Source organism: Myotis yumanensis, unplaced genomic scaffold, assembly GCF_028538775.1.
Source record: "Myotis yumanensis isolate MYYU_CA2020_CCGP unplaced genomic scaffold, mMyoYum1.0.hap1 SCAF_13, whole genome shotgun sequence".
In the NCBI taxonomy this organism is placed as follows: domain Eukaryota; kingdom Metazoa; phylum Chordata; class Mammalia; order Chiroptera; family Vespertilionidae; genus Myotis; species Myotis yumanensis.
The window spans coordinates 25,234,650-25,295,597 of record NW_027223764.1 but is presented as its reverse complement, the minus strand read 5'-3'; the positions used below and the strand labels follow the sequence as shown (position 1 = coordinate 25,295,597).

Sequence of the window (60,948 nt, the reverse complement as noted above, 5' to 3'; positions counted from 1 at the left end):
TCCCGTTGAGCCTATTTTAAACAATAGCATGGACTTTACAGGTAGGGAAAAAAAGGGTTACTTATGTCTTTTTTAAAAAAAGCATTTCCAGCTCTTAGCAAGAGTTTCTGGTTTATTGCAGGCGCTCAATAAATGCTCGCAATTATTTCGTAAGAATTACTTTCTACCATGTAATAGGAGGAATGGTAGGAGTTGTGAACACCTCTGGGGGGAAAGCAAACTTTCTCATTCAGAATAACACAAAGGAGTGAAATGAGGTGGTTGGTTTCGACACACTAATTTTTGCTGGTACTTGAAAGCGAAGCAAACGCCTGGGAACCTTCACTTACAATCAACTGAAGGGAGGGTCCAGATGCTTGAGTAAACTACAAATCCCAGCATGCCTCGGGGGCGGGCTCAGCGCCTGCGCAGATCACGCGGGGCGGTCATGTGACTCCAGCATGGCGGTGTTTGCAGATTTGGACCTGCGAGCGGGCTCGGACCTGAAGGCGCTGCGCGGGCTCGTGGAGAACGCCGCTCACCGTGAGTCGCCCTGGCTTCGCGGGCCGCAGTGCCTGCCTGGCCTCGCCGTCCCCCAGACTGTCGGGCCACGTTCTGGAAGGACTCGGCAAGGCCGGGCCTCCGGGTCTCTGGGATGTCCCTGGAAGCTGCTGTGTTGTTTGGATCCCTAAAGCGGGAAATTCGAAGCTGTTACCCAGTCTAGCTCCTGCTTTCATGCAAATTGAGGAAACTGAGGCCATGAGAAGGTGGAGGATTTGTATAGGGCCCCACAGCTGATGGAATGTAGAAGCCAGGGCTTCCAAGTGTAATCGACACCAGTGCTCTTAATGTCACACCCCTGTCTGCATTTCACGACTGGGTCGGAGCAAACGCGCGAGCAGTGCATGGACGGAGAGTACTGTGGGGCTCGGAGACGCGGGGCGGGTCGGGGGTGGGGGAGCGGGAACAGGGGGCTGCGAGGGTTGGAATAATATTCATAGAAAGGGTAGGTAGGAGAGGATATATTGGGGGTGAGGGGTAGCAGCATGGCCAGAACGCCGGATTCATATTTGAATCCAAGGAAGCAAAGCCCTGAGAGAAAAGAACCTGTTTTAATTATTGAAACTAATCATGACAGCTCTTTTCTTCCTTAGATGTGGGGATAGAAGGGTTTACAAATGAAGAGGTTTCTGCAGGATTTCTCAGTTCTCAGCCCTGTGAGAGCTGGTCATACTTTTCAGAGGGTAGTGTAGGATAAAACCAGCCTTTGGCAAAGTGGGTTACACCGTTTCTTCTTGTCCTTTTGTCTTTCCATTGCTGCCAGTAATTAGCATTGTCTCTCTGAGAATCCTTTCCTCTCCAGTAAAAGGAAGCCGATGGACATGATGATCTGGGCCATTTAACGCTACTATTTGGTGGTTTCTTTAAAATCAAAATTTCTGGGTGTAGTTTGTATTCTTCAACTAACCTTTTTCGGATGCTTTTCCCTTAGTAACTGAATCATGATACATAGAGAGCAGCCATGTCTTTCTATTCATTCTTTTATTTCTTGTGCTCAGCACAGTTACTCAGCAGCCCTGGCAGGTAGCGATTACTCACTTATTGCTTATGGAATAAATTAATAAGCCGTACACCTTTTTAAAAATACAGAAAACGATGACTTGTTTAGAAAATTGCCTCAATTTCAAATATCCTTGAAGGAGATATGATAAAATGTCTATACATTGTTACCCAATGTATATAATTAAAATTAAATGAAACATGACAGAAAGTCACCCCAATTTTAGTTAAAGATAAAGGGATGCTGTTTGGTGAGTGGCAATTTTCAAAGAATAAAGAAGACAGATCCCTGGTTCTTAGTTTATGATGTGATGTAAGAAACCAATAATCTTCAGAAATAAGTTATATAAATAGAAGTTACACCAGAGACATTGGGAAAGTAATCCCAAGATGCCAGATGAGTCGTCTAGGAAAAGTTTGTGGAGAAATTGAATCTAGTTGACATTTCCGAAGGACAGTAGGGACATTGTTTAGTGGCCAAAAGGTTTCCCGAGTGGGCATAACAAGAAAACGTAGAGCAGACTTTGGAGTATGGTAAAGAAGAATGGTGCTGGGGTGTGTTGATGGGGCTTGGTTGATTTGATTGAAAGGTGAAGCACAAAGTACTGGAAGTTTCTTTTATCTTCTGGTTTTTCTGTATTCTTAACACTTAGCAGACGGCCTGTCATGTAATGGATACTCAGTGTTTGCGTGAGGAAGGAAAGAAGGAAGTTGGACAAATTGAGGAAAGGGGGCCCACTATTTTGGCATTAATATGCATTATATTTTCATGTCCTCTCATTACTCCCTCCACCCCCACTGATGTTAAAATAACTTGAAAATATGATTTAGACATATTTTTAGTCTAATGCCCAGAACAGTGCTCTGTGTTGAGGCTGATAGCGCAAGGCCCTGGCCTCAAAGAGTTCCCAGTCTTGATGGTGGAGAGCTCCAAAAGAGAAGTGGACAGTGGTGTGAGGGCATCATTACTCCATTTCCCCTCAGGAAAAGGGCCTCAAAAGGAAGTAATAAGGCTAAAAAGCAAATAAAATGAGTGAGAGTAAAGGTGGGGCTGAAAAAGTATAAAGTTGGTGGGATGAAATGAAAAAAGGAATATCAAAGAGAATGATAGATGGAAAGGAGACACACAAAGTTAAGGGTGTTTAGTTTCATGCTAATAGTATGTCACAGAGGTCAAAGCCTTAACTAAGTGCCAGACACTGTTCTAAAACACTCTACGTGTGTTATCTCGTTTAATCCTCAGGACGTGTATCTTAAGTTCTTTTATTATCACCCTTTTGACAGACGAAGAATCTGAAACTTGTAGTAAGTGGTAATGCTTAGATCTGAAAGCAGGCAGTCTGACATCAGAGCCCATACCACTCTGCAAACTTCCTCCTAGTCTTGACATCTAGAAGAGGGATGGGACTGTGGGTAAAGGAAAGAGAGGTTGTTATATTTAAGAAGAATGTTCCATTTTTCTTTTCAGTTGGCTATTCAGTTGTTGCCATCAATCACATCGTTGAATTTAAGGAAAAGAAACAGGTAAAATATAATTTCTGAAGTTAATAATAACCAGTTTTTATAATTATTTATATTTATATTGGTAATATGGAACCTACAGGTAAGCATATTTTCTTGCAATTTTAAAAAATGCATTCTCTGTGCACTATTCTTATTTTATAATAGTTGAGTTGATGCATATTTGTGCAAATAATAGTTTTTTTGTGACATAATAGACATGCTCTGAGGAGTCTTAAAGTTGATTTAATGTTAATTAAGTCATTCAATAGTCATTTTTTTAAAGTGCATTGTTATTGACTGACTATAATCACAATATTTGATTTTTTTACTCTTTATTTATTTATTTTTTAAATATATATATATTTTATTGATTTTTTTACAGAGAGGAAGGGAGAGGGATAGAGAGTTAGAAACATCGATGAGAGAGAAACATCGATCAGCTACCTCCTGCACACTCCCTACTGGGGATGTGCCCACAACCAAGGCACATGCCCCCGACCGGAATCGAACCTGGGACCCTTGAGTCCACAGGCCGACGCTGTATCCATTGAGCCAAACTGGTTAGGGCGATTTTTTAACTCTTTAACATAAACATACTGGTAAATGTGTGTATTTCTCTTTAGGCCAACAACTGTACCTTACAGATTATTTCAGTCTAAAAACTACTTTTCATCCTTCCCGTCCATTGATGTTTACAGTTGCTTCTCTGCTCTTCAGCTTTCTTTAATTTTTTTTTTTAAGAAAAAAGCTAATTTAGTGTTTCTGAATACCAAAAATTAGCTTTCTTACTTCTTTTCTTAAATTATCTTTTCTGCAAACCCCTAGTAAGTTTTTCATTACGCTTTGTCCCATTAACATGTATAATCTAGAGTAACTGTTTATTATTTGTTGTAGGAAATTGAAAAACCAGTTGCTGTTTCAGAACTCTTTACAACTTTGCCAATTGTACAGGTAGGTGTTCTGTTGTTTAAGAAGCATAATACCTATTCTTTCGATGCAGACACGCCCAGTGATAAGTATGGTTCTCTACCCTGCGATGCCCCTTCCTCTGCTTACCAGCCTTACCTTTCCATCAGGACCCAGCTCTTCTGTGAAACTCTCCCTTACTATCAATTCCATACTTCTCGGTGATCTTCTTTCCTGAAGTCCTACAACCTTTAAGTTATCTCATTATGTAGCTTAACATACATCTTTTTTCTCTAGCTCTAATATAAATTCCTTGAGCATGAAGGCTGGGTTTTACTGCCCTATTGCTGGTGTCTTTTTAATGAATGCCTCCACTGGTAAAGAGGAAAATCAGTCATTTGTATTCTCTGCTTTTCTGATGGTATGTTTTTGATTATAGGGAAAATCAAGACCAATAAAAATTTTAACTAGACTGACAATTATTGTTTCGGATCCATCTCACTGCAATGTTTTGGTAAGTTAATTACCTTTCTTCTCTCATTTTGGACTTGTAAGTTGATTGATTAATGTTGAAAGTGTTGCTTTTCAACTTCACCCATTCTTACACCCCCCCTCCCCTGTGCATGACACCTGCCTGCTGTCCCCATCCTCAGAATTCACACAATATAACAGAATCTCTTCTACTCATGGCACATGTACAGGACTACCACAATCTATGAGTCCTTGGGCAATTGTTTGTCATTGAGCTCACATGAACCAGACATACGGTGGTGCTAGGGGTATTGCTGTGAATAATACAGACACAATCCTTTTAAATCTGTGAGAAATAGCTAAAAAGGTGGCGGTAGTAAATAAAGAATGCTCTGGAGGACAGTTTGAGGAAGTTGATGTTCAAACTGGGGCCAGAAAAATCAGTAAGTGTTACATAGATGTTGAGTGGGGGAGAGAGTGTTCTCAGAGACAGGAGGGATTATGCAAAGGCCCTGAAGCCAAGGAAAACATGGTGTGTTCTGGGAACTGGAACACCACCACTAGGATTGAGCCTACTAAGCTGGCTAACCTGAGATGAGGTTAGGGAGGTTGGTCTGGGTGAGCAGATCTTAACCAAGGGAGGTTTGCATTATAGAGAATGGATCAGAGGGGGTTAAGGGGATTTGAGAAGCATCCAGGTGGGTGGATTGATGGGATTTGGTGGTTAATTGGATTTAGGATGATGACTCCTTAGTGTGGCCTGAGCAGCCAGTTAAGTAGCTGGTGGTACCATTTGCTGAGATGGGACATACAAAGAAAAGCAGGTTTGAGGGCATGGCGTTAGGGACATGGTGGGTTATTGTAAAAGTTCCAATGGAGCCTATCAGATGGCAGTTAGAAAGGCATGGCCTTTAGAAGAGTGATCTTAATAGATAATGACTTGGAAGTGGTCACCTTGTAGAGAATAAATTAATTCATGGGAGTGGATGAGACTCCCTGGTCCAAGTGTGAGGTGGGAAGAGAAGGTCTAGGACAGTCCTGAGGAATTTCAGCTTTTAATGGGAGGAAGATAAGCTAGGACAGTGGTCAGCAAACTGCGGCTCGGCAAACCGCGGCTCGCGAGCCACATTCGGCTCTTTGGCCCCTTGAGTGTGGCTCTTCCACAAAATACTGGCTCTTCCACAAAATACCGACTTCTGCACGTGGGCCACGAAGTTTCAATCGCACTGTACGTGCTCGCCCGCACGTGGTATTTTGTGGAAGAGCCACACTCAAGGGGCCAAAGAGCCACATGTGGCTCTCGAGCTGCGGTTTGCCGACCACAGAGCTAGGATAAGCTGTCTTTAACTGATATACTTCTCTCGTTCTGTCCTTGGTTTCTCAGGTATTTTCCTGCACATCTAGCAGTTTAATTTTTATTTAACAGTATTCTCATTGTGAACCTAATTGCCTCACACTGAGTCAAGTGTATTTCTTGTCTCCCAACAAAATTGTGAATTCCCTGAAGGGCAGACATATGCCTTAAATGATTCTGTACCCCTAGTGTCCACACAACAGGCTCTAATCAGTGTCTGACAAACTCCTCCACTGGTTTGTGAAAGCAAGGGCTGTCTAATTTGATTTTTGTATCGCAAACAATGTTTGATACAAGTGTAACAATGTACGAAGGAAGGTAGAAGGTTGGTGGAATGGGTGTTGGTATCACGTGCTTAGAAAGTCTTCTCTGCCAACATACAAAGCAAAGCAAAACTGTCAGCGGCATGTTAGGTGTGCAGCCAAACCACAAGCAGAATCCCATGGGTATTGTTTTTGTTACTGTATGACAACATTCTTTTTATTACTAGAGAGCAACTTCTTCGAGGGTCCGGCTGTATGATATTGTTGCAGTTTTCCCAAAGACAGAAAAACTTTTTCATGTAAGTAACAGATTAAGTAAAAGAAAACAGTGTTTATTATTTTTTAAAAGACGTCTTCATTATTATGCCTTTGTAGATGATATATTTTGCCTTTGTAGATGATCTGTTTTGCCCTATCTGGAAACTTTGGATTTTTCATTTACGGTTCTGGAATTTCACAGACTGTCTTTAGGTGGCATGTGTTTTGTTTTGTTCATCCTGCTAGACATTTGATGGGCTCAGATTTGAACAGCCCATCAAGTTTTCTCCTGTTTCTTTATCTCTGCTTCATTCATTCATTAGAAACTTCTATTAGTAAATGTTAGTCTCACTCTTTGTAGTTCTAAAAATCACTTCAATTTCTGCCCTTCTTACTAGTTGCTGCTGCCTGTTAGGGAAAAAAGGCATAAGGTTCTACTGTGGCGTGAAAGCTCCCACTTGTCTGATCTTTCTCCTTTGCATGCTGAGAGGTGTGGCCCATATGCCAGCAGGATCACATCAGGCATCGGTCTTCTAGAAATTCTCCACAGTCAGCCATCTGCTGATCCTGTCCCCCTCCTGATCTGAGAGCCTTTGTGAATGTAATTCCTTTTGTACTTTTAAAATTGCTATATCTGTGATTGTTTTCAGGAGGGAAAGTTATATAACAAGGTATGGTCATTTTTATCAATTTAAGACAGAACATACTGGACATTTTAAATGATTACAGAAAAGGAAAAAAAAATCACCTGTAATATAGTTTTTCAGTAATATGTTTTACATTGTAAAATGAGCTATAGATACTTTTAGAAAGTTCTGAATGTTGTCTTTAGGTTCCAAAAAGTATCCATCTGCAAAACGTATATCCACCAAAGGTATATTGCAGCGGGAAGTACTGGTTTCGATGTTTTAATTTTACAGCATAGTTCATTTCTAAGCAAAGTCTGTTCTAAAATTATAGGAAGATTTTGCCTAAGTTTATCCAGTAGATGGAGCTGTTGACAAAGAAGACTTACCTGTGGTAAATTTAGTTTTCCAGGCTTACTATCAATTCTTTTTTTTTTAATCAATTCTTAAATGTGTATATTATTATAGAGGAACAGCACAACTTATCTATAAATAACTTTGTTTTTGATGACTCCTTTCATAAAATGTTCAATTATAATAGTTTTCAATTTTGTTTCAGAAAAAGAGGTCAGTAAAGGGGAGTGGTACATATTCATCAGAGACCCCTGTGGAACTTTTTAAAATCAGGGTGCTCAGCCCCCACCACTGTAGATTCTGATCCAGTAGGTTTGGGATTGAGTTTGGTATCTGTTTGTTTCAAGTTCCACAGGAGATTCTGATTAATTGATGGCACCATGGTAGGTATAAGGACTGTGGGCAGTTCCCAAATTTGTTAAATAGTAACTTAGTTTTGTTATTAAATAACAGTTCAGTTATGTTGTACACTAAAAGCTGGTAATATACCCAATTTGTACTACTTTTTTTTTCAAAATTGATTTAGAAATGTAAGCATATAACTTACATTTCCATAGCCATTTACTGGTGATTAGAGAAACAGAACCCTTAAAACATGACAGTATGGCTGGAAGACATACATTTTATATTACCTTCAAAAGACTTTTACATATTTTTTTTACCTTTAATACAACACTCCTGAGGGATAATTGGGACACATATTTGTTACTCTCCCCATTTTATAGGAGAGAAAACTGAGGCTCGGACTAAGTGATTTGCTCTAAATCTCAGGTAGTATGTAGTAGAGCTAGGGCTTTAGGTTTTAGAATACATTATAATTCCGTACAGCAATTTTATCTTAGTTGTTTATCATATTACTTATTTTTCTCAGACTATTCAAAAAGTGAATTTAAAAGCATAATATATGTTTGATGATGGTGAGTGAAACAAGTATTCTAGAAGAGGGAAGAAAGCTACAAATAATTTACGCAGTATTTGTTTGAATTTGATTATACAGATATACTAAAAATGTTACATAAAAACCGTTTTTAAAATTGGAACAACTTCCTCTGATGTGTCCAAATCTTACCCATTCTCTAAGACAATTCAAGTTAGGGCTCTCCTTGTTTTTTATAGACAATCAATTTTAAAAAGCTTTTTAAAGTCTTTCATGGTCTGGAATCAGGACAAATGCAAGCAGTTGTTGTTTAAGAGGTTGTATCCTGTAATTGATTCCATTTGTTTGGTTTGAAAGTTGATTAATTTAAAAGGTGTAGATATAATCTAAAACTAAGGTCTCTAAGATAATCATAACACACATATGTTAACAATTAGTAGTATAAAATCTAACCACCTTAATAGCATTGGGAATTCCCAGGGCTTCTTGGGATGGGGGAGGGAATGTAGCAGAGAATTTCAGAGAAGCTTCAGGAGCTTCTGAGTTCCTTATTCCCATTTAAAGTGACTAGATTTAAAGATTTAGGTTGAGGTGAATTCAGGTTATTTAGTCTAGTTGTCTACAAACTATTTAGATTGTGCACCCTATCAATTCTAATAAGCATTGAGGCTGCATCCCCAATATATGTATGTTTCTTTTCTCTTTTTAAAAAAATATATTTTATTGATTTTTTACAGAGAGGAAGGGAGAGGGATAGAAAGTGAGAAACATCGATGAGAGAGAAACATCGATCAGCTTCCTCCTGCACACTCCCTCCTGGGGATGTGCCCGCAACCAAGGTACATGCCCTTGACCGGAATCGAACCTGGGACCCTTCAGTCCGCAGGCTGACGCTCTATCCCCTGAGCCAAACCAGTTAGGGCATATGTTTATTTTCTTATAAATTATTTGCATACTTCATTATAACAGTGTGCTGTAAAAGGTAAGATACATACAAAACAAGTTTTAAGAGAGTGAATTAAAAAATAGATGGAAATAAAAGTTCTATTTGCTTCCTGCTTCCAAAATCCATGCCTACTTCCCTTTAAAAACTGCTGTTGTAGAGTATGCTACCAGTACCTCAGGCTCTTGAACGGGGTTATTTTTCAGGACAGTCCTTGTGGCTCCCCCAGCTTCAAAATTGCTGGGGATATTTGTTAAAATGAGGATGCTTTGGCCCTACTTCTGAATTTATCACTGGGAGTGGGGCCTGGTAATCTTTTTTTAAATATATATATTTTTATTGATTTAGAGGAGAAAGGGAGATGAATAGAAACATCAATGATGAGAATCATTGATTGGCTGCCTCCTGCATGCCCCCTACTGGGGATCAAGCCGCAACCCAGACATGTGCCCTGACTGGGAATCCAACTGTGACCTCCTGGTTCATAGGTTGACGCTCAACCACTGAGCCATATGGGAGACTCAAATCCATTCTTTAGAAAAGTGCACCAGTGTGGGGCATGCAGGAGGCACCTCAAACTTAAAATGTCTCAAACTGAATTCTCTTGCTACTTAGCTTTCTATTAATCCAAATCTAAATGTTCACTTGATACATTTAGATAACCATAAAATAAAAGCATTGTTCACATTAAAGTACTTTCTAAATCATTAAAGAAGATTAAATCATATACAAATAATATTTATGGTTAAAAATCTTATTATAGTGGTTTTGGCAGGTTGTATATGAATTCATATCAGTTCTTTTTCTTTGGCCAAGGTTTCCTATGAGGACTTAAGGAAAGAATATTCTTGAAAATGCACATACATATGCAAACATTTTTTATTTTATAAAACAAGGAGAACAGAAGGATAGGGATTCATAGTTCTCTCCAAGTCCCTTTTATGGATGTCAGGGTAGTACCTCTTGGATTAATAGAATGCTAAATAGCAAAAGAATTCATTTTGAGACATTTTAAGTTTGAGGTGTCAAAGGGAACCAAGTAGAACTGGCTTTTTACTGAAAGTTTATTAAAATGCATGTACTTAAACCAACAAGGGATAGTTTTTAATTAGCCAGTTACATAGAAGAAGGAGAAGATGACCAATACATAAGTAATAAGTAGGCTAATTTAGCTTTGGTCTGGGGAAGAATATTCAGCAGACTTAAAATTAAATGAATCGGCTTTTTTTGTGAAAAATAATTTCTGTTCATGATAATAACTTCAAACAGTACAAATAGATAAGCATTGGAAAGTACACTTTTCTCCCACCTAAAATTTCCTCTCCCTTTTCTCCTGAGGCAAGCACTGCTAACAGTTCTGTGTCTTCTCAGAAATATTATTTACCTAATCCTTCCTTCATTCCTCTCTCTTCCCTCCTTCCTTTCTTCTTATGTAACACCATGCTTTTTTTTTTCACCTAACAGTATATCTTGTAGATGGTCCCTGATGACAATTAGAGATATACCTCTTCCTTTTTAGGAGTCAGCATATTCCATTGTAAAAAGGGACTATATATAATTTATTGAAATGAAATTGATACATGATTAATTGCATCTAGTCTTTTGTGATTGGTGTTTGCAGTGACTATCATTGTACTAATATCCCTGAGCATTTGTAGAGTACATTGCTATAGAATATATTTCTAGAGCCAATAGGATACATTCCTGTAGGTGAAGTTGATGGTGTATGCACTTACTAGTAAAATTTTGATACCTATTGCTAAAGTACTTTTTAAGACTCTGTACTGAAGTAAGGATCCTGTGAGTACCTGTTTATTCATTCTTGTGTTAGCAGTGTATTCCTGAACATTTTTATCTTTGCCATTGTGATAGTTACTACTAAAGAATGTTGGAAAGCAGCTGAACTTGTATTATCTACTATTCAGAGCTTTTCTTCATCCATTCTTATTAAATTTTCAATGACTCTTTTATGAGTTGGGCAGCTGTAGCAGTTGGGATGGGGCAGATTCTTAACGAGCCAAGTGTTTTTGCCAAAACAGCACTACTTCCCAGGCTTACTGAGTTACTAGGACTGTCTTAAAGCCAGGAAGTCTGGGTGGGGGTAGGAGTGACCCCCTCTTTACTCCTCTTCCTTACTCGGTCCTTTCCCTTGGTCTCTGCCCCTGATATTGGTTTGTTAGCATAGCCACCTGGCAGTGTGAATTTGTTCATGGATTCTGTATATACCAAAACTGTGAGTGTGTCTTATGTTTAATACGGTTCAAAACAGCCAGTACTTTTTATCACTGTAAATCAAATAATGGAAAATCAGAGCCAGATATTCATCTTCTAGCAGTGTCTTTTGGCTTGTACTCTTAAACTAGTAACCTTTCCTCAAATTTATTTTCCTTCTGTCCTGATTTTCTTATCTGTTTATTTCATCTTGCATGCAGCTTTTGTAAGCAGTTTCAAATCTCTTTTGGAGTATTGATCAACAAATGATAGCAAAAATTAGAAGAAAGGGAAGGGAAATTAAATCTGAAAAATGCATTCAGTGTCATTTGATTTGTAACAGCTCGGTGTTGACCATTTATGAAGATTGTTTTCATTAGTATTTGAACAAAATGCCATTGGTAGTGTCGTGTTCGTATTTTTTCAGCCGTTCAATAGACAAGTAGGAACCACAGGCCTGAAACAATTCCTAGCACAGAAATAAATGATTTACGGGAAAAGTGGAGCATTTGGCTTTTTTTTTTTTTTGGATTTCAGTTAGTTTTCCCTTTCTAGAATAATCTATACTTCCACAAATGGAACCTCTCTTAGCAGCCCATCCTTATGTAGCAGACCATGAGTCAAAGGGTCTCTAGGCCCTGACTGTTTAAGGTCTGCGGACATATCACACTGCTTCAGCCAGATTACAGTTAAACCGTTCAAGCCAAACTTGCAGGAATGGCTGACCATTGCCTTTGTATTTCAACGCAGAGCCATCATAACACCTTTAGAGTGAGCAATGTCTATTTATATTTCTTTATATCAGAATTGACCTCATTCCTATTCTTAACGTGCCAATTTTTCTTTTGCCTTTCTCTTTGGTCTCCTTCGTTCTCTTAGCTAAAAGTTTAGCATATTTTGCAGCCTCTTCCTTATTATTATTATTTTTATTTATTTATTTATTTTTAGTACATTGTTTCTTCAGAGCAATACACTGATGTTTGTGTAGCAATACGCTGAATCTCAGGTGCTTTGGTCCAAGGTTTCTTACCTTCTTTATGTAGGGGCTTTCTCACACATTTATGCAGACATCATCATCTTTTGAGAAATTTTGTAGTTTGTGGATTCTGCTGTTCTTTTGGTCCCCAGATGACAAGGCGCAGTATCAGTGAGACCAGCAATATCTTTTTTTTACAGTGACCTAGTTGAGAACACTGAGATTGGCATCCACAATGCAACCCCGAACAGATTTGTGCTTTCTCTCTCCAGTCCTCCTTGGTGTATAACAGGAATGCCTTACTCAGTAGCAGGTGGATATGGCAATGGGTCAAGACTCCCTGCTTTATGAGGAAACCTTGTTTGTTGCTCTCACCACTGATTCAAACCACATACCCCTTCTTTCATTTTTCACCCAGAACATCAGCAAAAACTTCTGTGGCCATGCGCTTCTCACAAAAGGTAGACGTTTGCATTCCTCATCCATTTCAGTGAGCCCCTGGCAGCCAGTGGCTGGGAAAGAGGTGTTCACCTTCATCCTGAAGCAGCAGCCCACCTCCAAGGAGCCACAGAAAAGAGCTTACCTGCTTTTTCTTCTTGACAGGTTGCTTGTACACATCTAGATGTGGATTTAGTCTGCATAACTGTAACAGAGAAACTACCATTTTACTTCAAAAGACCCCCTATTAATGTGGTAAGTGTTATACTTTCCTTTCTATACTTGAATCTGTAGAAACTTAGATTAACAAACTGGACAAGGAGCAGAAGAAACCAGTGCTCTTAGATGAAGAAAAACAAAGGCTAGGTGATAAATAAGCATTTTTGTTGTTGTTGTTGTTAATCCTCACCAAAGATATTTTGCCATTGATTTGTAGAGAGAGTGGAAGGGAGGGGGGAGACAGAGAGAAACATAGATGTGAGAGAGACACATTGATTGGTAGCTTCCCACACGTGCACCCAACCAGGGTTGGGTATCGAGCCTGCAACCAGGGTTCCTGCTATTGACCGGAATCGAACCTGGGACCCTTTAGTCCACGGGCCAATTCCTCTATCCACTGAGCCAAATCAGCTAGGGCTAAATAAGCATTTTTAAAATATATATATATTTTTTATTGATTTCAGAGAGGAAGGGAGAGGGAGAGAGAGAGAGAAACATCAATGATGAGAGAGAATCATTGATTGGCTGCCTCCTGCATGCCCCCTACTGGGGATCGAGCCTGTAACCCAGGCATGTGCCCTTGACTGGAATCAAACCTGGGACCCTTTAGTCCACAGGCTGATGTTCTATCTACTCAGCCAAACGCCAAACCAGCTAGGGCAGTGGCCGGCAAATTGCGGCTCATGAGCCACATGCGGCTCTTTGGCCCCTTGAGTGTGGCTCTTCCACAAAATACCACGTGTGGGCACGCACATACAGTGCAATTGAAACTTCGTGGCCCATGCACAGAAGTCGGTATTTTGTGGAAGAGCCACACTAAGGGGCCAAAGAGCCGCATGTGGCTCTCGAGCCGCAGTTTGCCGACCACTGGGCTGGGGGTTAATTAAGCGTTTTTAAGAGGATTTTTATTTTTGTAAACTGACTAAACGAGAAAAGAAAGCTTAAAATAAAATAAAAATTTCAGTAAATTATGAAGATGTTTTTGAAAGGCTTTACAAATCAAAATCTATGAAGGATATTTCTTGGAAGGAACGCTAACCGTGTTGGACACTTACTGCCTGAATATTGAACACTAAGGGGACAGAAGTCAAGAAAGAAGGGGAAGGGAAATAATGTTGGGGATCCCTGAGGCACCAGTGAGCTGGGGGAGGGCATGCATGGAAAGGTCCATGCGCAATGAAAAGCTGCACTGAAGCAAGCTGGTTTACACGAAAGCCGGGTTACCTTTGTAATTATCTAAGAGGGGAGCCATGCATTCTGGGAACTTTTTGTTCCTCCCTCTGCTATAGAATTTTTCTCAGTACCTTTCTACATAATTCTCGTTTTCCCTACCCTTCCTCTTCCATCTGTCATGCCGTCTTGTGAGTCTCATTCCGTCATAAAGGTGGTATTTCACATCACTAACAGCTGTTAACTGTTTTCATCAGCAGCCAGATCCTAGGAAGGGGGAGGATGCTATTTTGGAAGAGGGGCTTCCAAAGCTTAGTCTCCCATTCTCAGAAAGTGTTATGGAAGGAGAAAGAGAGTTTAATAAACAATCCAGGTTATATACCTAATCCTGTCAGAATTGGAAAATTAAAAATTTAATCTATTTTTTCAAGGTAGATAACTGTCCTATTCTTTTGTCTCTGTAGAATCACAGCCTCCTCAAGTTGTTTTCCTGTCTCTGCTGCTAAGGAATTGGCTTGATTCCAAGAATAGGGGGAGACAATGAGAAAATTGATCTATGTGGTGCGGAAAAATTGAATTCAGTGTGTAAAAATTTTAGTTGGCTTATGTTCTGCCCCTTAAAATGTGCTACTAAAACTGTACTTGAAAAGTACCCAAAATTTTAAAGTCATATATTTGAAGGGAATACTATAAAACAGCTCTTTTCTGATAAATATTGAGAGGAGTACTGAACATATAACAATTTTGCTTAAGCTCAAATCATCATTTCCCCACATTCTTGCCAGTGCTTATAAATAAATAAGTAAATGCTAAAACAAAACAAAACACCTGAATCGTCACAGTTTAAGAGTTGGAGATCTGTGTTAACAGCCTACTTAGCAGACGTGAAATGAAGACTGGCAAGGAGAAGCCATTGAGCTCTTCACTCACAGTGTCCAGACAGTTCTGTTGATTCCCTGTCACGTGAGCCCCCAGCTACCTGTGATAAAAGGCATAGCCTCCTCCAGTACCCAGGCCTACAACAGTCTTGTTGGCCTCACAGGTGGCTCCTCTCCAGAAGTCGCCATCTCTGGCTCTAGAAGTCTGCCAAAGCCTCACACTGCCAATCCCTTTGCTGTATAAAAGGCATCCCCTGGCATTAGCCAGTGCAGTGGCTCTGTAAATTGCTATTAAACTTAAAGCCCTTTACCTTTCTCTTCTTCACCTTAATGAGCTAGGAAGGCTATTTTCTAGATGGCTTTGCCTGAGTCAGCCCACATATAGCACTGCTGTGTCCTTGTTGGGGGAAGGTAGTAGCCTGTGATGCTGAGGCCAAATCTGTAGATGGACAGCAGTGCACACAATTCCTTATGTCCCACACAGGGTGAGCTTCCCAATGGCTGCTTGGTGAGGGCTCTCAAACCAAAGTGCCCTTTGTTCAATCCAGACTGTGAGCTTCCAGAGAGCACCAGCTGTGTCATGGGCATCCTTTTTAAATTATCCCAACATTGTGCCTATAGTGGGTCCTCCCTGAAACTTCTCAGTTGGATGAATATGTGTCTAGCCTAGCATATTAAAGTGCAGCTTGGGGAACCTGGCCAAATCCTGCTTGTCCGAGTCATTAGCCCGTAGTCAGTGTTGGCAGGTGAGGGAAGTGGGGCACTGGGATGGCATAAGAAGGCAGCAGCAATAGGACATCCCACCCCCCAATTCATCTGTAAATTCAGGAAGGCTGCTGCTGTTTGATGATATTTTTGGCTTAATTCCCACATTTTTCAATTTAAGAATTCTGAAAAGTGAAAATTTGACAAGTGAGAGGGATATGCAATATTTAACACAGTGTCTGCTTTTTAAAAAATCTGGTGTGAACATTTTACATATGTTGTTTAATAAAAACTAGATGATGGAGTGGAGAGAAGGACTGCACGAGATTATTTTCAGTCTACCTAATATAGAAGTAGGCTGCAGTGTGAACTGGTCAGGAAGAAGAGTCCCCATGAATTTATTCACCTAGTTCCCATTTAAGAGAGAGGAAGCTGGAAACATATGGTAAGAGATGTCCAGCTGCTTGTTCAGGGTAAATAATAGTTGGGATAGCTGTGTATGTATTATTTGTATCTGATAATATCTAATCTGGATATGGAGCTGTATGTGTAGGGGAGTATGTTCACCATGAAAGCACAGAACATGGAGTGAATGTGGTTAACAATTCAGCCTTAAGTCTTGGTCCTTGCCTGCTCCTTTGGCCTTAAGGATGAACTTGTCTTTGGCCATGAAAAGGGGATAGATAGGTTGGCTTTACAAGGATCCCTTCATTAGGCACATGAGGAAACAGCATAGATCTTCATTTGGATTGGGTTTGTGCTCTTTTCTTTTATGGTGGTGAAAAGTGGGAGATTAAAACAGGGAATTCATTAGTCTTTTACCTAGAGGCTAGAAGCCATGTGAGTATTGTCAGCCTAGAACAGCTGTGGGCAATACGGCCCGCGGGCGGGCCCGTTTGAAATGAATAAAACTAAAAAAAAAAAAAAAAAAAAAAAAGACCATACCCTTTTATGTAATGATGTTTACTTTGAATTTATATTAGTTCACACAAACACTCCATCCATGCTTTTGTTCTGGCCCTTGGGTCCAGTATAAGAACCCATTGTGGCCCTCCAGTCAAAAAGTTTGCCCACCCCTGGCCTAGAAGTTTGGGATTATGAAGGCGGGCTCAGGTATACGAAAGCACTTCACTTGTATAATTCATAGCTCTTGTTCCTTTTGTAATCGTCACATGCTTGGGGCACCATAATTTCAATGATGTAATTCCTTCTAAAGACTCCTACAAACCTCTTCTGGAGTCTAGAGCAGCGGTCGCCAATCTTTCGGACCTCACGGACCACCAGTGGTCTGCAGACCACCAGTTGGCGACCAGTGGTCTAGAGTATGGGAGTCACATACATTTATTATGTGATAATTAGGTTTTTAAAAAATTGAATTTAGCTCCTCGGATAATCAAATGACTTCTAATTATTTAGCATTTATAGTTTAAGCACTTTTACACCTACTCTAGCCCAGCAGCTTTAGGGTCAGGGCTTGAATTACTCCACTATAATGGAATTGAAATTGAAACTCAGGTAGTGTGTGACTCACACAGATAGACTTCTCTCACAAAGGCTTGCGTTGGCAATTGTACTCAAGCTTTTATTCTACCTGCTGTCATTTCCCACCACTGGGAAATGCTATGGAAAATTACTTTATAGCAGAGCTCTTTAAGCACACAATAATTTCATATTTTAAAACATAATCTTTATGAATTCGGGTTTTGAGAATGTTTCTTAAGCAGTACATACCTTTACTTTCCCTTTGATGTTTTTTTCAGTGTTATCGCCATTCAACAATGACTTCAAGTATATTGAGTTATTTTCGGTGTTTGTATGTGTTATGCTCTCTTTCTGATAGTTTTCCCTCAGCACTTTAACCCTAATCCATTTCTATCTTCATGGTCCAATTAGTCCCCACTGAGAGATGTCCTGTAAATAGTGTCTGAAGCAGTGAGGTTGGTTGTTCCAGGAATCATGCCATATATACTTGATTGGGTGTGAGTGCTCTATAAACTTTATTTTTTTATCACACATATATTGGGAACTGAAATGTGTTAAGTACTTCATTGATCTAATGCTTGGGCCAGTGCCAGCATCAAAATTTTGTATAGCAAAAAAAAAAAAAAAAACAAACCCTACAGAAATAAAGTTAAAAGACTAATGATAGCCCTTGCCGTTTTGGCTCAGTGGTTAGCGCATTGCCTCCTGCATGTGCTCCCACCAGGGCCAGGGATCGAGCCTGCAACTTAACCTGAGACCCTTTAGTCTGCAGGCTGACGCTCTAGCCACTAAGCAAACTGGCTAGGGCACAAATTACCTGTCTTAAAGAGTGATACACCAAGGGTGTCATCCTTTGAATTCAATAAATAACTGATTTTTATGAAATTAACAGGGAATTCAGATATTATCCTAGTAATCAACTCCCTATTTTCTTTCTCTCTTCATTCTGTTAAGCTTAGTTCTTGGAATTTTACCATCGATATTTTTTTTTTGGTCTTTTTTTCACCGTCAGTATCTCTTGATTCAAGTATCACACATCCGCCCTTGGTTTGCAACGTCATTGCCACGTTATTTCTCATTAGTAAATAAATCTCCCTGTTTTAGAACCTTTGGTCAGAGAAGTGAACAAAAGCCATCACACAGGCACTGTCATTCGTTATGAAAGGCTGTTAGGAACAACCATTTGATGAGCTTAAAGCAATTTTCATTAAAATGGTCTTAGAAGCAAGAGCCCTGGTAATGAGTCTATACTTTATCTAAAAATTTAAAGTGTTATGAAAGGAATGTTCACAACCTCCAGTAGCACATTATCTTTAATTTCTCTGTCTCAGTTTTGTTAGCAATTTTAAGGTAAACGACTGATGTACTTAAGATCACAATCAGAACTTTTTTCTTAAAAAATAATTAAGCTGATAATTATATTCCTTTTTCTCTCCCCCTCCCCCTCCAAAAAAAAAAACAACTTTAATTTTGATCTGGTCCCTATGGTGTGGTGGGGGGGAAATTTTAGTCACAATTAAGAATACTTAGGCACCTGGTCATCTAGTTCTATGTGTCCTTCTATGTGCCATCCACATCCTTTGTTTCCCCTCTTCTCCAGCCCACTGTCATGTGTTTTAGATCAGCAACTAGAAGATGAGAAGAGAAAAAAAACTGGCATCCTCTGGCTAACTAGTACTTTTGTCAAGAGAAATAGCTAGGGGAATAATTGAGAATATGGCTAAAGGAGGTGTCTTTGGTTTATCTGAATTTCAGTTTGCCAAGTTCATCCTGGTTTCTTTTATGATGGATATTCAGCATGATCACATCGCCTCTTTTTCATAAGCTACGATTTATTTTCTTAGAATGTAAATATATTAAACACTTGTATAAAGGGCAGTTGTGAGTGACAAAGAAGCATTATACCAGCTCTCAAGATGTACAAGCTGGGCAGGAAAAATGGGGTGGGCATTTAACTGTGGCACCAAGAGCATCCTGTCTTTTTTGCTGGACATCCATGAATACAGTTTAAAATTAGGGACTCACTAAAGAAAAGGTGGAGAACAGATGTCAGGGGCAATTAGCAATCTCTGCCATAATGCCTTATAGTGGTTATTGTAAGGGCCAAATACATATATAAGACTCTTAGCACAGTGCCTAACACATAACACTCAACCATGGCTATTTGTCCTCCTTCATTCAACAGATATCTAATAAATGACTTACCTAAGAGGCCTTCCACCCCTGTTCTTCGGAAATTTTTCAGCTCTTCGTTTCTTAGTTTCTTCATTTTTGGGGTCAAATTACTTGTTTGCAAATAGTTTACCCTAAGTATAGGGAGCACATCTCTTCTTTTCTTTTGGTAGTTCATGGAATAACAGCCTTTTTGCCACTCCACTGGGACTTTGCTCACCATAACCTCTTCATGATTCCTGTTTATATAAAGTCAGCCTCCCCACAGCTAAGATAAACTCTGTGATCAGATAGAGACAGATCTGTTTTCTTCTGTGGATGATGCTATTTGGGCATAAATTCGCCTTTGTTTAAAGCTATACTTCAACAAGCAGGAGGTGGGCTGTGGAGAGTATAGAGCAGGGGTCCTCAAACTTTTTAAACAGGGGGCCAGTTCACTGTCCCTCAGACCGTTGGAGGGCCGGACTGTAGTTTAAAAAAAAAACTATGAACAAATTCCTATGCACACTGCACATATCTTATTTTGAAGTTAAAAAACAAAACGGGAACAAATACAATATTTGTATTTGCATGTGGCCCGCGGGCCGTAGTTTGAGGACCCCTGGTATAGAAGAAGGTGAGAGAGAACTTTAAGTGAAAATAGAGCAGGACAGTGTGTGTTTATCCTTGAAGTTTATTTTTCTTTATTTCCTTTGAAGGCAATTGACCGAGGTGTGGGCTTTGAACTTGTCTACAGCCCAGCTATCAAAGACTCCACAATGAGAAGGTACACAATTTCCAATGCCCTCAATTTGATGCAAGTCTGCAAAGGAAAGGTATGGTTTCCTAATTGTAGGATATCTTTCAAATCTGGCAGTTTATTATTATTAATCCACTAGATTATCAAACTGATTCGTTTTCCTTAAAGAAGAAAGTTGTCATGGCACAGGAATAAATTCTCCTATTTCAATGAACTCTGTAAGTTTTAAGGGGAAGAAAATAATGAGAGAAGATTAATGTGAAGGAGGGAAAGATGTGTTGAAAGCCTTTATCTTTCCATAAGGAATTTGTAGTTTAGCCACTGAAAAGAATAGTGTAGGTAATAAGTTTTTGTCATCAGTGAGTTGAATTTAGTTTATATGACCTTCTCAACTAGTTTTTAAAACGAATTCATCTTTTCTAAGATCTGTTGGGAAAACCTGTTCCGCTTATTATACGCTGCCTTTAGTTTGACATGAGGGCTTTTTATTCTTTCACTTTAATTACTTACCTTGTCTTGAAAAGAAGTTGGTGTCTATAGAGCCTTTAAATGTTAAAATGTGAATACTGATTACTTGTATTATAAGACTCTTCAATTTTTTTGAACCTCTAAGATTAATATTGATCACTTTCTGTTTTGTAGAATGTAATTATATCTAGTGCTGCAGAAAGGGTAAGTCTGCCACTACGTATTTTGTTTTTGCTTTTCAAGCTATAAAACTTGGAAAAGTTTCTAGGGGAGAAAGTAAAACAGTAATATAATGAATGTTTATTGCATGTTTTCATTTTAACTGTATTTGCTCATTGTAATTGCTGAAGAGTAAAATCTATCCCCATTTCTTTTGGGCTTCAAGTTTTATTTATATAAATAGGTTTTTTTATACTGTTATAGAATGCTTTTTAAGGCTCTTTTATATTTTCAGAAACTTAAAAACAATCAAAATTATAAAAACTTAAATTTATGCAATTGAATTCCTTATTTTTAGACACTTAATCATCTTATTAATTCACTGTAGATGAAGTCTTTGAAACGTTATGAATAGCAGGACTCATGTCTGTTTTTTGTTTGTTTGTTTGTTTCATTTTATTTTAGCCTTTAGAAATAAGAGGTCCATATGATGTGGCAAACTTGTATCCTTTTCTGAGTCAGAAGTTACTGAAATTTTCTCTTAGGAAAATTGGAATTTGAAATGATATACTTTAACAAGATATTTTTCTTAACCTTTCTTTACTGTAGGTTTACCAATTAATTTAAAAAAAATTACATCAGGTTCTAGATAGCTTTATCCTTTTGTTTTCTGGACTAAGGGTGAGAGAGAAAAAGGAGAACAAGAATGAGGGACTATATTTAAAAGGCTTAGTTAAATGCGACTCTTTTCAAAAGCATGTTCCATTTGGGCTAAGAACTGCGATAGAATTAAAGTCTCTCTCTCAGTGTGACCAGGTGAGTTGACATTGTCGGTTATGTTTGTGTTAGTCGCCTGTCCTTGGCTGACTCGGTTAAAATCCTTAACGACCCCACAGAGGGTTGCTGTTTGGACTCTCTGAAAGTGATGCCAAGGCTGCAGTGTCTACCAACTGCCGAGCAGCGCTTCTCCATGGAGGTGAGCAAGTTCTTCCAACAAAACTATCCAGTGGTCACGTGAGGAGCCAGTCATTTTTATCAGACCATTGCGCCATATCCACTTTTATTATCTTTCCCTGCAGAGTTCCTTTAGGGTCATCTTTTCCCAGCCTGCTTTAACCATACCCAGCAGTGCTTTCTCATCTTTCGCTTCAGGCTTTACTTTCTAGAGTTTGTGGAATGAATAGTTTGTATTACAGAAATGAGTATTGAGTGCATCCTTTGAAGCTCTGCATGGATGTCCCTGCCTGTATTTTGATAGGCTTCTACTCTTCCTTTCTCCTCCCTCCTCTCCATAGGAGCACACTTTCCCTCCTGGAAATCACTGTTTTAAAGAACTGAAATGTTAACAATAGGTTATGCCACTTATTAAGAACATAAAAACAGCAAAGGCATTGTAAAAACCCAACTAACAAACTCAAATTGTACCTCTTCACATTTATTACAGCTTGTGATTCTTTTTTCATTTTTTGTTCACCTGATCAAGTATGTGCAGACTATACATTTTTTACTCACATTTCATTTACATGTATCTTTCTCTTCACATTAATCACTACTAGAAGCCATTGAATTTCTCATTCATCAGATGATAAAAATTAAATTAGAAGTATATGGTATGCCTAGATTTTGAAGAATGAAAATGAGGTTTTATTTTTTTTTAGTTGAGACTTTTCTGTTTTATTTTCATTCTCTTTGAAATTTTTAGCACTAATGGTAGGGTCAAGAAACAATTTACTTGATATCACCCAGAGGAATTTAAACTTCAGAATAAGTTGCTACGTATTGACAAAGTTATTTGGCATACACATACTAGTTAAGTTACTGAAGTCCTGTGTGTTGTGTCTAGATTTTAGTGATCTGATTTCCATTGAGAGACTTGATTACTGTACTGACTTACCATGAATTACATAATTTTGCTTTTGGTTTCAAAATGTTTAGTATGAGATTGTTGTATTATGTAGCCTAGACCCCATCACATTAAGCTCTGGGAATGATGAAATTTTCTTCAAATTAGGGAACAGTTGGTTCACACTTTGGTTATTTTTGTCTATTTTAAATGAATGTAAGGAATCATCAAGAGTTTGGATAACAATTCGTGTTCCAAAGTAGACTAAAGCAAGAAAGGGGAACTTAAAAATAGGGAAAAATCTGAAGTTCTGCATTTACCTTAAAAAAAAATAACAACAACAAAAAAAACTTAACTATGTAAAGCTGGGCTTTTATAGTAGCTAAACTAAATTACTTGGGGACTTCAGGTAGCATTGCCATTCACTCTAGTGTGCCCAGGATAGGCCTAGTTTATGCTTGTCCTGCAGAATTAACCATACATCTAGAGGATAAATTATAGTCACCCTGGTTTCACTTGACATTGGGATAGTATGAGAAGTTGTGTGGTGTATTCCTAAGATTGCTAATTTAGCCTTAGGTTACATTGCAAGAAAGAAAGGATTCTGAGGCAAGGTCTCAGTATTGTCCCCTGCACTGATGAAGTTCCAGCTGGCATCTGTATCACCCTTAGTGCCGCATTTAAGGACAGCAGAGCCCTGGAGCCCTACCAGAAGATGGTAATGGGATCTTAGAGCGCCTGGAAACCTTCTCATGAGGGCAATACTGAAAGCAGTGCAAGAATGGATACCTTGAAAACAGAAAACTTGGGACACACAGTAACTGGCTTTCAGCATTGGAAGTCTTGCTGCAGGGATTCAGAATTAGATGGGTCCTATAGGTTTCCAGGAACCAGTGAGTAGCAGTTCTGAGGTTGTGGGGAAGGGACAGAAGAAAGAAGTTCAGGGCCAGAGGATCCAGCCAGTGGTTGATGAAGTTGGTGTTTTCAAGCAGCCATTGGACCAAGATGGACCTGTTGGGCACACCTGACTTAATTCCTCTTGGACAAAATAGTGCACTCATAAATAAGTGCTTTAGAGGTAGTTGTAGATTTTCCTTGACAATCCCTGTATGTGAAAACTAAAGCCCTATACAAATGTAACTTCTTGCTATTACAAAAATAAATGTATTTTCAAAAGACTTACACTTTAGCTGATAACTATAAAGGTCTTATTTATAATTATAAGTTTGAATTAAGAAGTAAATATCCATGTGATTTAAAAATTGAACATTTCTGAGATGGAACCAAAACAATTTTGAAAATAAATGTATTTTGTTTTGTTACAAAGTGTTGGTTTTCACAATTTAATTTTTATATTTTTTATTTATTTACCTGATTCTTAGATTTTTGCTTAACCCATAGTGATACAGATAAACATCTCTAAATACGTTTTCCCCTTGGTGAAACGGAAATCATTGGCACTTTCTATTTAATTTGAGGCTCTCTGATTATGTTGTCATTTTAATGACCTCAAGGGCAGTGTTGTCCTTTTATATATTAAAATGCTTTTAAATAACTGACAAAAATATAGTAGACTTGTCAAGTTAATCCTTACAAATGAAAAGGTAACGCTTAGCTCTTTAAAATTGACTTTACTTTTATTACTTGAAATAAATAATTCTTAACTAAATTTATGTTTATTGAGTTCTTTAGGTTTTACCTCCTTCATAGCTAATGCATCTCTCCCTAGGTCCTCTCACTTCCTAAGGACTAAGTTTTAATCTCTTCACATGGTATTATAGCTCTTCCCAAGCTACTCTGCCAGCCTCATTTCTCCCTGATGTTTTCACATTCTTCCTTCACACCAGCCATGTTGTCCCCTAACCATACTAGGTTCTTCTTTCCCCCCTCTCTCTCCATGGCTTTGGAAAGGAATACTTTCTTCTCCATTTGCCCCCTCTTTCCTCTCTAGAGTCACCTCTTGTATTTTTTCATATGTGTATTTTTATTGATTCAGAGAGAAAGGGAGAGGAAGAGAAAGAGAGAAACAGCAATGATGAGAATCATTGATCAACTGCCTCTGGCATACCCCCCTCTGGGGATTGAGCCTGCGTCCTGAGCATGTGCCCTTGATTGGAATCAAATCTGGAACCCTTCAGTCCACAGGCTGACGCTCTATCCACTGAGCCAAACGAGCTAGAGCGAGTCACCTCTTTTATGATACCTTCCTTGATTTATCCAGGCAGAGTTAATTCTTGTTATATTTGCCCCTTGTACACTTATCTCAGTGTGTTGTAGGAAGAAGCACTGTTAGGCATTTTTATATCCTCTATAGATGACACAGTGCCTGGCCCACTAGTAGATTTTTAACACAAGTTGGCTAAATTTAAGTTGAACTCTGCTGCCAATCTGACCTAAACATCTAATAATCTTTTTTTTTTGTTCATCATCACCAATCTCTGGGATCGATAAACATGTGAGTTTCATTTTCTTCATTAACTCAAGTATTTATTGAACACCTATTACATAACCAGGCAATAAATATGGTGGAATCTTCAGAGGTACATTGATGATCTAGCAGGGATGACAGCTGTGGTACATGCTGTAAAATGAAGTGAGCACACACTGGAGGAAGTACAGTTGACGGTTGTACTTGCTCTGGTGATTTATCCATCTTTCTCCCATATGTAAAGCATCTGCTGCACTAGGGTCTGTGACTTGGGTTCTGGCTGTATAAGATGCCATGGACAAACCATTAGAGATAACCTGCCGTGCAGTTTTACCCTTGAAGTAATCCTTAGGAATGAATTAGATGTTGGTGATATATTGATGTGTGTATATTTGGGACAGGGGAGGGGTAATAACACTAAATGCCATCAGCATTCAGTACTTCATGATGGTTTTATCATTTACTAGTGCTGTCAGTCAAAGCAACATGGTGATACTTGTTCATCTACCTCTTTAAATCATGTCTGAACTTCAAGCACTGGTTTCCTTCTTTGTTTTGTAGAAACTAGGAAAACTGCTTTTGGAATTATTTCCACCGTGAAGAAACCTCGGCCATCGGAAGGAAATGATGATTCTCTTCCAGCTTCCAAAAAAGCCAAGTGTGAGGACTGAAAAGATCTCCCAGGCTCTATTGACACTCCCGTCTTCCCTTTCATAGTCCACCAGCCACAACAGAAATCAAACCTCTGCACGATTTGCTGTTTTCACGTGGAGCTAGAAATCGGTATCTCTACAAACGATTTTATATTCAGGCGTTTAAACTAACAAAAGAAACCGGGTGAAGCGCTTAAGAAAAGACTGAGCTAAATGAATTTTGAGATAGTGTAAGAGAACACAGAGTCTAGCTTATATTCTTGGTGTAATTGATAAAAATGGCAGGTATAATTAAATTAGATGTTTCGATATTTCAAGAGACTCTTTTGTTCATTTAAAAACTCATGCTTTTCTGCTTTATTTGATATACATTTTTTAACCTTACTACTCAAAAAGTGGTTAGTTTTATGGACTATTAAAATTTATATTAAGGGATTGGCTTTTAGTTGATCTATTTTTGTTTTAAGCCTCTTTTATTCATCAGATCAAAGTTCTTTCTAACAGGACTTGTTACAAAATTGGTGGAAGGAGAGGGTAAGTGCACCTGAAATCACGCTTGGCCTCCTCCTTTGCTGCTTCTCACCCCCATGATGTCCTTGAAAATAGGATTCACTTCTTTGACTTGGAAGCCCCTGAAAACCTGATATTGATTTCTCCTAGTAGTTTTATTAAGAATATCAAAGCAATTACGAGCAGGATTATTATACAGTGGAACCTCAGTTCTAGAACTTAATTTGTTCTGGAAGCCTATTTAAAAATCAAATCTTTTTTTTTTTTTCCCCCGTTAAAAGTAATGTAAATTGAATTAATCCATTCTAGACCCCCAAATGATTTTCTGTTTTAACCTTTCTTATATACAGTACATGTCTAGTGTACTGTTTAATCTATAAATAAACACTTTAAAAACAAAGAGGACATAAATGTAAATTTAACAAAAAGGAAATGAAATGTAGGGTAAAAAAACGAAAATTTAATAATAAGCAGCAACAAAAGAAAAAAAAACTCAATAATATTCACAGCACAATTTTCTGAGATGTTGACAGTGTGAAGTTTAACAGAAAACTGACTCATACTAGCACGTCCTCTCATTTATCACCTGAGAGACACATGAATAATTATACAAGCCATTAGATAGCATCTGATAGTATGAAAGGATTGTCTGGTTGAGAAGCTAATTGTTCAAGATGAGAGATGTTGGAGAACCAAGGTTTGACTGCATTTGGTAGAGGTAGCCTTTTTGCAAATACCTGCACTTTTGCTGTATTGATATAAATAATTCTTTAACTGAGAAAAAGGACAGAGTCAGAGAAAAGATTTCAGAAAGAGAAAGCTATATAACAGTCTCGCTTACGAATGTAGATACTTTTAAAATATTGATAAAGGGAAACCATCAAAACAGAGTATACCATGACAAGATGAGATTTACTCTAGGAATCTAAGAATATTTCAGTTCTTTTAAATGTACTTTATAATATCAATAGGTCAAATGAGAAAAATCAGGATCATCTTAATAGATGCTAGCAAGACATTTGATAAAATTTTAACTCTTCCAGATTTTAAAATTAAGCAACAATAAAAAACCTTTGGCAAAATAGAAGTAGACGACTATTTTACGCACACATACATATATATGTTCGTATGTATTTATATATTGTATATATTAACCATGATGGTTCTAAAATAAAGCATTTTGACTGACTTCCGCTTGTGCAGTTTGGTGGATTAGCCTACTCCACAAAGCTGGTGGCCACTGCTACTGAACCCCCTCACCAGGAGTCTGCCACCGAGTGACAGCTTGCTTCTGCTCACACCCCGCCTGGATTCACCAAAAGTTAGGTGTGTGTTCATTTTGTCCTTGTAGTTAGCATTGTAAAATTATATAAGTTGGTTAAAAATTATGTGAACTATGAGGGGCAAAAAAAAAGAATTTCTGCCCTGACTGGTTTGGCTCAGTGGATAGAGCGTCGGCCTGTGGACTGAAGGGTCCCAGGTTTGATTCTAGTCAAGGGCATGTACCTGGGTTGCGGGCACATCCCCAGTAGGAGGTGTGCAGGCAGCAGCTGATCGATGTTTCTCTATCATTGATGTTTCTAACTCCCTATTCCCTCTCCCTTCCTCTCTGTAAAAAATCAATAAAATATATATTTAAAAAAAAAAAGAATTTCCAGGAAAACGAAAGTTGATGCTTTTGAAAGGTTTGAAAAAGAGGAGTTATTAAAAAAGAAGTGCTGTCAAAAAAGGTGTGAGCGGGATAACTAAGATTTGGGGGCGATCAAGTAAAAATTCTGCACTTGGCCTGCTTTACTAGAGTCTTAAGTTCTCCTTCTTCTTTAAAGAGACTGGGACTCAAAAGGCAGCTGTGGATCTCTCATCAGTGCATCCATACTCCCAAGAACAGCTTTGACCTTTCTTTAAAAGATTGGCACACGTGAGTGTAGATTTCTGTAATTTACACGGAAGTGAAATGTTTAATGGGGTGTATATTCAACTTTTTTTTTATACCACGCCTTAATCTACTTTTCAGCCAACTGGGTGTGTGTGTGTGTGTGTGTGTGTGTGTGTGTGTCCCAGTTGCACCAGATACGATATACAATAGTGAGGACTTTAATGTTCTATTAGAAATGAGGTAAAGTTATTGTGGATATGACTGTCTTTTTGAAAAACAAGAGAAGCAACTGGGAAAAGATTAGAAATACACGTCTCTTTTTAGTTTACAAATGTGTGATATATTTGCAGTTGTACTGCTTTCTATTTAGGAATATGTGCTTATCCCGTTGTTCAAATTACTAGGGCATGATGGTCACCAGTGAATAGCAGCCAGCGGGTTTCCTTCTAATGCGTGCTTTTGTTAGAACATGAACCACTACTGATTCAGTTGAAACAGAATGACCATACTGCCTTTAATAAAAGTTCAGCAAAGAGTTCAGTTATAGAATAAATACACAAAAGCTAATAGTTTTAATTAACAATAACGTTTTATAAAATACTATTTTAAAAGATGACCCTATTCATAAAGACATAAATTAATAAGAAGTGTGTAGGATGTCTATGAGAAAACTGTTCAATGAAAATAAGGGAAATTAAAGAAGACTGGAATACAGGGAGGGAGATATTCTTTTTTTTCTTGGATTAGGAGATACTATGCATCAAAGTCTCCCCTAAATTTAATGAATTTAACAAAATCCAAACAACATGTCTGTATGTGTTTTTGTTTGCTTGTGTATTTGCTTGGTTTTTAGACTTGGTGTTTTGAAAGAATAAATATGAGAATAGCTAGGAAATTTTGTAGAACATTGGGAGGGACTTTTATTGCTCAATGTACAAAGGACAAGAGAACTCTAGTAATTAAAACAGTGTATGATTGGTGCAGAAATTCTTATAGATTCATGGAAGAGTTGGGAGTCCAGAACCTCTCCAGTTATAAGAAGCAATGATGGTTTGTTTGGTTAGTGGTGCTGGAATAACTGGTTTCCCATGTGGGAGAAGCGGTACAGCATGCCAGTTGGGTGCAAAGACTGAAGACTACCTGTGTTAAAATACCAACTCACTAGTACCTCCTGTGACCTTGGGCAAATTACATAACCACTCCCGCCTCACTCCTTCATCTCTTCTCCCTTCCTGTGGCATTATTGCAAGGCTTAAGTAGATTAATATGTGTAGAAGGCTCAGAGAAGGACCTGCCATGTACAATGTACCTACTATTTATCAGCTATCATTTTATCACTTCGGAAAAAAACAAGTCTAATTCCTATCTCATACCTGTACACACACCTATAGTAAATGCAAGTGGATTAAAGATAAAAGTTTTTTAAAAAACATGTAAAATACTAGAGAAAAATGTAAGTGAATTTAAAAAATAGTTTAAAAAATAAATAAATGAAAATAAATAAAAAAATAATAAGTTTGAATTAGAAAAGACCTACACATGGCCATAAAACCAGAAAATAAAAAGCTTGATTGATTTGTCTCTCTGAAAATAATCTGTTAGGCCCTGGCCAGTATGTTCAGTGGTTAGAGCATCACCCCACACAAGAGCATCACCCCACACACCAAAGGGTTGTAGGCTCGATTCCCAGTAAAGGGCATGTACCTGGGTTGCAGGTTCAGTACCCTGTCCGGGTCAGGATATGTGCAGGAGGCAAACAATGTTTCTTACGATGTTTCTCTCTCCCCACCCCTCAATCCCTCCCTTCCAGTCTCTCTAAAAAAAAAAAATCAGTGGGAATAATATCCTCAGGTGAGGATTAACAAAAGCAACAGATATATATCTATACCTATATCTATATCTATATCTATATCTATATATCTGGGGGGTGTCCCTCAGCCCAGCCTGCACCCTCTCCAATCTGGGATCCCTCTCACAATCCAGGACTGCTGGCTCCCAACCGCTCACCTGCCTGATTGCCCCTAACCGCTTCTGCCTGCCAGCCTGATCACCCCCTAACCCATCGGTTCTCAACCTGTGGGTCGCGACCCCTTTGGCGGTCGAACGGCCTTTTCACAGGGGTCGCCTAAGACCATCCTGCATATCAGATATTCACATTATGATTCATAACAGTAGCAACATTACTGTTGAGTAGCAACGAAAATAATTTTATGGTTGGGTCACAACATGAGGAGCTGTATTTAAAGGGCCAGAAGGTTGAGAACCACTGCCGTAACCACTCCCATGCCAGCCTGATCGCCTCCAACTGCCCTCCCCTGCAGGCCTGGTTCCCCCCAACTGCCCTCCCCTGCGGGCCTGGTTGCCCCAACTGCCCTCCCCTGCCGGTCCGGTTGCCCCTAACTGCCCTCTTCTGCCGACCTGGTCCCCCCGCAACTGCGCTCCCCTGCTGGCCTGGTCGCCCCTAACTGCCCTCCCCTGCTGGCCAATTTGTGCAAGGGCATGATGGTCAATTTTCATATTACCTCTTTATTACATAGGATTCCAGAGAGGTTTAGCATCCTTATCTTTTAACTGTTTTTTAAAAACATCCAACATCCCCAATGCCATTAGTGTCCACCCAGATCCGTTTTTCCAGGCTGGTATACCCAGCCCTCTGCTACTTCGGATGGTGGGAATGAATGGTCATCTCCATCTTTCTCCAGAGGATTGTCCTGAACAATGGGTGTCACCTTACCCACAGATGCCTGAAATGTTTTACTCTCACCCCTTGAGGTTGGCCCACCTGTGCATTTGTGCTCCTGGGCGCTCTGGGATTAGCCCGAAGAGAGACTTCTCTTCGCCTCTTTTCTTCTCCCACCCCATCCTGTTACCTTCGTTTATTCTCAGTAAACCACAAGAATCCTCTTTTCAAGTGCTGTTTTAAGGGAACCTGACTTACTAGAAAATTGGGCAAAAAAGGTTGACCTAGAAAAATGTTCAGTAAACATGAAGGAGCTGAACTTTTTAGTCATCAGGCAAAAGTTACCAAGTATAAAATTTTCTTTTGCTGATCAGGTTGAAAAATTTATAAAATGAGTATTTTCATGATTGTGGGGAAAGGCATTAACATGGAAGGGATATAATTTGATACCAATCTTATAGATATTCCTGTAAATGTATTTCTTTAGAAATAACTGGTTAGATACAAAGGGTGCATGGATGAGGATATTCATTGCAACAATATCTTAAATAATGGGAGAATGAAAACAACCTTATGCCCAATAATAATAGGATTAGTTAAATGATCCATTGTACAGTGAAACAAGAATAAAGATGTGTAGAATAGGTTCAATTGAGAACAAAGTTATAAAACTGAATGTGCAGTGCCCATATGTAATGTGCACAGAAAAATCAGAATGCCATGTAATTAGGATTATTGGTGTGATGTAGCTTTTTTCAGTATCTGTTTCTACAATTGGCTGAATACTTAATGAGTATGTATTGCTTGTTCAAGAGGAGAGAGGAAGTTTTTCATTTGAGGAATGAAAGCAGTGTGATAGATGTAATGACCTGGAGAAAAAGTATAAGAATACACTTGGAAGGAATAACAAAGTCCAAAGGAAGGGGTCCAGATGGCTTCCTGGACAAAAATGCCTCTAACCCAAGCATGTCAAACTCAAAGGCTAACACAGGCCAAATAAACAAGGTTTAAGTTAATGTGGGCCACAAAAAAACAAAAGCTTCCATTGTCATAGAAACGTAGGTTTATTTTGATAGAGACATGCTAAATACAAAGGGCTGAAAGACATAAAATAATAGAACATTTTAATAAAAATTAATAGTTTTTCTTGAACATTAACTTACCAGACACTGAATAACTGCACAAATTAATAAGCGTAACGCAAATAAACCTATTTTTCTTGTTCTCCGGAAGCAAAATATTTCCTGTTGTGCACACCAAACAAGTCAGGACAAGACCAATGATGTGGCAATCGGCTGCTAAAATATTCGCTGCTAGTATTAGTGGAGAGAAATGGTGCGCCTGCATGTAAGGCGAGTAAGGGAAATGAATGCAACATGATTATAGTAATCAGTCATTAGCGAACGTTGTAGTTCGTTATTAATAATGATGTATAGCCCTGACTGGTTTGGCTCAGTGGATAGAGCGTCGGCCTGCGGACTGAAGGGTCCCGGGTTCGATTCCGGTCAAGGGCATGTACCATGGTTGCGGGCACATCCCCAGTAGGGGGTGTGCAGGAGGCAGCTGATCCATGTTTCTCTCTCATCGATGTTTCTAACTCTCTATCCCTCTCCCTTCCTCTCTGTAAAAAAAAAAATCAATAAAATGTATTTTAAAAAAATGATGTATAACAGGACATTGTAAAAATGAAGTTACAAAATTTTTATTATTTTATTAAAATGTTTCTTACATATTGTTATATTGACTGGGTCGCAAAAATATTCATGTGGGCTGCATGTGGGCTGCGAGTTTGACACGCTTGCTCTAACCCAAAGGAAGAAGGAGAAATGATGCTGCGGGGTGGGGTGGGGTGGGGTGGGGTGAGGTGGGAAGAAGACCCTTCCAGGGAACTGCCACCACATGTAAAAACAGAAAAGCAAGTGCCTGGATTTTTTAAGGAACTGAAAATTCAGTGGAGTTGAAATTTAGAGTTTAGCTAGGAAAGTAATGAGAAATAGATGAGAATAGAGTTAACAGCTGTCTGATTTTAAGGATTTTAGAAAACATTAAGGAGAAAAGGGAAGCCATTGAAGAATTTTTCAAAGGAGACTGACGTGACCAGATTTGCGTTTTAGGAAAATCACTCTGGCTGCAATTTGGAGAACAGACTGGAGGGAAGTGAACCAGAGGCTGGGGTCTCAGTGGGGCCTGGTGATCTGATGGGAGGAAGTGGGCAGGTTACAGAGCAGTGTCCTTGGTAAGAAGACTCCGTGGTTGGTTGAAAGAGGGTGAGGGAGAGAGAATGTCAAGAACAACTTCCAGGGGTCTCTTGGCCAAAGGAGTATTCCCTTCACTGAGAAAACACAAGACAACAGACTGTGGACAGAGCTGGCTCAGGGGGGAAGACAAGGAAGGAGCTTGTAAAAGTTGACTTCCTATTCAACAGACTTGAAAATTTTGCCTGAACTGTTTATCTTTTTTTCAGCAGAGCTAACTGAGTTGCCCTTGTTCTAGGGGATGTATCCCATGTTGTCTCTACCTCTGTGTTAGTGCAGGTCTTTATATGTGGCAACACAAAAGTGTTTAACCCCTTCGTCTCTCCTCTTCTTTACCCTCCTGCTCTTGTGGGGAGGGAGACTGGAGAAAATCATCATAAAGAGAGGACTTGGTCACATCATAACACACTGAAGTTAATGCCATGGGAGATGTCAGTATTAGCAAGAGAAATGTTGCCTGTGAAAGGGAAGGACCCTGAGCCTTAAGGATCTGAGAAGTTAGAGCCAGGACCCTAGAGGGAGGGGGATGGGAGGGAGGGAGATAGAAGGAAGCTGCCCTTGGAAGGTTGACTCTGGATTAGGAGACTAGATAGAAAAGATTCAAAAATATTTCACACCATCCTCAGAACTCCATATGTGTGCATGACCAGCTGCCTGCAAGAGCTGGTATGGACTATGCCTGAGTGTCCTCTAAAGTGTTGGAGGCATAGCTAAGAGGTTATGTGTGTGATACTGTCTGGAGCGAGTTCTGGGGAGGGTACCAGTGCTGGTGTTTCATGATGGCCTTCAGACATTTCCTAACATGCCACACTATTCCCATACCCATATCCTTTCCTCTCTTCTCTCCACTGCCTGGGATGTTCTGTGCTTGAATTACTCCAGATTATCCCTCAGATTCCTCTGAAAGCCACCACCTCTAAGCAGTCTTTGTAGATATCCCCTCACCCCATCAGATGATGTGCCTCCACATCTTAGACTCATAGAACTCTATTTTTTACTTCATTGTACTTACTACAGGCATTTACTATATATATATTTGTATTTATATTTTGATTTCTGTGATTATTTATTTCTTAGTATTCATCAAATTTTCTCATCACAGGTCTTAGCACCTGGTCCAACACCTGGCAACAAACACCTTGGAGATCAGGAGTTATCCACCAGGTGTGTTTTCTTGTTGGAGGCCTTTGACACTGCCAGAGCTGTCCTTAACAATGGCTAAACCTCAGTCCATTCCTGATGGAACTTCTTAAGGAGCATTGTTTAATTGTTTAGCTTGCAGTAAACATTCTGCCCACCAGGGGTCTCTTTTCCCCATCATTGGGGCCAAAAGAACTTACTCTTTTTTTTTTTTAAGTATAGTTTTATTGATTTCAGAGAGGAAGGGAGAGGGAGAGAGAGATAGAAACATCCATGATGAGAGAGAATCATTGATCAGTGCCTCCTGCACACCCCACACCAGGGATCAAGCCTGCAACCGCGCATATGCCCTGATCAGGAATCCAGGTACATCAATGTTCAACCACTGAGCCGCCACGACCAGGCAAGAACTTACGCCTTTGTATCAATGGTTTTCAAGCCTCGCAGCCCAAGGTGTGGTGGTGGCATGCCACCACTTCTAGAACCTCAGGTCCAGTCTGAGCCTGGCCGAATCAGAATCTGCATTTTAAGATCCTCATGTGATCCACATACATATTAACTACTGAGAAATACTGTTCTACAGGGCAGTCCTCATCTGAAAAACTTGGAAGAATAACGACACCCCATCTAAATGGCCTGTTTCACTTATAGAAGTACTTAGAAAGAGGTTTAGAATGTGTTTGCTTTTATTATGAATATAAAATATACATACGACATAAGATACATTTACACATTTACAATTTGCCGTTACTTTCATCTTTTTGAGCAAATCCCATCTGCATGGCCCCGTTGCCCACTCCTTCCACTGCACTCCGCTCACACTCACAACATCCGCTTCACCTTAGCACAGTGCGTGACTTGGTAAGGAATACCAGGCCCAGCCGGAAAACGGCTGGCTTTCCTGTCCTTCTCTTCCATTCTACTGTTTCCGTCACTGTATGCTTTTCCATGGCCTCAGACTTCAGCAGTAAAAATTCAGGAGAAAAGAGGGCAGCAATAATCACCTTTGTCTCTTAGAAACACCTTGAAATATCCTACGTGAGTGAGGTGACACATAGGCAGCCACTGAGCACTGCTCATTGGCATGGGTTACGGACTATCTACGGGAAGGCTCTGGAGCGTTGTGTACGAATCAAGCTCTGCCCACCAAACAGATGAGCATAAAGAATCTGAGTATCAGTGATAGTGGAGTTCATTTAAGAATAAATAAATAAATGCACAGGAATAGATACAAATAAATAGAGTGGGTCGCCCTAAGGGAAATTTCAATGCCTATGTCCCAGTGCTTTCTTGAAACTTTACAAGGTGCAGCCTGACCATAGGTTGATGAGGAGAAGCAGGGTTTTGTAACTAAGTTGCTCTTCTCTGGGGCCTGGCCTTCCAAAGGCCACCGGTGAGGAGCAGCTGAAGAAAGCCCGCGGTCCGTCGGTCGTGTCTCCTAGAACGCAGCTATGCGAGAGGTCTTGTAGGAGTTCTCTTTGAGGCTGTCAAATATCGCTTTGGTTCCGTTCTGCCAGTGTAACACCAGGTCCATCGGGGTCTTCCCAGCCTAATCAAAACAGATGAGGAAATTTGACTTCCAGATGGGAGGCATCTATAAATTCACATCCTCTCTTAAGATATGTTTAATGAGGTAATGGATGGGTGTGTGTTACTGGAGTGTTTTATGCTTTCTTCTGTGAGTGATTTGCCGTTTTTATTCAAACCAGTCTTTCACTGTTTCTCATGGGAATGCTTTTGGCATTTCAGATGAGCAATTTTTTTCCCCCTATGGGACTATTTCAGGTATTAATAAAAATCCCCAGTTCCTATCAATTTGTAAAATGATTCCTTGATTGATAAAAACTGGTGGTAACCCAGCTGCTTCGACGCCTTGGCTTAAATACTCAGGAACTGCTCAGAACTATTACTGCTCCAGGGGGTAGATTTTTCACAACTAGTTACATTGAGCTCTCTCCCAGGAAATTTTACTTTTCTGGAGGTGACATCAATGACATGTGTGAATAAATAATTTTTGACACCAAAATTCTTTTTCTTTTGAATGTCTCAAGATAGTCACAGAAAATTAAAATCATGGTACCTCTCAATTCTTGTCTTTAAATATGAGAAGTTCTAAAACTTTCCATCTCTATTCATTCAGAAGTCTCTCTAACACAGAGATTGCGAATTGGCAGCTTTGAGATGCAAATCAGTCTAGAGCAGTGATGGCGAACCTATGACACGCGTGTCAGAGGTGACACGCGAACTCATTTTTTTGGTTGATTTTTCTTTGTTAAATGGCATTTAAATATATAAAATAAATATCAAAAATATAAATCTTTGTTTTACTATGGTTGCAAATATCAAAAAATTTCTATATGTGACACGGCACCAGAGTTAAGTTAGGGTTTTTCAAAATGCTGACATGCCGAGCTCAAAAGGTTCGCCATCACTGGTCTAGAGACCTGTTTTGTTTTGGCCCAAACAGCTTAGGTTGTGTGTGTGTGTGTGTGTGTGTGTGTGTATTTTGTACATTGGAATTAATTTTCAACAGTTGGAAAATAAGAGATTTCTCAACTGAACTAGTGGTTTCTGAAGAAAAAAAATCAGAAGAGCTGGCAGCATGAGACTGTGGTTCCGCAGAGCAACACTGGGCTGGCTTGAGGAAGAGCCTCCACCTTGCAAAGTGATGTGCACAGATTCCTGCACCCACCCCCTTATGTTACTTGTATGATCCGCCTGGCCCCTGTGCATATTGAGTCAGTGGCCCTATAACCTTCACTTTGGAACTTCTCACACATCTCCCTTTATCAGCAGACATGAAGACAGTTTGGACAACAACACAATAACATATTGTGAGTTGTTTCCAATCCCTTTCAAGATGGTTTCCAATAGCTTTCTGGTCTTTGTGGAACATTGACCCATTGGGTCAATGACATGAATAGTTTCAGAACCCGCATGCCTGGGTCTCACTGATATACAGAACTCTGAGCCCTATTTGTATATTTTTGGCTATTCCATAAATTCCTGGCACTCCTGTCTATTGAAATCTATCTCCTTATTTTCTGCCTAGTTACACAGTCTCCCCAATCTGTATGCTATTTATCTCTGCGGGTAGTGTCTCACAGTCTGAAGAAAAAAAATCATATTTTCTGCAGCTTTGGAGATTTGATTGAATCTACTCTTTTTCTGATACTTTAAATTATTAGATAAAGCCAATCCCAATATCAGGGGTAAGGGAATTCTACCTTTAACACTTTCCCACCCCAAGCAGCAGTCTCTATTACTTGCACTTATTCTTTGTTCCTGTCATCAAGCCAATTGTTTCCATGATAAAATATTCCTCTCAGTCTCATAGTAATACAATAAGGAGAAGAAATAATTCACATTATATGATCACTGGGATTTTCTTTTTTGTAAAAAGTGATTCTCCAAAAGCTTTCAAGTTATTTTTTCAGTAATTTACACCCTTTCCTCTGGGTGATATTTTTAAAGCTTATATTAGATGATGTTTGCCTGGGAATTGGGGCCATGAGAAGTTGGTTTCGTTTTCTGCTTACAGATGAAGCTAAATTAATACATACTTGTAAAAGGGACTTATACAAGCATTTTCGAGGCCTAAATATAGGAAATTATTTTGAGGGATGTGCAGATAAACCAAAGCGGAAAATAGATGGAGATTATCTCAAAAATATAGGCAACAGTACAGCGGCCCCTGGAAAAAAGTGGTAGCATGCGATGCTGTTGTCAGGAGGGGAGGACTTCGAATTCCTGGGATTAGATATTGATTGATTTGAGTTCACTGGCTCTGGCTGCGTTGACCACTGTGGAATTTGAGACTCACTCCTTCAGGAAGATGGTGTCTGTATTCCTGTCAACCCCAGGCTGTGCTCAGCCAGGATGGACACAGCAGATTGCACTTGTGTCCGTGGAGGTGAGCAATTGGACCATCTTTTATTTTCAAGACCAAATTCTAAAAGAATTACTAGATACCATATTAGACACTGAAGTCATAGCAGTCACTATGGCTCTCCCCATCTCTGACCAGGTGACCCGAGTCTGCCAAGGTTAGCAGGGATAGAATGGACCAAACGGGCCACTGAAACCGTTAGAGACAACCCCTGAAATACTACCATTGCAGGACGATTTTCAAGACAGTTTTATACATTGGAAATCCTGCAGGCAGGGTTCCGTGTTTGGAGCACTTACACAGTTCTTGACGTTGAGGTCCGCGCCGTACATAATCAGGAGTCGGATCATCTTGTAACGATTCAGTCTCACGGCGTCGTGCAGCGGGGTATCTCCTTCCTAGAGAAGCAGAGTGAACACGCTGATGGGGGTCCTGAGGACAGAGGTGGGTACCGGCTTGGGGAGTAATTCCAAATCAACAAGGACTAAACTCTGACTACTCACTCGGTCTTTGGCGTTGAGGTCCGCCTCGCAGGCGATGAGATGCTCCGCGCACTCGTAGTGGCCTGTCCTCACCGCCACATGCAGCGCTGTGCTGAGCAACTGGGAGATTGAAGAACGAGGTGGATTTGCTGGGCGTGAGGACCGGGCTGTCCCAGACCCCAAGGCACGTGGGGGACCGGGCCAGTGGCCACTATGGTACCCCACACACAGAATGGGCTCTCAGTAGATGGCAAAGTTGGGAGGAGGTGGGGAATGAGGAATGGAAAGGGGAGGGGGAGAAGGAGAAGAAGAGGGGGAACAGGGAGAGAGGAGGAGGAGGGGAGAGGGAGAAGGCGGGGTGGGGGGAGGGGCGGACGCAGGGCTGCAAGAGGAGAAATACCTTATCCCGGGCACTGATTTTTGCTCCTTTATTCAGCAACAATTTTAAGACATCCACGTTTCCTCCACGGCTTGCCCAGTGGATGGCTGTAGATTCAAGCTATACCCGGAAGGTAAAAGGACATGACTTAAGGTAAAGAAGAATCTGGTCAGAGGAATTAGTGCGGACTTGGTGTCTAAGGCCGGGGAACACCTGCTTTGCTGGGACATCTGGTAGCAGTGGTTGTCCCCGTCTAGATCCCCAATTCCAACTATTGGAGTTGAAGGCTCTTTGCCAAATGTTTTAGCTAAACTCTTACGTGTGCGAACAGGAGTATATGCATGCATATGTGTGCATCTGTCATGGGCATCGTTAGGAGGCTCTTAATCTAATAAATATGTATTAAGAAGAATAAGAGCTACAACTTGATGAGAATTTCCTCGTGCCAACATGTTGCTAGCCACCCTCAACTTGGTTGTCCTCCTGGCAACATTATGAGTGAGGTCGGTGGTACTGTGATAAAATCAAGGCTCCACAGGAGTCATGTTTGCTCCCCAAGAACATACAGCTAGTGAATGGCAGGATAGATATGCAAACCCACTTTTAATCACTTTTGCCAAATACGAATACTCAAAAGTTCTAGAAAAAGTGTACTTCAACATTCTGGCAGAATAAAAGTGGTCCCTTCCAAAAGATTTTAACTTGCATCTAACACCTCTTCCTGTGCCCCTGTTATTTCTTATCTCCTGCCAGTTCTCATTTCTCCTTTGTGCTAGCATAGCTTCTGCACCTCGCCCATCATCCCTTGTGGTCATTGCAGGCTGCACTTACTCAGAAAAGGCCCCCTTCGCTGCTCTGGGTGGTTTGTCTCTGGCCTGTCAAATCCCACACTCGTGAATTTTAGTGTCTCTCCATGCTAACTTTATTTTTTGTTTCTTTAATTGTTTTTCTGTGTGTGTTTTGGGTTCAGTTTTGGCCAAATCCTTTGTACTCTTCATGTACCCTTTCCGCTTTGCTCTAAAGTCAAATTGAGCTGCATTTAAATAAATAAAGCATTTCCAAGCTCAATTTCAGTTCATAAAATACGCTGTATACTGGTCTTTGTAGAAATCACAGTGTTGAATTATTGAGGTCTGAAAAGCAGCTGCTTTCCATAGATGCAATTCATTTAGTATGCAGTCTAGCCCCAAATCACGTCTACGGCAGTCAGCATCTATCATATAAGGCATGCAGTGAGAGAATTCTGATTCATTGCTGGCAGCCCAGGGGCCTCGAGCAGACTGCCGTGTATAATGGAAGGGCGGGGATGTTGAAAGGCGAGTGTCGACTGTATTACTTCTCAGTAATGCTACTGACTTGATAATGACCCAGCTCTCTGATGAGGATATTGAATTCTGCTCAACAGCTTTCACTTCCTCCTTTTCCCTGGAACACTTCTCTCCTTTTCAGTATGTATAGAAAATACTTTCCACATGACCTAGTCCCATCTCTTGTGTGGAGAAATAAGCTTTTCCCTAGCTCACTCAGATCAATTTCCAGTCCAATCAGCCCAGTGTTTCATTTTAGCTTTTCTCAAGCTTCATATAGTCTATACATTTTGGCTTATTTCCAAACAAAGAAATATATTCACCATATCACGGAATTCGATCTGTGCTCCAGCTTCCAATAACTTCTCCACAATTGCCAGGTGTCCTTCCAAGCATGCTCTATGCAGAGCTGTCCGTTTATACTATCAGAATAGAGATTAAAAGAGAGAAATGCATATAAAAATGTGCATAAATCCTTTCTAGTAGGTCTGAATCTGGGGACTCTGATGACTTAATTGATAGAAACTGGAGTGCTTCTTTATGAATTAGAAATGTTAAATTCACTAAAATTGCAGAACTAGAACAATTATCCTGCAACGGAGATTTGTGCTTCCTGCAAAGTACATTTCTAAGTGCCTAGAAGTCTATCTACATGGGGGGATGTGACGTCTTGCAGGTTCAAGACTACCTAAATGCTGATTTTCCCTCTATTGTATTTTGTGCCTTCATTGTTGTGTGATATTTATCATGCAGATCAGACAGTTTTCTTTCAGATCTGGGACTGTTGGTAAGTTAAACATCAAAAAGTATTCCATTCATTTTAAGAAAATGGGAGCACTCATTTTTAGTTCAACTTCAGAAATGATTCCCCATTTACATTTCTGAATACAAAAAAGATTAGTGATTTCTGGTAAATTGGCTTCATACAAATAGGTGAATTAGACTTATTAAAGCTGCAACAACTTTAGGTATGATTTCACTCCAGTGCCCTCCTTACAGATAAGGAAACTGAGATTGGGGAAATGCAAATCAAGTAGCGAAACAGAGATAGAGCTGGCACGTGAGCACTAGTCTCTGAATTTCCCACCTAGAGCTGATGTGTTTGGGTCCAATCAGAGATGATGCTAATAATATACAGGGTATCCCCCCAAATGCATAGACACTTTGAATAATTATTAACTCCAATGGGTTAAATCTGAAAAGAAAGAAACATCAATTGAGCTATCAGGAAAAAGTGTATATACATATTTGGGGGGACACTCTATTTCTGCAAAGGTAGTTTGTTGGCCTGGCCTTATTCAACGCCTATCCCAAGGATCTAAGAAGTTAAAGGCGAATGAAAAATCAGCCAGAAATATATGAGTCCAAAACAATTATTCAATCAATAGCACTAATCCAGGATTTTGGGGGAGGGGTTTTCTTTTGGACCACTGTACTCTTCTGTTATGCTGCTGACATATGTGGCAACAGCTGGGGAAAGCTGTTTCAGGTGGATTGATTTTTGGCACCATGTTAGCAAGGCTGCAGTAAAGCAGAAGAAACACAAAATTAATGAGCTTGGTTTTGCAGTGCTTTTTGTAAGCCTTACCTCATCACAGGCATCTGGATTGTTCTTGTCTGACAAGAATTTTTCTACTACTGGCAGTTTATTCTCCAGGGCAGCCTTCAGAAACCGAGGCACATCCACAGGTTCTGTCTAAAGCCAAAATAGGGTGAGAGTTACCCGTGAGCATCCCAACATTCAATCAAACCTTCCACAGGTTTATTCCCCCATAGCACACACGCCAGACATGTGAGACTATAAAGCCTAAAGCCCTTACGATGATTTCAGGTTCAGGTTCCTTCACAACTGGAACTTTAGTTTTCCTGTATTTTTTCTTTTTCTTCAGTTGAATGATAACTTCAAGGTCTTCTAAATTTTCAAGCTTTGATCTTTGTTCTAGTTTTTTCTTCTTGAGCTAAAAAAGAAAACCGTGTTTCAAATATGTTGAGTTCTACTGACAAGCATTCTGGTTGTGTCTAAACAAAACCTGCAAGGTCTGAAATAAGTATGCTGCATGAGCAAAAGAATAGAAAAAATAAGCCTTTGATTTCAGTTTAGTCATTTCTTATTTGAGAATTTGGGGGTCTGATTTTTTAATTAATTGTCTTCCTCTTCACTTATCTTGCATGTAGCATCAGCTTTTGACTAATTGGAGATAGGATCTAGTCTCTAAGTGATGATTTTGTAATTACTGCCATAAACAAACCCCAGATTTCTGTCAAATTTTTTCATCATACTCAAGAATTTTTTTTTTTTACCCAAAATAGTCTAATAATGAGTGCTGAGGTTTGAAATATCAATGCCAATCTCTTTCAGGTGGCCCAGTAAGCAGGGCCCATGAAACAGACTACAGCTAACTAATGCATGTTTTATCTGTCGTTAGTAAGTAATGAAAATTCACCCAGGAACACAGATCTTAGCAACACAGATAGTAGACACAGTCAAAGAATGATCCTTAGACCACAAACCACGTTATTGAGAGAAAGGGGTCTCTCTTTCTTGGAATAAACTAGATGCATGTGACATCAGAAATTCACTGGACACATTTCTCTTTCCAAGTCTTTCAATCAGAACATGGTCAAAGAACCTTCGATCATTGACTCAGAGTCTGGAGGACATAGTCTCGCCAAAGAATTCTTTCCCACAACGTATCCCATAGAAGTTGTCTCTTTATGGGGGTTCATATTTGGTATGAAACATCTTTGGGATGGTGGCATTTATTTTCTTTCTCTCTTTGCTTCTTCCTGCTTGGCATCACCTTTTCCCTATGCTATCCCTAACCTCCCACTAGTGGATCCCATGGAGGGTTCTTACCTCTGCCTCTCGCTGTTTCTCAATTTTCCACTGCTGCTCCGCAAGGCTCACTGAGTGGGCCGGAAGTGTTTTCAGGTCCTCGTGCTTCTCCAAAGTAACAGCAGCTTCATACTCTCCATCTGTGAAATCCTCAGGGAGGAACTCCCCAGTGTCCCCACCGCCATTCTTCTTCCCTGTGACCTACGAGGGAAGAAGATGGCAGGTCAGAGTAGCAGGGCTTGTCCTGGGGTCGTCCTCTGTGGAGGATGCTGCAGGAGGCCCCTGGTCCTCTTCCCTGGCAGCAGCCGCCCCCGTGCAGCTGTCAGATCTCAGGTGTGACCTGTTGCTGCGATGTTCCAGGACTACCTTCAGGTACTTGTCCTGCTGTCTTAGTTAAATCAAGGTTTAGGTTAGATTGATACGCTGAAATACACTTAATCCACTTAGTCACATTTCTCCTAGGAAAATCACAACCACCCCCTCTGAATATTTAAAATTCCTTCATTTTATTACTTTTGATAACTCTTGGCCTTGAGTTGAAAAGTTTTCTGACACATGTTCTTGCCATAGAGCTTCTTCCCTAAGGCATTTTGATAATGACATGTGAGTGTACACTTTAGTAATAAAACCAAAAAGGAAAAGGTAATAAATAGGAAACATGTAGAAAATTCATTGCTCCCAGCTCCATTTTTCCAGTGTCAAGTGTCACTCGTTTTATCACATAAACCAACCATTTTCCATATATGACATTTTCACTGTGCGTTCTGTACCTGTGCATTATGCCTGAAAGAAAAAGGACATTTTCATTTTCAAATTAAAACCAAACCAGTTTTTATTGCATAAAAAAAACATGTCTTACGTACCAGCTCTTCCACTTTCAGCATCATCATGTTGGCCTGAAGTTCGCCTGTATGTTTTTCTCCTGCGGAATGAATCCCTTCAGTCGGCCCTGCTGGGCTCCTCCACACGGGGCAGCTTATATAGCCAGGGCTGGGTGAGATAATCTTCCAACCTGGGAACCCAAGTAACACCCCCGCCCCCACCAGTGGCCAGCTCAGAGGCAGGTGAATTTTCGTTCCAGACTCAGTGTCTGGGAAGCAGAAGAGGGAGGAGATGACAGGCAACCCCACTGAATATGTGAATCAAGAGGAAATGTGAGAGGGCCATTCCTTTGGCAGTGACCACACCGCTCAGCAATGCCAGTCATCCTATTTATCGGGAAGCCAGGGGACAGCTGCCTGTTGATATTGCACCACAACACTGCTCTTTTGCCTTCTTTGTCAGCTTTCATATGACTAACTCTATCAGGAAAATGTAAATACCCTGCACATCACACTCCCAGTAATATCTTTCTGATAACCGGACTTATCAGCACTTCACTTGGGGGAAGTGTTACTTCAGGACATCCTATTCCCATGGGTAAACAGCCTGAGAGGAAAGGATCCGAGTCCGCATGGCCCTTGTCTATATCTGTTGGAATTCTCTGGAGTGATGTCTGGGGCTAAAAAGGCCCCATGACATGCCTTCTTGCCATCATTATAAGAAATTGAAAGCATTCAGTAATGCACTTTTGTTTTATGCCGTCATTGGCCATAATTAGCATATGACATGCTTACTGTCTTCTAAAGCAGCATACTTACTGGAGCAATTTTTATTCAAAAAAGATCCAAATGGTCCAGAGACAGATTATATGAGACCAGTTATTTGCAACAGTTCGACCTTGACTAGGTCATAGAGCCAAAGTTCTCAGTTGCTGTGGGTAAAAGACTCCTATGGGAGCTATCTGTATTTTCAAAGCACTCAGATCATTGGGATGCATCAAGGTTTGCGATGCATTGCCAGAGAAGCAAAGAGCAGTGCTTTGGGCAGGGATGTTTCAGGTTTTTCATCTCTGAGGTGTTACGTTATGTTAAAATACTTAGGTCTCATTCTGGCTGGCATGACTCAGTGATTGGAGAGTCAGTCCTTGTACCGAAGGATCTCGGGTTTGCTTCCTGGTCAAGGGCAAGTATCTGGGTTGCAGGCTTCATCCCTAGCCCCAGTAGGGGCATGTGCGGAAGGCAACCAGTCGTTTTTTGAGAGATATGTCTCTCCCACATTGATGTTTCTCTTTCTTCTCTCTCTCTCTCTCTCTTTCTTTCTCTCTCTCTCTCTCTCTCTCTCTCTTCCTCCCCTCCTCCCTTCCACACTCTCTCTGAAAATCTATAGAAAAAATATCCTTGGGAGAGGATTAAAAAAAATTATATACACACACACACATATATATATATATATATATATATATATATATATATATATTAGTCTTTTAATAGTTAAAGGAGAAATGGGTTACTATCTTCAAAGCCATTTAAAACCTTTTTTTTTTAAGCAAAAGAAACAAAGGAAGAAGGAAAGAATATTAATGAGGGGAGTGCTAATTAGGATGTTATAGTGACCTTTCTGTGTCTACATGCCTTCAAACTTACCCACTCAACAAACCTGGCTGCCATTCTCTCCTGCCCCTTCTACTAATTAGCCCATGGATGGTTTCTCTGGAACTTTCTGAATGAGACATTGACTCCCAAAACCACACATTGGCCAAGAGGGACCCTCCCAGTAATCCCCATGTCTGTTTTGCTCTCCTAACATTCTCTCCTAAAGGAGTTTTATCTAAAGGAAATTTCCTAGTGTTTTCTTTGAGGTGGCGACAGCTGTTACCATGTTCATTAGTCTCTTTATGTAAGAAGAGGCCATTTAAATTTTCCTACCATTTCTTATGCCTTTTTGTCCCAGGTCAGACTCAACCTGAGGGGAGTGTTAGGAATAATCTTGGGGGAAGAGTCATGGATTGTTTAAGAGTTATTATTATTATTATTATTATTATTATTATTAATTTTACAGAGAGGCAAAGAGAAAGAAAGAGATTTGTTGTTCTACTTATTTCTGCATTCACTGGTGATTCTTATATGTTCCGGGACTGGGGATCGAACCCACAACCTTGGAGTATTGGGACAACACTCTAACCAACTGAGCTACCTGGCTGGGGCCTGTTTATGAGTCTTGAAGATGGAACCCCAGAGCTATTGGTGCCCTCAGAGTTCAAGTATGACCAGTGCTTTCGTTTTACAGAAATGAAGCCAAGCAACAGACACTTTAAGTAACTTGCTCTAGATACACAGCTCATTGGTGGATGCAGGTTTAAGAGTTTTCATTCCATCCAACAGAAGCAGAGAATCACTGATCTCAGCAGATTTTCTAGGGCAGTTCATACCTAGACCCACTCAGCGCCCAACCAAAACTGATGAAAAGGCTCTTCAGTGTTCAGATCACCTCAGAGAATGCAAGTAAAAGTGGGTAGGATGGCTCACCATGCCCATTCCCTCTGCTTGTCACTTAATCATCCCCTCAATCCTGGCTGCTTCCAGGAAGTCTTGAAGAAAACTTTGCAGAGGATGACACTTGAGGAAGGGTTGATGGAATGGGCTGAACTTAAAAAAGGGCGCAAGCTGGGCAGATCCTCAGATACCTTCAGGGCCGGCAAAATCACCACTGGGCCTCTCCTTTCTCCATGTTGATACTGTTTGTCACAAAATCCAAGAGGATTCTAGGTACATTTAGACATTTAGCTCCCAAACAACACATAAGACAAAACTGTATTTTCAAATCATTATTCATCGAAATTGCAAACAAAGCTTCTCAACTAGAAGAGAGTTCTCTGTCGCTTGTTTTTAAGGAGTTTCCATCCGTAAAAGTTCCCCTAGCGGGGTAAATCCCAAAGTGTGTAGACTTGGCTTTATCCTAGCCTCAGAGTAGGCGTAACCTTTTCTTATCAAGATGAATTGAGACAACAAAGCTTCAAGTTGGTTCTGCAATCACTGAGCAACCAGTGCTAACAATCCACGACCAGAATGAGCAGGGGAATGGTCCCTGAGCTTTGCCAGTTCCCTCTTGAGCCTTTTCCCACTGCCTGCAGGATTTGTGCATTTCAGCGGGACAGAATATAACCTGTGTACAGCTTATAGAGGAGAAACTGAGAGGCAGAGAAGCAGGGCCTAAAGCACTTCTTGTTGCCACCCAGGGTTTGAAAGACATGCCCAGATGCCTCCTGTGCTCGTGTGCAATGGCTCGGCTCCAAGGATGATTTTATCTTTCCAAATTTTAAGATACCTCTACGTGGACATTTTCTTTTTCTTACTATATTTCCTTAACTATATAAGTGTTATCTATATCTCTATATCTATATCTATCTATTTAGATAGATATTATAGATAAATAGATATAGATATATAGATATAGATATAGATATTTGTTTTTGTTAAAAATTAAAACATGGCTCAGTTGGAGCATCATCCTGTACATCGAAAGGTTGCAGGTTCTATTCCCTGTCAGGGCACATACCTAGGTTTCGGGTTCAATATCCAGTCAGGGTGTGTATGGGAGGCAGCCAATCGATATTTCTCTCTCACGTCAATGTCTCTTTCTCTCTCTCTCTCCCTTTCTCTAAGGTCAATGAACATATCCTTGGGTGAGGATTACAAACAAAACTTTTAAGTATCAGAAGGTTGCTTAATTACAACCTTACTAAGTATTGATTTGGTACTTGATTTCCCCTCCCCACCTCAATAATATGTTTTAGAGATTGTCTTCTACCAGCATAAACAAATCTATCTCATTATTTTAAACAACTTCATAGATTTATTTCCATGTGTGGATATACCATTGCCTATTTAACCATTCTCATATTTAGGGCATATAAGCTGTTTTTTCCCAAAAGGTCACTTTCATGTGCTACATTCAAAGGCACCTGATAGCACATAAAATGTTACTGTTATTAATACTCCTTGTCCTTAGAACACCTATCTAGACACTGAAAGGAAGGCCTCCAAGGCCTGGAGCCAGATTCTCACTTAGAAGACACCTTGTTCCGCTGTTGTACTTACAATTGCTCATTTTGCCATCCCTCTTAATAGCCTTCCCAGGCCCAGCTGCCACTCACCTTCCTTGGCTCGGAGAAGTCGCTGACTTTGCCTGACTAGGAATGCAAGTATCTTACGGCCAAGCCCTGGTTCAGTTACACACTCGAAAGTGCCAAAGGGAGGTCACAAAGTGAAGCAAACAAGATTCAAGGTTGTTTCCCCTCCCCTGCCAACCGGAATGGAATCACCTGTACTAGTTCAAAGGCCAAAAGCACTGAGCCATTCTGAGCAGGATTGTGGTGTCAGCTTTCATCCCTTCTTAAAGTAGAGTCAAAATACAGTCCTCTTCTTCTCGGGGCTCTGAGAAGAAGATGCACGCACACAACTGTGAGCAACACAGGACAAGTTCTTTCTGTGGTTATCAGTGGCCTTCAACATTAGAGACAGGCAAAGGCTGTGGAGGTCTTACCAGACCTTACAGCAGGTGCCTTGTTCCAGGAACTAATGTGTTCCAACTCCGACTCTGCTACACGTGCAAACCCCTGTCAGCCAACACGACCACATGGCTGTTCTGTAAACTCAGCCAAGACAGCCTCTGTTCAGGTAGGCCCTCGGTCAGTGTTCGGGATAAAAGGTTCACTTCCAGATAAAGGAAACCACGTTCTAGCAGCAGATTTCAGCCCATTTCCTAGTCTGTTATGTGTCAGGCATTTTCTAACACCAAGAGACAAACTGCCCTGCCAGAGAAGGCGGCAGTTGTATACATATGAAGTTGTGAAGAATCAAGGGCATGGGATTTTAATCCTGGCTCTGCCCTGTGTCTAGCTGAGCAAGTCCCTTCACCTCTTAGAGTCTCAGATCCTCACGTTACAAGGACAGCTTTGAACAAAATGATTTCTGGGGCCCTATTGAGGTCTCAAAACCACTGAATCAAAAGGTAGAAACAAACAGTAATGGCTAGAGCATCACATGCAGACAGCAGAGTGGATTCTCCAAAGTCTCTAAAATAGGAAGTGGTCCAGAAAGCCTTCACCAGCCCAGTGTATTTCAACCATTTTTAAGACATGCCCGCATTTGATAACTGTGAAAAATCTCAGTTCTGGCCAGTGTGGCTCGGTGGGTTGGGTGCTGTCCTGTGCACTGAAAGGTTGCTGGTTCAATTACCAGTCAGGGTACATGCTAAGGTTGCAGGCTCCATCCTGGTAGGGGGACATGTAGGAGGCAGCCAGTCGATGTTTCGCTCTCACATTGGTGTTTCTCTCTCTCTCCCTCTCTTACTCTTTCTCAAAATAAAAAAATAAATCTCACACCTTCTGTTAACATGCATAGAAATGTCAAGATCAACTTGAGGTCCAAACCAAATCAAAGCAATGGCAATTTTGAATATGTTTTTCCAAACGTCCATGGACCTTAGAGATTTTGATAAGGCTTCTCTCCTCCTTCCCCTCTGAGAATCTCTGCCCAAATTTTGCCTTTGCTGGAGCCTCTGTCAAAAAGGTAGCAATAAAAGATCAGAAAGGGCTGTCAGTGACTTCATATTAAAATTCTTATTTCTCCAAACAATGGATTCTTTCTGAGGCCCTTACACTAATTGTTATAGTCTTAGTAAGGCAAAGCCTTTACCAGTCAACTTTCTGAGACTGTGATAAGGATGAGCGGACTGTCTTTTACAACTTGGAGAAGAATGGGTATGTTGGAGAATGAGCTAATGTGAATGCATAATGATTCCCTCTCCTGCCCCCAAACTCTGAAAAGCTGAACTTACTTCATGAGATGAAATTTCACTGAATGGACAGTAGGATGATAGAGAGTTTGCACTGAGGCATTTTTTAAAAAGGAAGTCTGATTGTCATAGTAACGCTCTGAAAAGGCTTTGATGCAACCTTGGAATTACTTCACATCCAATTACACAAGACATCCACTTGGGGTGAGAGATAAGTGCTTCTGTGACTGCAAACACAGAAAGAAAATCCATTTACCCTTTTTAGCCAATTTATTAAAGCAAGGGAGAATTATTTTTAAAATGCAATTTCTGACTTCAAGTAAGGAGGAGTATTAGAAAAAAATTTCTTGGTGTAGTTTAGAGGTTCCTAATAAAAGAGAAAATACTGCAAGAAATCGCAAGTTTGGGTTCTTTGGGAAGAAGAGAGATTTGGGGCTAGTACAAGCACTGAGCGGTCATTGAGTCTGGTCCTTGGTCATCAGGAAGGGCCAGGTGCAGGCAGGCAGGACCTCTTACCTTCAGGACTAAAACCTCCCTGTGTAAACATCCTGATGCTGGAAGTCTCGCTGCCACCGTTTCTTAAGATTTTCTGAGAGCTTGGCCCCTTAGTCTGTTTGTCTCATTCTAGCTTTGGGACAGACCATCACCGTCAGAGACATTTGCTGAGCACTTTTGTACAATGAGTCTTTATTTATTTTTTTAAATATATTTTATTGATTTTTGCAGAGAGGAAAGGAGAGGGATAGAGAGTTAGAAACATCGATGCGAGAGAAACATCGATCGGCTGCCTCCTGCACAACCCTTACTGGGGATGTGTCCGCAACCAAGGTACATGCCCTTGACTGGAATCGAACCTGGGACCCTTCAGTCCACAGGCCGACGCTCTATCCACTGAGCCAAACCGGTTAGGGCTGTACAATGAGTCTTGCTAGGTCAACAGAGAAAAGCTAGAAGATGGAGTTCCTGCCATTGAAATCTTACAGGAACTACCCCCTGCCATCAGCTCAAAACCATTCTTATAACTAGGTATTGTTAAGCTCTTCAGAACATCACATTTTGGAACATAAAAGGAGTTTCAATATGTCTTGCCCATCCCCTAAATAAACACATTGGAACAAGGTAAGTGGTTTTGCCCCAAATCACATGCGGAGTCAGGATACAAATCTAGGTCTCCATACATCCAGGCCAGATGAAAAGTATCTGAGCATTTTTCTTCGCAAAGATATGCTAGCTGATATATACTGCTTACCTCCCTTCTAAGTAAATACCCATATATGTATTTTTCAGTGTTTTCTGTCTCCCTCCTTCCTAAACAGAGATTTATAGCTCTGTTGCTTTAAAAAAATATGTATAGACTCACATTCCTTGGAGAAATAGCTGATTCCAGGTCTGGAGCAGGGAAGGTACAAGATGAACTTAGAACTGTCCTTGCTGGAAAGCAGGCAGATACTCATGGACTAATGGGGGCTTGCCAAAAGGAGCAGCTGTAAGGGGCTTGTGCTATCTAAATTTGGGATATGTTGAGTGTTGAAAAGAATAATGATGGTAATTTATGAATGCAACAAGTACCCTATTGAGTCCATAGTGATACTCAATACCTACCTGATGTAAATGTATAAATAAGTAAATAGACAGAGAAAGGGGAAAGGAAAAGCTCTTCCTTACAGAAGAATGCCAGGTAATCAATGGAGAGAGAAGGACATTAGAAAGTTCACTGTTTTACCACCCCCAATGAAATAGCTAACTCGGGCAAAGATCACCAAGGAACACTAAAACCATTTTGTGAAATGTCATTGGGTGTCAGGATATTCTCATGGTATTAAAGGATCACACAGGTTACTTATTAAATACTAAGGGGCAAAGGCACCTCTACAAGGGAGAGACCCAGCCGGCACCCCCTTCACAACTGAGCAAACTTATGGTCAAGAGAAGTGGTAGGGCCAGGTATCAGTATTTTTTTAAACCTTTCCAGCTGATTCTAATTTCCAGCCGGAATTGAGAATACCATCCTAGTGCTTAGATTTACCGGAATATATTTGTAATCTTACATACATCTTTTCTTAAAGTTGTAGGAAGCAAGCCACCCTTAAGCACGGTTTCAGAATTGTGATGGTTAAAGGCTCTGCCTTACTAAGACTATGGGAAAAAAATACATCATAAATATAATTTATTCACTCAACAAAGGTTTATTTAGCCTGGTCCTGTGGGACAACTTGACATTATGTGTCTCCAGAAGTATTGCAGTAACAAGTCCACACCATTACTTATGTAACATGCTAACCAAAGATGTTGAACTTGAGTACAGTCATGGACAGCATTCAGACAAAGCCAGAATGTTGTATATTTAACAAGACAACTAGTTGGACTCTTCAAAGAGATCAGTGACTTGAACAAAAAAGAAGTAGGTGATTGCCCTGGCCGGTTTGGCTCAGTGGATAGAGTGTCGGCCTGCAGACTGAAGGGTCCTGGGTTTGATTCCAGTCAGGGGCATGTACCTTGGTTGCGGCACATCCCCAGTGGGGGGTATGCAGGAGGCGCTGATCGATGTTTCTAACTCTCCCTCTCCCTTCTGTTCTGTGAAAAGAAGTAGGTGATTGTTCTAGAAACTAATGAGATATAACAATCAAACAAAATGCATGAAATTTGTTTAGATCCTATAATTTAAAAAAAAAAACAAAAACCATAAAATACATTTTTGGGACAATTAAAGAAATTTGAATATAGACATATTTTAGACACTATTAATGACAGTTTTCTCATGTATAATAATGGGTTGAGGGTAATATGGGAGAATGTCCTTATTCTAGGGAGATATAGTCTAAAGCAGTGATGGCGAACCTATGACACGCGTGTCAGAGGTGACACGCGAACTCATTTTTTTGGTTGATTTTTCTTTGTTAAATGGCACTTAAATATATAAAATAAACATGAAAAATATAAGTCTTTGTTTTACTATGGTTGGAAATATCAAAAAATTTCTATATGTGACACGGCACCAGAGTTAAGTTAGGATTTTTCAAAATGCTGACATGCCGAGCTCAAAAGGTTCGCCATCACTGGTCTAAAGTATTTAGGGATGAGGTATCATGATAACTGCTTTCAAATGGTTCAGCAAGAAAAGTAAGTGTGTGTGTGTGTGTGTGTGTGTGTAGAAGGTGGCTCAGCTTGGCGTGGAAGAGGATGGAAGCCAGGGAGCCGGGTGTCTGCGGGCACATGGCCCTGCCAGGCAGTGTCCAAAGCTCCTCTAGAGCCCCAGGAATGCCAGGGATGAGGCTCCTGTGGGCAGTGCTCTCAGCTGCATCCGCTTCCCGTGCTGCCAGCTGGACAGAAGTTGGGGAAAGAAGAGCGGCTTGCCCGTGACCTGCTTTCTCGCCACCCACCACGATCTAACTGGAAATGGCAAGATGTTTCTTGGAGGGTACAAAAATGCAGGTGTCCATCAGCACACACCGGGTCAGGCACCCGATGGATCCAGGGGCAGACTCGAATGTTCGTTAAGCCTCTGGGGTCAGGAGACCCCACGCCATGGTGACCCTGGAAGCCTCACAGCGAGGCAACAGCAGACCTCTTTCTTCATTGTGCCTCCTTTAATGCCACCAAAGCAATACATTATTACTAAAAGTTTTCTAAGATGCTACCAGTTGATGACTTATTACTCCATTTCCAAATTCTGGGGTTGAAGAACATATACTAAGAATATATGAATAAAAAAATGAATATGAATATGAATTTAAAAATGCCCCAGGAACTTCAAGGAGGAGGAGAGCACCAGGGCGGTGGTGGGGGATTCTGGGGTGAGTGACAGATCCTGGGGGCTCGGCTGAAGGCCAACCAGATAAAGGTGTTCTTTCCCCCTCTTTCTCTTTCTGCTCTTTTTTTTAAAAAAAATATATATTGATTTCAGAGAGGAATGGAGAAGGATAGAGAGACAGAAACATCAATGTTGAGAAAGAATCATTGATCGGCTGCCTCCTGCACACCCCCTACTAGGGATTGAGCCCACAACCTGGGCATGTGCCCTAATCTGGAATCGAACCGTGGCCTCCTGGTTCATAGGTCGGCACTCAACCACTGAGCCACATCAGCCGGACTCCTTTGCCATCTCTTTAATTTCTTTCCTCTCTACACACTCTCTCTCTCTCTCTCCCTACACACACACACACACACACACACACACACACACACACACCAACCAGTTAATGAAACTACAGTGAAGCTCAGGTTGGCCTCAGCCTCCACCCCCGGCCACCTGGTGTGTAGAGCCATGCCATCTTCATAGTGACTGAGAAGGAGGTTCAGACCTTTTCACTAGAAAAGCCCCCCAGGCATGTCATCTCTTTCCTGTGTAGACCTGCAAGGGAGGTAAGTGACCTTACCTCTCCCTCTTGGAAGGAGCCTGGCAGTGCTTTCTGCACTGAGTTCACAAGAAAGGGAAGAGCCTGTGTGGAAAGACACCCTTTTCGGCTGCCAACACAAGCAGATCTTGTAGGGTGGAGGGAAACTGTAACCCCTCCAGGATCTTTGCTCTCCTTGGGAGCCCAGGCTCTCAGGTTTCACAAAGGAATTTATAGAGCAGACTGACGCCTCTGGGGTTGGAATCAGCTCAGGACTACGTGGAGAGCTTGAAGAGGGGCAGGCATCCTTCTGGGCTTTGAGCGGGCTGGGGATTGTTTACCAGGGGATGAAAATGTCCTCTCACTGAAAAGGAATGTTTGGCAAGGAAATGACCTCTGGAGGCACAACCCAGCTGCTCCCTCCGGAGTCAGACTGGGTTGGTAACAGATCAGAACCACCGACCTGGACAGAGCGTACTGGGCAGGGCCTGGGAGGGGGCTAGGATCTCGGGAGCTTTGTGCTGTTTAAAGCAACCCCTGCCTTCAGAGGACAGCTGTCCTCTTTCCCAGGTAAATTCAGCACAGCAAAAGAAGGAAAGGGAAAACTGAGAAATCACATAAAAAATAAAAGGAATGCTTGATCTGTGTTAGCATTTCCTACTGTACCACTTGGCTCACAGCTTGTCCCAGGTCTTTTCAAAACCATGGTTAGGCCCAGCTGGCATGACTCAATGGTCGAGCTTCAACCTATGAACCAAGAAATCACAGTTCAATTCCCGCTCAGGGCACATGCCTGGGTTGCAGGCTTGGTCCCCAGTGTGGGGCGTGCAACATGCAGCCAATCAATGATTCTCTCTCATCATTGATGTTTCTACCTCTCTCTCCCTCTCCCTTCCTCTCTGAAATCAATAATTTAAAAACAACAACAACAAACATGGTTAGGGGAGACTGAGATGGTGTGGCGTGAGTTCCTCTGGTTGCTGACATCTACACTTGGATGAAGAGGAGACAGATGATGTCCTTCCTTATTTGGTGGCTCTGGAAGCCACATTCCCTCCTCATCTCTCTTCGCATAAGAGCCTGACCCCAGTTAGCAGAAGCCCAAGCCATTCAGCAGCCCCCACCCTTGACGCTTCCTTATCTCGGAGTCTTCACTGTGGAATTCCAAGGCCCATTCGTGCTCCGGATGTGCTTCAACCCATGGCTGCCACTTGGCTCCTCTTGTCATGACAAGCAGATAACATAGCTCACATGCCTTCTCCTTTTCCTGCATACCAACCAGACCCCAGCTCTGAAAAGGAAATGCACCACAAACCGCGAGAGGCGGGTTTTATTTTTACATAGACATCGTTAAGACTGAAATAAGCCTAGCATTGTGGAGAGTGCTTTCCCATATTGCTTCAGTTAATTCTCTCAGTCGCCCCGGGATTTCAACAGATGAGAAAATTAGCAGGTGCAAAGGTTAATTAAATATCTGCAGTCACATAGCAAGTGTGTGTGGGGGGGGCAGGGGGGAGGATACGGATTCAAACCCTCAGCTGACTCCAAGTCCAGAGCACCATTACTGTCGATAAATCCCATCACAGCTGAGCACGAACCTGATGGCAATCATTGTCAAGAAGATTTACCAAGTTCAAACATCATTCACTACAAGGCATGGTATCAAAGATACACTTCCATTATTCATCAACATCACCATAGTTACAACCACAGCTCAAATGCAATGTACATGAACTTTATATCTGAGAAGCAACAAGAATGTAGAGACGATCTTTGCTGAACATATTAGTAAATAAATTGGTAGAAATATGAAACAAATTGGCAGGAATATACAAGTCAATAAATATGAATAAGTTAAATAGCTCCTTTAAAAGACCAATGGATACCCTTATATGGGCCAAAACAGTGCAAACCCAGCCAAATGCTGTTTATAAGAGACACAGTTACACCAGAATGACATTGAGAGGTTGAAAATAAAAGGATGGCCAAAGAGACACCATGTAAATGTTATCAAAATATGCAGAAGGGGTAATGTTATTACCAGACAAAATAAATCAAAGAAGAAAAGCATTAAATGGGACAAAGAGGGATTAAAAACCCAATCCAACAAAAATACCAGTAATTAATTTTTATACAGTCAACAACATAGCATCAAAATAACAAGAAATCAAGTCTGAGTTCTCAGGCATGCCAAGAATGGTACGCATGGCAAAAAGTACTATTTGGCCCCAATAGAAACTTGCTGTCTCTTCCGGTGGATAATTTGTCTGCAGTGTATTTAAAGCAGGAAGCTTAAGCTCAGACTTCCAGAATTGGAAGTGCCAAAGTATTTCGGGGAGAAGTTATTTATGCTGTATTGAGGATTTTGCGTCAGGGAAGCATTATAACAAATAGACCATGAAAAGCACACCACATCCTAAGGAAAAACAAAAAGCCACAGAAGGTTCTTGAAGTGTCTCTTCAGGAAATCCTCAAGCATTCAAGGCTCCTGCCAGTTAGCCTAATGTGTTCATAAATTTCCCCCCAACAAACTCATTCCAGCACCAGAAAATGACACATCCATCAAACTTCAGAGGATTGATAGCTAAACTCTTCCAGGACTATGGGCATGAAGCCAGGAAAGGGATGCATGCCAGAAAATTAAGCCCCTTCTTGCCAGAAATGGAAATAAGAACAGAAAGAAAAACCAGTTAGTTTTTTTCAACTCATATCTACCATGTTTTAGGCAAAAGAGTGACGATATAGTTCAGAGCTCCTCACAGATGAGATGAAATTTCTCACAAAACTAAGGAACACATCTCATCTTCTCCAGCAGGGCTTGGGTCTGTGGAGGAAAAGGACCAAGAAGCTAACAAGGGGGGAAGGGTGTCCTGGACTGGGCTCCTTGGTTTCTAAATGATATCCTTCAAGGGGACATAATCTGAGTTTATGTTAAAGAAAAACTTAAAACTGGTAAATGCTAATTTAGAGTCTATTCTGATGAGTATAAATTAGACCATGAATTGGTTAGAATAGCTGAATGAATAAGTTTCTAGGAGAAGAGCGCTTTTTTTTTCCCTGATCCTTTGTTGGGTTACACTAAAGTGAGATTCCTATACTTAAAGGGGAGTGATGTAATTGAGTTGAGCTCACTAATACTTTATGTTCTACATCCAAACCAAATAAATGCCTCCAAACCCTGTGGGAATATGGAAAGTAGACCCCACTAGGTCATTGACCAGCAAGGTTTTTTTTGTGTGTGCATGGGTTAAACATGCACACACATATCCAATAAATCAGTAATATGCAAATTGACCATCACACCCTCACAAGATGGCTGCCTATGACCAGGCTGGCAGGGGGGTTAGTGAGGGACGACCAAACAACTGAACAAGCAGGCTGCATGGGGCAACCAGTCCAGCAGGGGGGTTAGTGAGGGATGACCAAATGACTGAACAAGCAGGCTGCATGGGGTGACCAGGCCAGCAGGGGGGTTAGTTGGGGGTGACCAGGCCAGTGGGGGGCAGTTGGGGGTGACCAGGCCATAAGGGGGGGAAGTTAGGGCTACCAGGCCCGTAGAGGGGGCCAGTTAGGGGCGATCAGGCCGGCATGCAGAGGCAGTGAAGGGTGTGATCAGGCCAGCAAGGGGGAGGGGAGGGGGTAGTTAGGGGCGACCAGGTAGGCAGACAGGTGAGTGATTAGAAGCCAGCAGTCCAGGATTGTGAGAGGGATGTCTGACTGCCGGTTTAGGCCTGATCCTAAACAGGCAGTCGGACATCCCCTGAGGGGTCCCGGATTGGAGAGGGTGCAGGCTGGGCTGAGGGGACACCCCCCACCCCCGCCTGCATGAATTTCATGCACTGGGCCTCTAGTATACAAATATATTTATATACATGATGATAGATAGATAGATATTAATTTTGGGTCTCCTGTCTCTCCTTTTCTACTCTTTATGTTCTCTTTTCCCTTTCTCCTCTCTCTGGTTGGTGTGACTCTGCCTCTCTTTCATTCCCTGTGTCTGCCAGTGGGTAGGTCTTGTCTCTGTTGTCTTTCCATGGAGCTCAGCATATTTCTCTCAGTCATTGGCTCTCTGTCTTTCTCTCTTTGTCTTCCTCCCTTTCTTAACCCTGCCTTTTGCTCTGACTATGGCTGCTGCTGCTGCTGCTATGATGCATTTTCTATTGATGGAGTGAGCATTGAGGATGCCCAAATAAGGAACTGGGTTTCAGTCAGGGGTGAGGTCATGGTAGCCAGGCAATGCTTGCACTCTGCACCATGCTCAGGACTGTCACAAACACTGGCACCTTATGCTCAGACACTTATGATGGGGAGGAGACAGAGTGATGTAGCCAGACCAGTTTATAAAAGGCAGCCCAGGCTCTCTGTTGGCAGCTGCCACTTATTACAATTCAGTCAATTTTCCATCTCACAGCGATATGCATTCATGTCTGTTATGATCACTTTGCTGTGCTCTTACTGGAGGGAAACCATCTTCCTTAGAACCATTTAGATAATTAGAGTAAATCACTGAATAAGGGAAGCTCAGGTACAACAATGAAACTATTGTGTGTGAGTTTTTTTTAACCCAACCTCCTTTAAAAAGAATATTCAAAGAAATTGCCACATCAGAGTTCTGAAATGTTAAGAATTCCTCTCATTTTTTTCTGTGGCTAAAGCCAGGAACTTTCGAGAAAACTGCAATTGCTTGTCACTTAGAGTGAAGGATAAAGGATAATTTTGTTTGCCTGAGATTTAACCCACCTGAGTAGTTTTCCAACGTGCTCCTTGAGCAAAAGGCTGGCTAAAAATCTTCCAACCAACCAATGGGGGAATAACTTTCCTAATTAAACAGCTTTGCTTAATCAAGCATTCCTTCATGGCATTTTACGAAATTCATTTTTACTGAGTCTTTCTGGAACCTACAGAAAATCTTCAAAATAGACAGCATCAATTTCGGGTGCAATGAGGGGCAGGGAGACAGGCTATAATGCAGGTCAAAGGTACAGCTCCATTTTAATAGGGGTGTGTGTGTGTGTGTGTGTGTGTGTGTGTGTGTGTGTGTCTGTGTATAAGGGGAGTTGAAGTCAGAAAGGCAGGGAAGCTTATATTTTAAATTCATGGCTCATGAAACTGATTTAAAAAGGTTTTTAAAGCCTTTTAGAAGAGCTATCTAAGGTGTGAAACTTTCCACCTAAGACAAATTCTAAACTGGAATGAGACCTTTCCCTCAACCCAACCTGCTTATGACCGTTCACTGAGCACTCACCATAGGCCACCCCCTGGGAATCAATGTTTAATTAGCTCACTGAAATTTCATAGTAACCCTCTAATACAGATACAATTGTTTTCACTATTTTGCAAATGAGAAAACTAAACTGGATGGGTTAAAGCAGTTTGTTCACACAGGAAGGAAGGAAGGGAGGAAGGGAGGGAGGGAGGGAGGGAGGGAGGAAGGAAGGAAGGAAGGAAGGAAGGAAGGAAGGAAGGAAGGAAGGAAGGAAGGAAGGATGAATGGATGGATTTGGGGTTCAAACCCAGGTCTATTGACCTTACAGTTTGTGCTTTCAAATACCTGTCTTATGGGCAGACTTTCCACCCAAGAGTCCAGCTACAGAGAGAAAATGTGCTCTAGCCTCAGTGGCAACAAATGTCCCAGATTGGGAGCCTGCTTACCCTCTCTGGGTTCATCCAGTCAATCTCAGAATGCTGTGGAGAGCATCATAGTAAGAGCTATTTAGGTTTGTCAAGCCCAATACCATTTGCAAAGCCTTACATCTGTTATCTTGGATGATCTTTTCTTATTCCCATTTTGACAGAAAAAGAGATGAAGATCCAATGAGGTTAAGTGATTTGCTCACAGTTACATACCCAATAGCTGACCGTCAAGAGTTGAGCCAAGACTCTTTGTCCAGTGCCCTTTGAGCTACTTCTCCTGGGACAACTCCAGTTATTTGATCATGACTAATCTGAAGTGTTGTTTTGAAAAATAGTCTCAGGGTAGATCAAGACTTAACAAGAAAAAAATATCGTAATTGATTAGCCATGTCTGCATGGCTCCAGAATAAAGAGTGGCAGCACACTCACACAATTATGTCATCTCTGACATCTATTTAGTGAAACCACATAATTTCACAGAAGAGGAAATTGAGGCCTACCTCAGAAATTCTGAGACTTCTCAGAATTTGAATTATGCTGATTCCAAATGAACTGAAACTGAATTGAATGAATTGAAGTGAAGCAAAGTGAGGTGAATTGATTTGAACTGAATTGAACTGAATATACCTGGGCCAAACTAAGTAATGTTAGGCATAGTGATCAGTATATTACACAGTGACTTATTGAAACAAAATAGGAATAGAGCTAGACTGTGTGAGAAGGAAGATACAGAGCATTTCCCTATCCCACATTCTCAATATCCAGAAATTGCCCATAAGTAACTAATAGTAAATATTATTAATTTATCCCTTCTACAAGATGCTGAGTGGTACTTTTCTTCTTGCCCTAGATTTGTTGTCTAGGGCCTATGGCTAAAAAACAAGGAGAACAGCCACACACAATAAGAATAGGGCCAAAACCTTGACACAGGGAAGGGATGTAGAACTAGCCCTGTGGAAGCCCCCTTACCATCACTCTCATCCTACCTCCTGAGTCTGTATGGATGACTATCAACTCCATCCCACTGCGTGCTTCCTTTTAACAATAAATATTATTCAATGCTAATTTACCATCATAAAATATATTTGATAGGTACTATAACTTATATATGCATATAATCCCCCAAACCAATATAATGCCCTAACTTGATAGAAATAATATAAAAGGGGTGTAATTTATAATTAAAATAACATGTGTTTTAGTAAGTGTTTTCTAGGGCACAACAACATTAGAAGATATAATGAAGTCTATGATTATGTGGGCCTACTTAAAATGAATAAGCTTGGATTTTCTTTAAAAAGTAACTTCATATAAAGTTAAATATCATTGACACTTTGTCTTTATACTTAACGTATTGACATAAGGAATAAATA

General features: G+C 40.7%; 2 protein-coding genes across 2 annotated transcripts; one reads left to right on the top strand and one right to left on the bottom strand.

Moving 5' to 3' along the window:
• The first annotated feature begins 433 nt into the window (after nt 1-433).
• On the top strand, nt 434-27,334 carry RPP30 (ribonuclease P/MRP subunit p30). The gene is made up of 11 exons (XM_070432724.1): nt 434-522; nt 3,008-3,063; nt 3,937-3,993; nt 4,388-4,462; nt 6,264-6,335; nt 12,885-12,974; nt 20,044-20,160; nt 20,727-20,756; nt 21,177-21,214; nt 21,608-21,687; nt 25,544-27,334. The coding sequence occupies exons 1-11, from the start codon at nt 441-443 to the stop codon at nt 25,651-25,653; spliced, it is 807 nt and encodes a 268-aa protein (XP_070288825.1). The 5' UTR covers nt 434-440; the 3' UTR covers nt 25,654-27,334.
• Nucleotides 27,335-34,760: 7,426 nt separating this feature from the next.
• ANKRD1 (ankyrin repeat domain 1) lies at nt 34,761-44,005 on the bottom strand. Its single transcript, XM_070432723.1, has 9 exons — nt 43,853-44,005; nt 43,011-43,190; nt 41,974-42,111; nt 41,742-41,849; nt 40,477-40,575; nt 38,868-38,966; nt 38,489-38,587; nt 38,285-38,383; nt 34,761-35,645 (listed from the first exon to the last, which is right to left on the bottom strand). Exons 1-9 carry the CDS (start codon nt 43,877-43,879, stop codon nt 35,535-35,537), a joined length of 960 nt encoding a protein of 319 aa, XP_070288824.1. The 5' UTR covers nt 43,880-44,005; the 3' UTR covers nt 34,761-35,534.
• Nucleotides 44,006-60,948: the final 16,943 nt, after the last annotated feature.

Coding starts and splice junctions, on each gene's coding strand:
- ANKRD1 (XM_070432723.1), bottom strand. CDS start 43,879: ATGATGATGCTGAAAGTGGAAGAGCTG. Junction 38,588..38,867: donor AAATCAGTGCCCGGGATAAG/GTATTTCTCCTC, acceptor TCAATCTCCCAG/TTGCTCAGCACAGCGCTGCA. Junction 38,384..38,488: donor ACCTCAACGCCAAAGACCGA/GTGAGTAGTCAG, acceptor CTGCTTCTCTAG/GAAGGAGATACCCCGCTGCA.
- RPP30 (XM_070432724.1), top strand. CDS start 441: ATGGCGGTGTTTGCAGATTTGGACCTGCGAGCGGGCTCGGACCTGAAG. Junction 20,757..21,176: donor TATCTAGTGCTGCAGAAAGG/GTAAGTCTGCCA, acceptor ATTTTATTTTAG/CCTTTAGAAATAAGAGGTCC. Junction 21,215..21,607: donor CCATATGATGTGGCAAACTT/GTATCCTTTTCT, acceptor ACGACCCCACAG/AGGGTTGCTGTTTGGACTCT.